The sequence below is a fragment of the Notothenia rossii genome (assembly GCF_949606895.1).
Source record: "Notothenia rossii genome assembly, chromosome: 11".
NCBI lineage: Eukaryota > Metazoa > Chordata > Actinopteri > Perciformes > Nototheniidae > Notothenia > Notothenia rossii.
In genome coordinates, this window is record NC_136910.1 from 30552855 (window position 1) to 30624943 (window position 72089).

At 42.7% G+C, this 72089-nt stretch overlaps 2 protein-coding genes and 1 long non-coding RNA gene across 7 annotated transcripts; 1 reads left to right on the forward strand and 2 right to left on the reverse strand.

The window, feature by feature from the left end:
- Positions 1-64: 64 nt before the first annotated feature.
- On the reverse strand, positions 65-2408 carry LOC307025513 (zinc finger MYM-type protein 1-like). The gene is made up of 2 exons (XM_079660241.1): positions 2281-2408; positions 65-1455 (listed from the first exon to the last, which is right to left on the reverse strand). The coding sequence occupies exons 1-2, from the start codon at positions 2363-2365 to the stop codon at positions 170-172; spliced, it is 1371 nt and encodes a 456-aa protein (XP_079516367.1). The 5' UTR covers positions 2366-2408; the 3' UTR covers positions 65-169.
- Positions 2409-15752: 13344 nt separating this feature from the next.
- On the reverse strand, positions 15753-18725 carry LOC307024059 (general transcription factor II-I repeat domain-containing protein 2-like). Its single transcript, XM_079657855.1, has 2 exons — positions 17475-18725; positions 15753-16632 (listed from the first exon to the last, which is right to left on the reverse strand). The coding sequence occupies exons 1-2, from the start codon at positions 18594-18596 to the stop codon at positions 15820-15822; spliced, it is 1935 nt and encodes a 644-aa protein (XP_079513981.1). The 5' UTR covers positions 18597-18725; the 3' UTR covers positions 15753-15819.
- A 16891-nt stretch (positions 18726-35616) lies between these two features.
- On the forward strand, positions 35617-53538 carry LOC307025164. Of its 5 annotated transcripts, XR_013804082.1 has the most exons (10): positions 35617-35719; positions 44577-44618; positions 44784-44844; positions 48983-49073; positions 49293-49371; positions 49553-49672; positions 51766-51835; positions 51951-52497; positions 52596-52758; positions 53209-53538. It is a non-coding gene; the product is annotated as an uncharacterized lncRNA (long non-coding RNA). The 5 variants fall into 5 exon arrangements; XR_013804083.1 differs by lacking the exon at positions 51951-52497 and having other exon boundaries at positions 35632-35719; XR_013804084.1 differs by lacking the exon at positions 51951-52497 and having other exon boundaries at positions 35636-35650.
- Positions 53539-72089: the final 18551 nt, after the last annotated feature.

Genomic DNA, 72089 nt, shown 5'->3' on the forward strand with positions numbered 1-72089 from the left:
CCTAAGCATAAATAGTCAGGGAGGCCCCCCCCCCCCCCGCCAAACACACACAAAATCTACTAAGTTCCCACTCAAACATTCGCCTTTTATTTTAAAATTGACATGAAATATAAACATATAAACAAAATGTCAAATACAAAAATAAGTTACAGCTACAACAGCAGAACCATCAGTATAAATATATTGAATTCAGTTGTAGCAGTCTGGCCTGCACTCCTTGCCTCTTTCCCTTCATATTGGCTCCATTATCGTAGGACTGTCCTCTGCAATCATCGAAGGAAATGCCAAGTTCCCTCAACTTTTCCAGAACAACATTTGACAGATTGAGACCTGTCGTTTCGACCACATTCAAAAACCCAAGGAAGTACTCCTTGATGTCTGGCTTGGGTACCAATTCAACAATGCGGACCACCAGGGACATCTGTTCCTTGTGGCTGATGTCCGGGGTGCAGTCAAGGATGATGGCATAATATTTGACTTCCTGGATTTTTTTCACAATGGTTCGAACTGTTTGGGAGGAGACAATCTCTATTATTTCGTTTTGAGTCTGTTGTCCAAGATAGTGCGTTCTGGAAGCCTCATCTTTAATTTTGGCCACATGTCTTTCTGTAACTGAATCAAATTCAGCCAGCAGCTCCACCTCTTTCAAAAAATTCCCACTGTCTTTTTCATAAAGAGTTTGAGAAGAGCCCCTAAAAGCCAAATTTCTGGTGGCTAGAGACAGAGTTATTGAAAACAGCCGTTTCATGACATCTTGCCATCTTTTCTTCTCTGCCTCCATTAAGGCCAGCTCCTGCTGGTCTATGGCTAAATTCTTCCTCAGACGCATATCCAGTTCCTTCCATTTTAACATGCACTTGGTATGGTCTGGGCTACCTTCATGGCCCCTCAAGCGAATGTTGATGTTAGACCAGTCGCCATAGCCTGTTTGTGTCAGCTTTATGGTTTTTGACCCAAACAGCTTGCATGCAAAACAGAACACAGCATTGGTCTTTGGGGAGTAGACAAGCCAGCTTCTTTTCATTTTTTCTCTATTGGGAAGGGATTTAAATTGGAGGTTTGTGTGAAATGCCCTTCCATCTGGGCCCTTTGGAAAAGAGAAATCTGCTGGAACTTTGAATGGTCCTCTTCTTATTATCTCTACCCTGTCTGTGTCTGAAATATTTTTGGGCCAAAGGGCGGGGTCTGTTGGAGATGCCACATTCATCTCTTCGTCATCTGCTTGAAGATGGGTGATGGGTGTGGATAGAACACCTTCTGAGGTGACAGTTGTGTGTTGTGTACCTGAACTTGTGGATGGTACTGAGCTGGAGCTTTCAGACACGTTGGACAGTTGCTGAAGTTGTTCAGGGTGCTGGGGTTGTTGGCTGCTTGCACTGCTTGTGGATGGTTGCTCATCATCTGAATCTTCCTCCTGGCTACGCGTTGGTCCTTGAACATATTTTAGCATTGACCCTGTGAATATTTTTGAAATACAAAAAAAATGTGATTAGCAAAAGCTAAATAAAAATACCAAAACATTAGGGTTTTCTGATTACAAAAATATCATGTCACACTACTCATATTAGAATAAAAAGTCACTCAAAACATCATCATATGCACCATCTTAAGTCTGCTGTTAATCAGTGAACCACTTCATTATTTCATAGCTATCTAGTAGCCTGTGTATGTAAATTCTCAAATTATGGGCGGGATTCTATTTATAGCCTATCTGTTGAGTTATGCTACGTTGTCGAGATGGGCTACCATAGCACAAATCAATAGCATTTTTTATGAATATGGCACTGTTCTACAAGCTAAAATGCTTCTGCAAGTCACACACTATCAAATGTATGATAGAGGAATGCCAGGTGGTACATGACAGCACTTAAGAACACATATTTGAAAAAGGAGAGGTGAAATAAACAAACATGAATATGTCCGTTTTTTGCAATATATATATATTTAATTATTCTTAGCTTAGCGATTTTGCTTGACAGACTTGGAATATGAACCATTGTGCGTTGAGGTAGCACACTTTTTTTTATTTATTATTTATGATTATATACTCTTACTTGAGTAAAATTGTTAGCTACTCAGCCCACCTCTGAGTATTATATAGGCCTACACATATATGTATATATATATATATATAATACTCAGAGTAGTATTATATATATACACACATACATACATGTATATGTATAGCATGATCGCTAGATTAGGTTGCTGACGTTAGCTAGCAGCAATATCACTGAAAGTCAGGTTAGCAAAACAATTTGACCAAAAACACGAACTTACCAGCAAGGGATGAACGAGCGTCATCTCTCTGTTTTTTTTTCTTTCTCTTCTCAGCGCCAGATTCATATGGCCTTTTACTTGCCATTCTTCTTCTCTTCACTGTTAAAATCCAGCAATTATCAGGTCTAACTTGGAAAACGTCAGACAGGAGGGTGCTCCACCACCTGTGTCCACCACCCGTGATGGCGCTGGCGCATCACACCACAACACATATCTCCGATGAAGACTGTACCATTTCAGGAAGGGGGGGGTGTATAGATAAGGTAACACATCTAATTTGCCCAAATTGAGTAATAAAAGGCACACAATTAAGAAAAAAAACGGTGGGCCTGTTCATAACTAATTTATATAATTTATTTAATGTAATAATATAATAACTATCATGACATTTTTTTAACCTTAATTTTGGGGGCCCCCGCCAGGTACTTGAGGCCCTACGCGCTCTGCGTGCTCTGCGTATGCGGAGCGGCGGGCCTGCACAGTCATCACTCAAACGAGGTGCCTGCCTGCTTTTTCCAGGACTTTTACAGCCTCTGGCCGACTGAAGGTCCCCACACACACACACACACACACACACACACACACACACACACACACACACACACACACACACACACACACCTCCTTGGGAGGACATCAGTGAAGGTCCCCACACCCACACACACACAAACACACACACACACTTGGGGGCGGGCCCATCTGTCACTTTTTATGCATACTAATGTGATTGAAACATTTTTTATTATACACCATAAGGCGCAACAGTGGGGGCTTTTCACACCTGTGAATACACATCACCCCCCTCCTATCGACGGATCTCACACCTACTTGGGATATCACACCTACTTGAGATCTCACACCTCGATCAAAGGGGAGGCGGGACTTAGCTCATTTGCATAATGGGGGAGGTGTGACCTGTCACTTTTTATGCATACTAATGTAATGGAAGCGGGATGAATATAACTACTGGGGTGCCCAGGGGAGTTCCAGACGAGTTTAAAGCTAGAAACCAGGGGCCGTGTTCACAAAGGATCTCAGGGCTAAAAGTAGCTCCTAACTGGCGAATTTAGGAGAAACTCCTAAACATAATGGGCGTGTCAGTCTTAAATTTAGGACTCCTAATTGTATTCACTAAGAGCAATTCACAAAGTATTTTAGGCCTAAAAGTAGCACCTAAGTTTAGGAGAGCTTAAAAGTCCTCGAGAGGACTCCTAACTCAGTAAGACCTATTCACAAAGAATCTGAAAATGGCTGCGAGACGAAATGTTTTGGAGACAATGGAAGACTGTGAATTGATCAAGAGATATAGGCTAAATCGTGAGGGTATCAAACTTGTTGTGGAATTAGTGCGGGATGCAATAACATCCCCGACTAACAGGAATAACCCGATTAGTCCGGAAATAAAATGTTTGGCAACACTACGATATTTAGCAACAGGGAAAATGCAACTTTGCAATGCCGACGATTTAGGAATATCGCAACCATCAGTCAGCCGTGCCATAAACCAAACCATCAACGCGCTCTCGAGACCACATAACATCCAACAGTTTATCCGGTTTCCTTTGGACAATCAACAACTTCACAGGATCAAAGCCAACTTCATGGCAATTGCAGGTATGCCCGGTGCGGTCGGTGCTATTGACGGGACGCACATAAAAATAATTGAACCATCAGAAGATGAGGACGTGTTCGTCAATAGAAAGAAAGTACATTCCATCAACACGCAGATTGTTTTCATTCATCATGATAGGGGGACTTAAACGGCGGTATGGGCTGTTATTGAAAGCATTTAAGTGCTGGAAATATGCTCATTGGATAATAGTTTGCAGGGTGCTTTTAATTGCCTCCTTGATTTAATGCAATTTACGTATTTTTATTGTTTGCTCTCTCTCTTTAACGTGCATATACAACGTCATTATCGTGGTCTGCACAAATTTGTCATCATGCGTGTATTCTGCTAACTGCACTGTCCAAAACTATTTTATAGGAATACATTTCTAGCCTAGGCTATTTCCTTGTTTTTCGGTGATTTAGTGGGCTTGTTTGTGGGATGTTGCGGATGAGTTTCAGCGAGACCGCCTGCTCTGAACAACCAATCACCGTACTGACCGCTTCTAAACTCATGCACGAGAATTGACGTAATCCATAGCAACGGCGCGTCACTCTTAGTTCACTCTTAGTGATTTATCCTTAGTATGAGTAGGTCTCAGCGGCTTTGTGAATAACTTTTAAGAAAAAACTCCTACGTAAAATGTTTTAGCGCGAGTTAGGAGCACTCCTAGCGGTAAGATAAAATGCTTTGTGAATACGGCCCCAGATCTTTGTAGGGTTGGAATCCATTTTCCTTTGGCCCACTGTAAATAAGAATGCCGACTGGCTTAACTATATCTACTACAATCAGCAGAGGTTTATAAACCACTCCATAGACGCGATTAGGGGACTACATGAACAACTGGACAAGACCAGCCAGATGTCTTTGCAGAACAGAATGGTCCTAGATATGTTGCTGGCAGAAAAAGGGGGTGTATGCAAAATGTTTGGAACATTATGTTGTACTTTCATCCCAAACAATATATCATGGAGTTAGCAGACAACAGTGGGATAGGGGAAAAAACCCTCAGGGATTTCTTTGATGGTTGGCTTGGGAAGTACAAGGATTTCTTACTGAGTGGACTGATGTCTGTCTCAGCTGTGATTGTGATATTATTATGATTATTATTATGAGTTTGTTTCAATGATGTTAAATGATATGGATGTTCAGAGATGAGATTGTTCAATGAATGTCCAGCTGATGTGATATTTTAAATGATGAAATCATGTGGAAAGTGAACCAGCTACAATGCTAAAATGGAGTGAATCCATTTAAATTTACTTTACACTATTCTAATATAGTAAATCTTGTGTTTTTTATTACTTTATAATATTCTAATATAGTACATTTCGTGTTGCCGAAAGCGCCTATTGTTTTAAATAATGGTCGGAATGTGAGCCTTCTGAATTACCGTGGGACAGCAGAGAACTCTAAATCAATCAATACACATCTCATCTTAATAATATCTTCATATTAATAATAATAATAATAGTAAATCATACAGTATGTGTCCGAAAGGGAGCAGGAGGAAGCAAACACCAACAACAATATCAAAAAATATATACTGCATATTAAAGCAAACTATTGTAAAGGTAAAAGTATGAGCATAACAAATAAAGAAGTGTAAACATTTACATTATTATTATGATTATTTAATATATAAAGACTATATATTATTGAATTACAAGATTAGATATACTTTATTTGATCTAAAATATTGATGTTTTTTCGTTATACTGTAGTAGCCTGTGAAAACCATAACACATATGTGTTCAAATGCTCTTCAAAACACAACTGAAGTACTGAAAGTCCATGAAACTTTTCTTTCTGTATTTGTGAATGAAGCGCCATCTCATGGTTAAATACTGAAATTGAAAATCTGGCAACGCGCTCTTAGAAAATAGTGGGAGGGCTTAACATTCTAAGCCACTGGGATCCATTGGGTCTTTGGCAGGAATCTGTTGGCTGGAGTCCTTTCTAGAGTGCTACATCTGTATTGGGCCCTGGACACACAGAAATTATCCAAAACATCTCTTTTGGGGACCCGGCAATCCCCCACACTACCCTAGGGGCGATGTTATACACAGATTGAGTGGGGGGGTGGAGTGGTGAGCACACACACACACACACACACGGATAATCTGAAAAAAGTCACTTTTAGGGACAGTTGATATTTTAAGGCCAAAATACATTTTGGAGCATTTTGAATACATTCACAATTAAATCTAATTGGGGACGGTGGTTTTGGTCCCCAAAGGGAAAGGCGTTCCCAAATGACTGGTGTGTGAGCTGATGAAAGTCCCCAATTTGAGCATAAGTAAACCCACACACACACAGTTTTTTTCCCATAGTTTTGCTGATATAATTGTGTTGCTGTTGTGTTACATTTTCAATTTAAAACAAAAACAAATACATGCGAGCTGGATGAATTATTCATTTACCATCTGTGTGTGTGTGTGTTAATCTCTTCAGCTTTGCTGCTGATTTCCTTCGTCAAGCGTGAGAGAGTAATTAATCAGATCTGAAATGAGATTCTAGAATTAAAACCATTGTGTGTGTGTGTGTGTGTGTGTGTGTGTGTGTGTGTGTGTGTGTGTGTGTGTGTGTGTGTGTGTGTGTGTGTGTGTGTGTGTGTGTGTGTGTGTGTGTGTGTGTGTGTGTGTGTGTGTGTGTGTGTGTGTGTGTGTGTGTGTGGGTTTACTTATGCTCAAATTGGGGACTTTCATCAGCTCACACACCAGTCATTTGGGGACGCCTTTCCCTTTGGGGACCAAAACCACCGTCCCCAATTAGATTTCATTGTGAATGTATTCAAAATACTCCAAAGTGAATCTTGGCCTTAAAATATCAACTGTCCTAAAAGTGACTTTTTTCAGATTCTGTGTGTGTGTGTGCTCACCACTCCACCCCCCCCCCCCCCCCCCCCACTCAATCTGTGTATAACTCTACATCACCCCTAGTGGTAGTGTGGGGGATTGCGGGGTCCCCTAAAGTGATCTTTTTCATATTTTCTGTGTGTCCAGCGCCCTATAGATAGCCCACATTAAGCCTGATAATAAAGCCATAATGATGGCTGCTAATGTAGCTTGCACTACAGCGTGCTTAAATAATAAATGCACTGGTGATGTGGTTTGACCAATACAGGCTTGTATAGGGAGAGTGGGGTAATTTGTGCCAAGGGGCAAGTAGTGCCACCCCTGTTATCTAGAAAACCATAGAAGAAGTTGGTCATGTGACCACATATTTTTGAAGAGGCATCCATTTCAATCATCCTGCAAAGAAGAGAGACACATGGCTTGAGAGGTAAGCACATTTAAGTTCAAAAAACATTTTTTTGCCCTCCAAAGTAAAATTTCTATGATCAAGGTTTTTTGATTGCTGTGCTTGAACAATTTAGAGAACTTTGAAAACAGTTCACACATGTTTTAGTGCTTTAGTAAGCCACACCATGAGTCTATACAGTTAGCATGATGCTAGCTCAAAGCAGCTGGGGGATGCATTTTTTTCAAAATGGTGGGCTTGGGGTGATTTGTGCCAAAGGGCCTGGGTTAAGTTGTGCCAGTGGCACAACTTACCCAAACTTATGATTATTTACTATATATTACTTTATTGTATTTTATTGTTATTGTACATTGTATTCTTACATTTGATCACTAAAACTATGTGACATTCTTAATTTTAGACCAAAATCCATCATGCCACGCAAATACAAAAGGAAGACAGACAGGTTTTCAACTCCTCTTGAGGAGTTGGAAAGAGCAGTGAAAGAGGTGCAACAGGGGAAGACCATACGTCTTCTTCCCTTGCCAAAAGCCACATAAAGAAAAAAAAAATTGTAAGAAAGAAAGTGAAAACAAGAATCATGACTGACACACCTGAGAAGATGGAGTTGGAGAAGGCTCACAAAGAAAAAGAAGATAAAAAGGCTGAACAGGAAAAGAAAAAGAATGAAAGAGAGAAGAAAAGGGCTCTGAAAGCTGCAAACCAAAACCAAGAAAAAAACAGCTGTGTACAGTAGCTCAGAAGAAAGCTCCACCACCAATGATGAGGCAGAAGATGGCCTGGAGAAGACACACAGCAGATAAAAGGAATGGGCTGAAAAGAAGAAAAGGAGTGGAAATAAGAAGGGGGCTCTGAAAGGGTCAAAACCAACCAAGTCCGAAAAGAAAGTGCTCTCCAGTAGCTCAGAAGAGAGTGACTTTCCGATTCCACTTAGCGATGCCACTCATTATGAGAGTTCAGATGTCCAGTGATGATGATGATGATGGTGACAAGGATATGTCTGATGGTGACTTTGTCATTGTGAAGTTTGCAGGTAAAAAATCCAAATCCTATAACTATGTTGGATTGGTGGAGAATGTTGAAGGTTACGAGATCAGTGCAAAGCTTCTGAAGCAAAGTTGTAAGAGGTCTGTTGATGGAAACCCCATCTTCACATTTAGAGAGAATGATGAAGGAGTCATCCCTAGAGGTGATGTGCTCAAGAAACTACCCACACCACAAAAACTTGGTGGTACAGCCAGAAGGGAGTATAAGTCCACATTCCCCCGCAGCATTGACAAGTGGGATGTTCAGTAGTAGGCCGAATCTGTGAAGAGATTCAGATGCAGATGATTTGCAGATGATTAGGTGCTCATTTTGGAATTTTAATTTTGTTCTGAGTATGTGTTCATGTGGCGCTAGGCCTTGTTTAAGCAAATTGGCCACACCACAAAACTTGGTGGTACAGCCAGAAGGGAACAGAAGTTCATATTTCCCTGCAGCATTGGACAAGTAGGATGTTAGGTGTTCATAGGCCTTGTTATAGAAAAGTGGCCTTTGATGTTGTTACAACTTTAAATAAACATTAAATAAATAATTTTGTATTGAATTTGTCTTGCTTTTATATAGCATTATTGTTTGTTAGATTAAAATGATCTGTTTTACTTCAATTATCAATGGCACAATTTACCCCAGTGTATTGTCTCTAATGGCACAACTTACCCCGCACCGGGGTTAAGTTGTGCCACAAAACCACTTTTTTTTCTAAAGCTATATTTCTCAAACAGTTTATTTAAGATCCGAAGTGATTGTTCCCAGGGATGCACAACATCCTAAACTATATGTACATATTTTATTTGGAGGCATTACTGTAATCCCCTTGCTTGGCACTACTTACCCCACTCTCCCTACACTTTAATAATGTTTAGTTTAATTGTTGAGCTGCTTTTAAAACGACTAATTCTTATTTTTTCCACTTAACTCCCTCCTGTGCTAGATAAAGGTGATGTTGGCATCATTAACCAAGTCAATGTACATTAATATGCATTGCAAGCTATTGGTAGCATGTAGCTATCATTATCATGGTCAGCTACTATACATGCAAATCCTACCTTGGGTTGAGATCATGTGACTGTAAAGTACCTCACATTTAAGTGAGGCCTTGTGCACGGAAGCATCTGTATTTGATTTGTTTCTCCATATTTACAGTATTGCAACAGCACTACAGCACCACATTAAACTTCTCTTTTTGTGATCGTGTATTTTGCTCATTCAAGGTTTGCATTCAGGTGAGGTGCAGTTGATCTTTGTATGAAAAACGATTTGGCAAACTATATACCCTTAGGCAGTTACATAATCTGGTGTGTTGGCTATACCCACAGATACTCTCCTTTTAATCAGAAACTAAATTAAATGAAAATATGATAATATGTCTACAAATGTTAATTTAAGGTGAGAGCAGCCAAACACTGAACATTAATATCAGAAGTATTCTAAAAGCAATAGTGCAGAATCTACTATTATGCCAGAAGATCTACTTTGCTTATGAAATTATGGAAAGAAAGCAATGTAAAGCAGACCAAATATCCAATACTTGCCCTTATTTACCTGAGACGGTACTCATATCGGACGGCATGCTCATTGGGCGACGGAAAAAAGGAGGAATAATTTATGGTTTTCACTAACTCCTTTGGTTTCGAGTCGTACCCTTCAATGCAAACGACTGAGCCTCATTGGTAAGACGATTTACTGTGGTGGGGAGTTCCCCCAAATAGTCTGTTATTCAACCCTAAAGGTATTGATGTACTAGTGAAGAAAGGCTTCAGTTGGGTGAACGTCCCCAATTAGCTTTGAGTAAGGTGTGTGTGAAAAGTCCCTAAAAGTATTGATGGAATGATACACCAGTGACCAAAGGTTTGACTTGGTTGGACGTCCCCGATTAGGTTTGGGTAAGGTGTGTGTGAAAAGTCCCCAAAAGTATTGATGGAATGATACACCAGTGACCAAAGGTTTGACTTGGTTGGACGTCCCCGATTAGGTTTGGGTAAGGTGTGTGTGAAATGTCCCCAAAAGTATTGATAGAATGATACACCAGTGACCAAAGGTTTGACTGGGATGGACGTCCCCCATTAGGTTTGGGTAAGGTGTATGTAAAATGTCCCCAAAAGTATTGATGGAATGATACACCAGTGACCAAAGGTTTGACTTGGATGGACGTCCCCGATTAGGTTTGGGAAAGGTGTGTGTGAAAAGTCCCCAAAAGTATTGATAGAATGATACATCAGTGACCATAGGTTTGACTTGGATGGACGTCCCCGATTAGGTTTGGGAAAGGTGTGTGTGAAAAGTCCCCAAAAGTATTGATAGAATGATACACCACTGACCAAAAGGTTTAGGCTAGGCCGTGTCTCAATTCAGGGGCTGCATCCTTCGGAGGACGCAGCCTACGCGGTCCACGAAGGATGCAGCCCACATAGAAATGAGAAGGTCTAGCCTACGGAGCACTACTGTTGCGCTGCTCCAGCAGCCTGATAGCAAATGAGCTTACAAGCTAACTCAGCGGGAAATGATCCAGAAACTTTACTTTTAGTTTTTTACTTTAACCATTTTTCGGAGATCACCGTCGGCGATGAAATAAAGTGGACCATGGCCAGGTAAATACGATCAAGCTGTTCCTTTAGCCCCCAGTAATGTTACATTAGCAAGTTAACAAGTACATTATATATAGCTGATGTCATTTAATCATATTATTTCATATTTAAAATAAGTCTTACATTTTCTGTACTAATAAAACTATATGTTTTTTTAAATGAACAACAGCATGTTGTATAGATTGAGTCTCAACAATATTAGTTTTCTAATCTTAATAGCTGTGATTATAACAGTTTATATTCTCCTTCTTCCCCTAAACCAGCCCAGATGATGTCCCACTGACCCCAGGTCAGCACCTCCAGGTCCAGCACCATGTGACCCCCTAAAGATATCCTATTATTCCACTCCATGTATACATGTTGTAAATAATGGTTAAACCTCAGTAAATGAAATAAACAATGTGTTTAACAATTACTATTTTAATTCAATTTCGTATTTTCCTCTAATCACAAAGTAGAGGTAAGAATATATCCATCCGCTCTCATCATTAAGACGGAGCCCCTCCTCCAACACACACGAACGTGCACATGACCAATGAGGGCACGAAATAAGTTTGTGCACAGATGGAAGGCTGACAGGCAGGTAGGCCATCCAGTTATTTTAGCCGGGCCGGCTAAAATGATTGGTCGTGCTTTTTACAGTACTACGGCTTCCACAGATGACATTTTGTTATGGATTTTTTGTCAAAGCACTTTAGATATTCATTGCTATTGGGATGTTATATGGGATTAGTTTTGTATCATAAAGATAAAGTAACACTTTCTCAGAATAAAGCAAAGCTATTAGTTTAAAAGAAGAAAAAAACGAAGTCAAGAAAAATAAAACTAATTTCAAAAATAAAACTATAAGTTGCAAACAAATCATTTGTGTAATCATGTAAACTATAAGTATTTTTTCTTTGTTTAAACATAGGTTTTTGTTTGCAGTTCTTGTTTCTTCTTTCTCAATGATCAGACTTTTGCTCTCGCTGCAGCTTTCTCGTTTGCGCTCCCTCATTTTTTGTTTGAGATTCTGACACAAACCTCCCAGGTGGGCGGGACTTTCAGGGGTGCGTCCCCATTGGCTACTCACTTTTTGAAACAGTCCAGTCCTCCAGCGATTGTACAGTGCAGGCAGCTGCGGTGCTGTTGGCTGCCAGTGTGGATAGAAGACCCCCAGAATAACCAGCATTTCAATTATTATAATACTACAAGTGAAAATATATGTAAGTATTGATCATTTGTGTTGTTTGTGCTATACGGTCTGTTTCTTTATTGTGTTAAGTGAGAAGTAAAGCTGTGCTATGAAAGTTAGCTTTTGCTACCTTTAGATCCATAACAATGCAAGCTAAGTAGCCTAACAGTTAGCTACATAGCTAGCAGTGAGTGAGCGTTCAGACACGCACACACTCAAACTGACTTGTGTGCCTGACTCTACCAACAGGCTTTCATGATTCTGTTTAGATATGCAAGTATAAGCCATGATAGCTTATTGTATTAACACGCTAATTTGATATGAAAATCAATGGAGGCTGAGTTAACTTTGTAGGAAAACCTACCGTCCATGACTGCCCCTGAGCTGTGTTTTATTTGTTAACTTCATATTTTTCATTTCCTATAACATTTATTTTTCTCTCATATTAACAGTGTGGATCACTGAGACAGCGTGGCGTCCAGAGTCTTATCCCGTTTCCCCACTTCCTCTGAGGGGACAGCAGGGAGGGGGGCATGAAGAAAGACCTGCACCAGCTTCATCCACGCTGGCGTTACTGTTATCACTGGCTTAGTGTCATTTCATTTGACCAAATGTCTTTACATATACATTTAATAGATTGTATTATTATCCACCTTTTTGCTTTATGTCCTTTTATTTAAAACATTCTTTGAGACTTCATCTTCTGGTTCAAATTGCAATAAATGTAATTTAATAAATAATCATTATTTTGTCTTTATTCTACATGAAAATGTTAGAGATTCCATTCAAATCTGTTGATTATTCATATCTTCCTCAGGCTAGGAATAGTATGTTGAATTTGTAATGCTAAATGTATATCATTTTCACCTTTAGCTTGAAAATACATAGATGTGACACTTTATCTATCCCAAATTGGGAAATTATTTAACAGCAGCAGTGTGTTCAGGTATTAAAATATTTAAAGTTGGAATAAAGTATGAACTACACATCACAAGTCTAAAGCTCAGCAATCCATAAGAGAAGTCCGATATGTTCATGAAACTCCCCAGGAGGCACCAACACTAACGTGGCCGAGTGGACTCCGGAGTTTGCTGCATGAGTTGCACTGTATGATCTGTGGTGTAGTGGGCTGTCACTCAAAAACTGTGTAGCCAATGGGGACGCACCCCTGAAAGTCCCGCCCACTTGGGATGTTTGTCAAAATCTCAAACAAAAAATGAGGAAGCGTAAACGAGAAGAGCTGCAGAGAGCAAAAGTCTGATAATTGAGAAAGAAGAAACATGAACTGCAAACAAAAACCTATGTTCAAACAAAGAAAAAAGATTTATAGTTTACATGATTACACAAATGATTTGTTTACAACTTATAGTTTTATTTTTGAAATTTATTTTATTTTGCTTGACTTCGTTTTTTTTTCTTTTAAACTCAGTTTTTCTTTATTCTGAGAAAGTGTAGCTTTATCTTTATGATACAAAACTAATCCCATAGATGTTAAGAGCATTCCATGGAATATAACAAAAAGTGTATCTCTAGCCGGTTTCTTAAATTTACCTACCCCACCTTTAATATAAACAAACACAAATTAGATTAAGTAATATAATCATAATTATAGATTACATCTAGAGAGTATTGCAAATAAATAAACTGTTAACAGCAATGTAATAAGTATATAAAGTATATGCAAAATTAGAAGTTATATATGGCACACAGATGTAATTTGTTAATCTATCATTATCATGTTCAGCTATAATACTTGTGCAAACCCCACCCAGCATTGTAGCTTGTGCTAAATGAGCATGAATACATTAGGACTACATGCTAGCTGCACTGGTGATTTGGACTAGCCTATAGGCCTACCTCTTCTTTGCTCATGTTCAGTGTAATTATGGGGATACTTTTACACTTTAAAATTAGTGTTACTTAATACTTTTCACACATTTTCAAATATTGCTAACTGGTAGCCAATATTAGCTTCATTAGCTTATTGTAAATGTACATTCATATGCATTTTAAGCAATTCGTAGCATGTAGCTATCATGGTCAGCTAGCATACTTTTGCTAGCTAAGGGATGAACACCATACCTCCACAACATATTCCCTCATTATGTATTTTAGCTTCACTGGTGATGTGGTTTGTCCAATACAGGGTTGTCTACACTTTAATCATGTTAAGTTTAATTGTTGAGCTGCTTTTAAAACGGCAAATCCTAATTGTTTTCCACATAATTCCCACCTGTGCTAACTGGTAGGCGATGTTAGCATCATATTAACTAAGTAACTGTACATTCCTATGCATTGTAAGCTATTGGTAGCATGTAGTTATCATTATCATGGTCAGCTATAATACTTGTGCAAACCCCACCCAGCATTGTAGCTTGCACTACATTGGGATGAATACATTAGGACTACATGCTAGCTGCACTGGTGATTTGGACTAGCCTATAGGCTTACCTCTCCTTTGCTCATGCTCAATGTAATTATGGGGATACTTTTACACTTCAAAATTATTCTTACTTAATCCTTTTCACACGTTTTCAAATGTCGCTAACTGGTAGCCAATATTAGCATCATTTGCTTGTTGTAAATGTAGGCTACATTCATATGCATTGTAAGCTTTTGGTAGCATGTAGCAATCATTAAAATGGTCAGCTAGCATACTTTTGCTAGCTAAGGGCTGAACACCGTACCTCTACAACATATTCCCTCATTATGTATTCTAACTTCACTGGTGATGTGTTTTGTCTAATACAGGCTTGTATACACTTTAATCATGTTAAGTTTAATTGTTGAGCTGCTTTTAAAACGGCAAATCCTAATTGTTTTCCACATAATTCCCACCTGTGCTAACTAGTAGGCGATGTTAGCATCATATTAACTAAGTAAATGTGCATTCCTATTGTGACGGAGCGGATCACATGAGTGACTGACTCCGCCACTGACAGCCGACACACGCACACACACACACCAAACATTTCGAAGAAAAGACGGAGGCGCATCACTTCCGTGTTTTAAATTCCTGCAATGAACCATTCAATTTCTTATTTATTTTTGCGTTTGTTAATTATGGGGAATTATTATGTTAAGAGGTGGTTAACCTGTTTATGTTTGGGTCGGATGTGTATGTTGACGGTGTGGTTTTGAGCTAATTGTGTCACCTGTTGACGGTAAGCCTGTGGGAGGGGCTATGGGGTCAAAAGGGACGGGGTTTGGCCCTGGAAGGGATCACTTGGAAGAATGTTGCAGTAAAGGCAACAGCTGCATGGGACATGTTTGGGAGTTTGTTGCAGAGAAGGCAACAGAACATGTTTACTCTGAATGACTGATGGACGGCCTGTTTTGGTCTTTTATTTTGTTTGTTTAAGGCAGGGGTCTCAAACTCAAATTACCTGGGGGCCACTGGAGGGGGAGCCTGGCTGAGGTTGGGCCACAAGTACTCAAGTATTTCTTAAAAAGGGTGTTTAGTATTAAAAAAAAAAAAAAAACGGTTCCAATTTTCTCAATATTTATTAACAGTTCATCAACAGTTCAACAACATTCTCAAAGTGCATAAACAGAACATAAATAAATTCCTCTGAAAAAAAAATATATATATATTTTTTTAATTTAACCATTTAGAAAACAACTGTTCCAACCTTCACAGTATTTATTATTACATAACAGTTCCTCAACAGACATTTATTATTATTATTAAATTTGTATTGCACTGTCAACAATCTCAAAGTGCATGAACAGTAATTATAAACATAAATTCCTCTGAAAAAAAGATTAATTTTAATTTTACCTTTTTTACCCAGGGAAGTAAGAACAAGTCTCTTTTTTAAAGTGAACAATGAACAGTTCTTCAGAACATAGGACTCTCTTGTCTACTTTTTGCAGCCAGAGACCTGACAGCGCTTCCTCTCACACAGCTGAGCCACATTTGGCTTGAGGGAAGAGGCGGTTGAAACTCTCAGTATGGCTTGAAGATGTGCATCTGTAAGTCTGCTCCTGTGCTTGGACTTGTTGAAGTTCATGGTGGAGAAGAGCTTTTCACATAGATATGTGCTCCCAAAAAGGCACATGGTCCTCTTGAACATCCTGGACAGCTCAGGGAAGGTGGCGGGCAATTCTCTCATAAACTGTCCAAGCTTCTCTTCATTCCCATTCACATCCCTGAACTTGGCTTTGAGATCAGAACTGCACTGTAGGTCAATGAGCTCCATTTGAAGCACAGGGGGAGCATCTTCCACATCAAAGGAAAAGGGGTTGGCAAAAATCTGAAAGATGGACTTGTGTGTTTTAAAGTCTGCAAACCTGTGATTAAACTCCTCCTGTAGCTTCACAATGGCTTCAACATACTCCTCACAACTGAATGGTGTACCTTTGTCTGCAAGTGCCTTGCATGCTGGGAAGTGGCAGAGGTTTTTCTGAGAGACCTGGGTTTTCCATAAGACCAGTTTTGTGGAGAACGCTTTCACATTATCATAGGCAGCGCTGACCAGCTGGCCTGGGCCCTGTAGCTTCTTGTTGAGCACATTCAGCTCATGTGTGATATCGACCAGAAAAGCGAAGTCCATGAGCCACTTTGGGTCACTTAGCTCAGGAACCTCCATCCCATCCTGCTCCATGAAGGCTTTCACTTCATTCCTTAACTCAAAGAACCGCTTTAGCATGTTCCCTCTGCTGAGCCAGCGTACCTGAAATCAAATTAAATTAAATTAAATTAATTGTCTTCATACACTAACAGGTAAGAAAGAGAAGGAAAAGAAAAAGAAAGAATAACCTAACAGAAAAAGAACACTTAACGAGAAGAGTGTGTGTGTGTGTGTGTGTGTGTGTGTGTGTGTGTGTGTGTGTGTGTGTGTGTGTGTGTGTGTGTGTGTGTGTGTGTGTGTGTGTGTGTGTGTGTGTGTGTGTGTGTGTGTGTGTGTGTGTGTGTGTGTGTGTGTGTGTGTGTGTGTGTGAGTGAGGAGCAGAGGAAAAAGTGAGAGCTGTCAGATAAGTTTGTGTTATGTTGTTGTAGTTACGTCGGGTCGGACGCTACAATATCAATAACAACGTGTGTTTAACATCAACGTCGGACGTGAAATAGCCACGGAGCGAAGCCAGTTTCCTTTCGGCCCCGTTAACCGATTGTGCCAGATGAGCCAGAGCGCGCACCTCTGCGCCACCTCTCGCGGTGCGCGATATGTGTTTATTCATCTTCACAGAGCGCAAGAGAGATTAACACACACATTGACACAGGCTACACATAGCCACAGACACACAGCTGAGGGTCCGAGGCGCTTGCTGACCGGGCGGCAAGGAGAAATGCGCATCTGGTGGTGCCCCCCCTTGTGTGCGCGTGTGTGTGTGTGTGCGTGAGTGTGTGCGTGTGTGTGTGTGTGTGTGTGTGTGTGTGTGTGTGTGTGTGTGTGTGTGAGTGTGTGAGTCTGAGACAGACAGAGGGGGGACAGAGAGAGGGGGGGAGAGGGGGGGCAGAGAATATAAGAAATATTAACAGACCGAGAGAAGGTATACGTAAACAAGGAATATTTACCTCTGTGAAGTACAGAACATCTTCGTACGCTGACTCGATCTCCTCCAGAAAAGCCCGGAACTGACGGTGCTTTAAGCCCTTAGATCTGAGTCGATTTATGACCTTCACCACAACAGACATCACGTGTTTAAACTTTAGGCATTTGCAGGCTAGGGCCTGCTGGTGGATGATGCAGTGCAGAGCGATTGCCTCCTCCACACCCTCCTCTTCCAATTTTTTTTGCACAAGTGCAACAAGTCCATTCTTCCTCCCTGTCATTGAAGGCGCTCCGTCTGTAGTTATCCCAGCCAACCTTTTCCATGACAGACCAGCATCCGAGAGGGCATCACACAGCTGGCGGAATATCTCCTGCGCAGTGGTTTGGCCACACATAGGGATAACCCTGAGTAATTCCTCCGTTACATGAAACTTATCATCTACACCACGGACGTATATGGCCAGTTGGGCAGTGTCAGTGGTGACTGTGCTCTCATCCAGGGCCACTGAGTAAGCACGGAAGTCTTTGACTTTGTCACGTAGCTGGCCATAAATGTTACCTGACAGCTCGGTAACACGCTCTGCCACTGTGTTAGGTGACAGGCTGATGCTGGCAAACTGAGCTCTCTTTTCGGGGCAGACAATACTCGCAGCCTGCAACATACACTCCTTAATAAACTCGCCTTCTGTAAAAGGCTTTCCTGCCCTAGCGATCATCTCGCTCAGTGTGTAGCTGGCCTTTACTGCTTTATCAGCCTCGTCGGTTGGTTTCCTAAAGAGAGTTTGTTGCCAGGTGAAACATTTCTTTAGGTCTGTGACTCGCTTCTCCCTCTCATCTCCCCGGTATTTCGCATACTCCTCGGCATGCCTCGTTAAGTAGTGGCGTCTGATGTTGTATTCTTTGACAACGGCAACTTTTTCAGCACATACAAGGCAGGTAGGGGTTCCCCTGTGCTCAACAAATAAATATTCTAACTCCCACCTTTCATGAAATTGTCTGTGGTCATCGTCGACCTTTCTTTTCCCAGTGGGTTTTGAGAGGGACATGATGTGATGAATGAGGACCGCTACGCTTCCACTTGGTGTCACTCCGTTGCTTGCTGCGTTTCCTAGCAACCCGGCTGGCTGCCTGCTATGGTAGCCCATGTGGGCCAAAGCGCGTTTGGTAAAGACACGCGGGCCACATTAACATTACATACTGATGTCCACTCGGGGGCCACAAAATGTCGGCCGGCGGGCCACAAGTGGCCCGCGGGCCTTGACTTTGAGACCTCTGGTTTAAGGTGTGCTGTTTCGTTATTTCTTTGTTGCTGTTATAAATAAAGTTTTTTTTAGCTTTAAACAACTGACTAAGCCATGTTTCGAACGGACAATTAGAATAGGGTGACCATATTTTGATTTCCAAAAAAGAGGACATGCTGCCCCCAGCCTCGAGATACTTAATGATACTCAACGTTTACTCAAAGATGCCTTATTGTTTTAAAGTATGCCTCCTCTGTATGGATATACAATTATTATTTATATTATTTTACTGTATATAACACAATAATATCTCTCTATAACCAAAGACACACCAAACCAAGGTTACTCAACAATCAACATGCTTTATTATACCTAAAATTATCTCTGACAAATCTCAAATGCACAAGAATAACTTAAACATCAATCTGTAACAAAATAATAGCTCTCTTTTCAAGTCTTACTAGACAAAAATAAATAACAAAATATATGAAATACTAGAAAATAGAAAATCCAGCTTTAACAAATAATCTCTTTGTATCTTGTCAATGTAAACAATAAAACAGTAACCTCACAAAGATACTAATGTAATTATTTTAAAAGTGCACTATGCAGTTTTGGATTTCACATTTGCATAATTTCCATTAGTGAACATAACCTAACATAACATTTGATTACCTAAATCAAACCAAACACATTTTGAGGCACCATGAACCAAATATAAGCCTATTTTAAATGTTTGTAAACACAATTCCAGGCCCTGTCATTGTAAACAACCACAGTGAAACGACAACTTTTCACATATTTCTAGCTTCAAACAGTTTTCTAGGGTCCCAATTTAAAATTAAAAGTTTAAAGTTTCTCTCCCACGGCTACATAGCTTTCTCTCTCTGCATAGCTGCATACTTCAATCTTCTTTATCCTGCTTTTCTTCTTCATCCTCCTTGTCTGCCCATCGATATTTAGCTGTGGAGCTGATCTTTCCCAGCAGGTTTCGGTTGCTCAACAAATAAGCATGAAAGTCTTTGCAAGACATGTCTTTCAAATTGTATTGCACAAATAGAATCCCCTTCAGTGACTCAACAGACAGCTGGTTCCTCTCCTTGGTCCACTGGCTCTGCATCAGTGAGAAAACCCTCTCAACATTTGCATTGTGAGAGGAAAGTGCAAAGACAAACTGTGCAATCTTCAGTAGTTCTGAGTAACATGCAATGCTTTTGGCCTTCTCAAAATATTTGGTCCACCTCTGGTGCACCTGCAGGCCACTGAACTCCTCATCACGGTTGCACCTTTCTGTGAATCTCTTCAGATTGGTGACCTGGTCAAAACACTTGACATAATCAATTACCACCCCCTTCTCTCCTAGGAACTTGATGCAGGCCTCCACATCATTCCACTCTGGTGGCTCACTCAGATCCATCCACGTGAATGTGGAGAACTCTTCCATGGGAGTCACCCACTTCTCCAGATACTCCAGACATGCACTGTACAGGCCTTGCACATCAACACAGAACTGGTCATATTCCTTACCAAGTCCATCACTACGCTTTTGTGCCAGTAGTCCCTTAACTTTAAGGGACATGAAGTTGTTGCTCTTGCGTTCAAGAAGAATGGTGTGGATGCTGTTCATTATTTTCTTACCTCCATAATGGAGTTCTTCTCCTTTTCCATGTCTTGAATGTGGGTGTGGAACGCAGACATGAGTGAGTGCATGTGCCAGAGGTAGATCTCACTGAATTCGTTTACAAAAAACTTCTTGATCACTGTGGGTGGTTTTTGCTGAGACAGAAATAATGTCTTTAAGGCTGGAAACATCTGTATCATCCTCTCAATGCCTGGGAACAATGACAGCCACCTTGTCTTGCTGTGAGAAAGCATCCTTCTGTATTCAATGTCAACAAAATCACAGTACTCCTTCAGGCTCTCAGTGCGCACAGTGTAAATGTGGAAGAACTGGTAGATTTTGAACATGATATTCTCAAGGTCAATATCTATTTTGTCTGCCCCATGATGAACACAATTATTCAATATGTGTGCTGGGCAACCAACACCGATCAGAGTGTTCTTCAGCAGCAACCTCTTCAAATTTGCAAACACATTCTTTCCCCCTTCATCACGTCGGATTCCTCCAAAGTTTGTGTTGCAATTGTCGCCAGTAAATGCAATGCATTTTTCAGACAAATAGTTTTTTGCCAATGTTTCAATGAGATATTGTGCAATGGTTTCTGCTGTCTCATTTGGTGTGTCTTTAAACTCGATTAATTTTGTTTGCATGCCACCCCTCTTCCAGTCAAAGTACTGGATTATGATTGGGAATATTTTCACTGCTCCGTGGTTACTCCCGTCTGTAGAAACACCACAGTACTGGATTTCTTTGAGTGCTTCATGTGCGACATCAATCGAGTGGGGAGCTATAACATCATTGACAATGGCTTCGGTTTTAGTGCGCGCACTACTGAATTTTTTGGCAGTGTCAGAGTCTGGAAATGCTTTTTTTAGCAAGGCACTTGTGCAATCCATAGATCTGTAGCTGTTGTGATGTTTCACAGTGTGAAATGCAAACGCACCCTCCGCTGCATTTACAGCATCCTCTGTTTTGCCTGGTCTAACAAAGAAGTCTGTCAACTTTGCCGACAAACTCTCACCTTGCACAGCTTTCCTATGTTTGTCTCGGTCCATGTGCGCTTTAAGATCGCCTGCACCTTTATTGGACACACACACACGTATGTGCAAGCTTTGCACACGGTGCACTCCGCCTCCCATTTGTTCCGACCGGGCCGGTACATTTGGAATTTCTTCTGCAATTCATCTGTAAAAGTACATTTGCGCTTTGGCATTGTGAATGTGAGCGGCGGTCCGCTCTGTCCCCTTCCTCTGTTTGTGTGTCAGCGTAGTTGTAGAGCCGCCCACAAAGCTTCAGACTCAGGGATTACGTCACACACGCAACAGAGTACCGTAGTATTCTGTGCAATTCGCAAGTCAATTTAAGTACATGCAAACGGTCCGCGAAACCCGGACATTTTCATGAATTTATAAACCCCCCCCGGACGACCCGGACAGGGCGTGAAAAGAGGACATGTCCGGGCAAAAGAGGACGTTTGGTCACCCTAAATTAGAACCCCGTCACACCTATGCATTGTAAGCTATTGGTAGCATGTAGCTATCATTATCATGGTCAGCTATAACACTTGTGCAAACCCCACCCAGCATTGTAGCTTGCGCTACATTAGCATGAATACATTAGGACTACATGCTAGCTGCACTGGTGATTTGGACTAGCCTATAGGCCTACCTCTCCTTTGCTCATGTTCAGTGTAATTATGGGGATACTTTCACACTTTCAAATTAGTGTTTGAAGTATTATTGGAGTTATTTGAAGTATTAAAGTAACGTGTTATGGCAGGAAAGTTCAATCTGGTATATTCATTTTAATGTCACCTTATATAGAATATGTGTTAAACTTGTGATTTCTGCATTGAGTGACTTCTGCCTAGCAGATACCAAGAAGAGGCCCCTAGGGTCTCTCTGTTAATTATCAATAGTCCTTGCAATTAACAGGGGAAGTCCCAGATACATTTTCAGATAATGTAGTTAAAGTCTTGTAGAATTAATGTTTATCTCCTACACATCCTGCAGGCCTGGAGACTTGGGTCACCCAGCAGTAACCAAGATAAACGTCCTTTTGAGCTTATCAATAAAATGTATTCATTCCTAGTAAGCTGACTTTGGGGTGAAGGGAAGTTCAGGGAAGCCATTAAGCCACAAGAACAATTAAACTTCTGTTAATCAACCAAAACTCATGACTTTCAGGGGACAGGACATTCGGACCTATAACAAGGGTCACTTCCTAGAGAATATGTGTGTGTATTTCTTACTGTGATCAGATGTCCTGTATAATCATTTATCAACTATTCCTGTATTGGTGTTTTATTTGATTCCTCTGCTTTTATTCTTTCATATGTGGGTACTGGAGGGCTACAAACAGTGTGGAGAAATTAGCTTAAACATGTTTTATTACTCTATGGGAAATGGAAGCAGCATGTCAAATGATCAGGGAAATCTACTTGTTTTAAATATATGTGTGTGGTTGATTACTTTGTATTAATAATAGCAGTATGTGTAAAGGAAGCTGGAAATATGCAATGTGAAACCTTTTATTTGAAATAAAGATTATGCAGGGAATATTCTTAAAGAACAATAGCTCAAGGGTCTGGAAGAGCTGCAGGCTAAAGGAGTGTGCGGTACTTTTTACTGCTTGAGATCAGAGCTGATGTTTTCCTCTTGTTATTATTGTTTGAGGTTAAGGTAACTCACATGTGTTATTTGTATAATCCAACTATAAAAAACTATATCTTAAAACTATCTTTATAAAATGCCAAAAGTATGTGAAACTTGCAAGGAGGGGTTTGTTATCTCGAATGTAAGGGTCGCCTCTGGCTCGCGCTGATTGGCTGTCTTTTCTAAGTGGAGGACCCCTCGGGGGGGGGGGCAGCCGCATAGCTCCTCCTTGGGTTTTGGATATAAGCCTATGTTTTCTTTAGACCAGCCTCTTCTTTCCTTCAAACTGACCAGATCCGTGGGATTGGAGGAAGAGCAGGAAGTACTTCCTTTGTGTTTGTATTTGTATTTGTATTTGTATTTGTATTGTTACTTTTTATCATTAAAACAAGATTATTGTTTAACTTGCATTCTGGTGTTTCTTAATCCCTTCCTTTTTACGAATTTACCCAGCTTATCAAACGACACGCGGAGACGAGGTTGGTTTTAAATATCCACCAAATCTCCAACAAGTGGTGACCCGATGTGTCTGAGTGGGGTGTTTTCGGGGAAGCGGACGGAATAGTCCAGGGCTAAACATCTCGGCCTCTTCTGACAACTGAAAACAGAGCTCTGTACAATAGGCTACCAGGTGAGCAGACACGATTTAATTCAAAATCTGTGATTTGACCATATTCCAAATTTTAGGGTTGTCAGACGAAGTTTACAGTGTTTTTTATAGTAACAATGCAAATGCGTGTTTTAGTTGTTAAAATCGGATATTGAGTTCCGACAGGCCAGAAGGGTATTGAAGTCCCGGGCTTGAAAAGTGGAGGTATTGAGTCCCCACAGTTAAAATCGGATATTGAGTTCCGACAGGCCAGAAGGGTATTGAAGTCCCGGGCTTGAAAAGTGGAGGTATTGAGTCCCCACAGTTAAAATCGGATATTGAGTTCCGACAGGCCAGAAGGGTATTGAAGTCCCGGGCTTGAAAAGTGGAGGTTTGAGTCCCCACAGTTAAAATCGGATATTGAGTTCCGACAGGCCAGAAGGGTATTAAAGTCCCTGGCTTGAAAAGTGGAGGTATTGAGTCCCCACAGTTAGACTGTCTGGAGTAGTCAGTTGGTAGTATTAAGTCTCAAAATAACGAATCCACAGCTCGACGGGGCTGGAGATGAGTTATTTATGTTATAAGTGATCCAAAGGAGAGTAACGCAAACTTCGAAAACTAATTTTGAAGTGACCGGACCTCATTAATCCTTTGTTCTGTGGGGTTGAATCTATAAAGCCAAACGTCACGATAAAGAGTTCTGTAGGCCTGGGTTACGGCTCCATGTCAGCGTCACATCGTTGAAAGACGGTGTTGAAGCGCGCTGAGAGGCTTGCTAAACTTGTTGAAATAAACATCGGACAATAAAAGCTGAATAGACTGTACGGGGAATTTTTTCTGTGAATATTTACTAGTCAGATAAAGAAGCAAAGTTTAAGCCTGCTGCTTCCAAAATCATTTCTCCCCTCAGTGAGGTGGAGCTCATTCCTGGTCGGGTGCCGCCATCTGGTGGCCAACAGGGTGTGGCACAGAAAAGACGGACTAGCGGTTCAAGTATTGCTTAATAGTATAGTTTGTTGGCTCCATCTGCTGGACGTATTTTGTAGTATTTCTTGCAATATTGCGTTACATTTGGGGGACGCTTTAATCCAAAACAACTCACAATAGCTGCGTTTCGCCAGGAACATACAATCAAAAAAGACAGGATCATTAAACTATAATCAGGTTTTATAAGTGCCAAAACATTTCAAGTGCTACTCAACTGGCTTTCAATAAGCCAGTCCGCTGCTCCTATATAAGTGCTTTATTGGTACTTTTCTGTTATTACATTTATCACTCAAGGTGGAGTTCAAATACATGTGTTTATACACTCAAACTATTTACACGTCTAGACAAAGGCAGGGCAGTTAAATAAATACAATAACTACATTAGGAGTGACGACGAGCATTGTCCAGTATATCACAAATTACTAGTGAACATATATTAACCTAGTCAGATAAATACACGCGAAGTCAATATGGAAGGGCAGTTCAAAAAAAGTGATTTAGACGTCCCAATTCCCGGAAGTTTCCAAGAACAATGGGGACAGATTGAGGGATTGATTCTAAGTGGGACAAAACAGGGGGACAAGAAGAAGGCTTGTGCCGACCTTAGGTTCCTCCATGATAAAATGATAGAAGAAGATAGAGTGGGAGGGGATGACACTCTAGGAAATTTAGGCTCAGCTCTGAATCAGTATGAGCGACAGCTGGTAAAGAAACTGGGTAACCTAAACGAGCAGAAGCCCGGATTTTTTGCCCGTCAGAAACTAAAGGAAGAGAAAGAGGCGGTTGATAAATTAAGGAGGATTTGCCACAATGCAGCACTTGTCAGGAAGGGGATGATTGTGGTTCTCCCCCCAGTCAACAATCCCCCAGTCATGGTAGCAGCCCAAACACAGGGGGGGGAGTTTCAACGCTCTAGTGACGTTGGCACTCTCCTGTTCCCCCAGGACATTAGGGAAACGTGCGTGCTGACACCACCACCCACAGATGACGACATACATCAATATGTTGCAGAACGTATCAGATTTTATAGGGATATGACTCAAAAGGACACCTCTGCCTCAGACAGGAGGAGACGAAATCTCAGCAGTGCTGTAAATGACGTGTGCACTGCAAGAACAGCTAGTTCAGGAGAGGGGTCTCAGACAGGAAATGTAGGGGATCAGTATGTTTCAATTCATTCCCCCCTGATTTATCCGGATTTATCCAGTGTATCTACACAACCGCCTCCTTACTCTTCCCCTGTCCCGAACGCACCCCCCAGGTATAGTCTACAGATGCCACTGAACCCGGTGGACTCTGGCTCAGCCCAAGAAAAAGCAAGTGTAAGGTGGGGTAACTTTAAAATAGTGGGAAATGTTTCGCTAACTCCTTTAAGGAAGACCTCCGTTACAAAGGGAGAAAGCAGCCCCACACCAGAAGAATTGATCGCCATTGTAGAAAAATATGAGGAGAGGGAAAGAGAGGAGAAAGCACGGGCAGACGATCACAGAAAGCGACTGGAGGAGAGAGCATCTGAGGAAAGAGGAAGAGATTATGGTGGTACGGACCATCAGGATAGGGAGGGGGTCCATTGTCAGGAAGCGGAAGAATTACTGAGAAGAGAGAAGGAAGAAATAGAACAAGTACGTCAGGACAGAATGAATAGAGAGCAGGAGGGCGGTAGCCAACAACAAACAGGTGGGGAAGGGTACAGTGAAAGTTCTCCCAAGGGCGAGGGCAGTTTGAGTGACCTGCCGTTCCAAGAACGGCAGGCACAAACAGGCCATTACTCCACCAGCAAGGGAGGGGCATCGGGGGATGAGAGTGGTGAGTGTTCCTCTGGAGCAAAACAGGGAGATGTCAACGGCAGGATGTGCAAGAGCAAGGTTAAGCACATAAATATGACAGGAACAATCTCTGAACTGACTGCTACACAGGTCCTTGCACTTCCCCGTATGAGTTTGAGATCCCAACACACCTCAGAAGACCCCACACCTCTTCCCTTTATTGCTCCAGTATTACAGGCTCCTTTGGTGGCACTCCCCAATGGGAATACCGCTTACCACCCTTTCTCACTAGGAGATGTGCACGCACTAGTTGACAAAATGCCGCTACCTACTGAGGGAGGGAGACATTGGATGAGAAAGTTTGCTGATATGTCAGTAGGACAAACAATCTACCTTGGAGATTTCAGGAGGATTTTAGCACAACAGACTTCCAGCCATGACGTAAAGAAAGTTGAGGAAAGATCAGGAACAGTAAGAATGAACGATAACCAGCCTATCTCTTCCAACAACATACACAGCTTGCTGAGCTTGGCAATGAGAGAACATTTCCCACAGACGGGAGGAGGTTACGGCTCACTATCTTTCACGTTCACACCTGGAGAGGCCGCAGCAACCATGTTGCTAAGGTCACGCCAACAATACATAGTAGCTACTGACTATAGTCCAGAAAATAGTGACCAACATATGCAGATGTTCCGTAAAGCAATATTAGCAGCAGTACCTGCCGAGATTAAAGATCTTATGGAGGACAACCCAGAAGTGGATCTACTAAACACGCAGACATGGGAGCGTCATCTGGGCCATCATTTAGGCAAATTTAACAAACAAGTATTGAAGTATTATTGGAGTTATTTGAAGTATTAAAGTAACGTGTTATGGCAGGAAAGTTCAATCTGGTATATTCATTTTAATGTCACCTTATATAGAATATGTGTTAAACTTGTGATTTCTGCATTGAGTGACTTCTGCCTAGCAGATACCAAGAAGAGGCCCCTAGGGTCTCTCTGTTAATTATCAATAGTCCTTGCAATTAACAGGGGAAGTCCCAGATACATTTTCAGATAATGTAGTTAAAGTCTTGTAGAATTAATGTTTATCTCCTACACATCCTGCAGGCCTGGAGACTTGGGTCACCCAGCAGTAACAGAATAAACGTCCTTTTGAGCTTATCAATAAAATGTATTCATTCCTAGTAAGCTGACTTTGGGGTGAAGGGAAGTTCAGGGAAGCCATTAAGCCACAAGAACAATTAAACTTCTGTTAATCAACCAAAACTCATGACTTTCAGGGGACAGGACATTCGGACCTATAACAAGGGTCACTTCCTAGAGATATGTGTGTGTATTTCTTACTGTGATCAGATGTCCTGTATAATCATTTATCAACTATTCCTGTATTGGTGTTTTATTTGATTCCTCTGCTTTTATTCTTTCATATGTGGGTACTGGAGGGCTACAAACAGTGTGGAGAAATTAGCTTAAACATGTTTTATTACTCTATGGGAAATGGAAGCAGCATGTCAAATGATCAGGGAAATCTACTTGTTTTAAATATATGTGTGTGGTTGATTACTTTGTATTAATAATAGCAGTACGTGTAAAGGAAGCTGGAAATATGCAATGTGAAACCTTTTATTTGAAATAAAGATCTACAGGGAATATTCTTAAAGAACAATAGCTCAAGTGTCTGGAAGAGCTGCAGGCTAAAGGAGTGTGCGGTACTTTTTACTGCTTGAGATCAGAGCTGATGTTTTCCTCTTGTTATTATTGTTTGAGGTTAAGGTAACTCACATGTGTATTTGTATAATCCAACTATAAAAAACTATATCTTAAAACTATCTTTATAAAATGCCAAAAGTATGTGAAACTTGCAAGGAGGGGTTTGTTATCTCGAATGTAAGGGTCGCCTCTGGCTCGCGCTGATTGGCTGTCTTTTCTAAGTGGAGGACCCCTCGGGGGGGGGGGGGGGGGGGGGGGGCAGCCGCATAGCTCCTCCTGGGGTTTTGGATATAAGCCTATGTTTTCTTTAGACCAGCCTCTCTTTCCTTCAAACTGACCAGATCCGTGGGATTGGAGGAAGAGCAGGAAGTACTTCCTTTGTGTTTGTATTTGTATTTGTATTTGTATTGTTACTTTTTATCATTAAAACAAGATTATTGTTTAACTTGCATTCTGGTGTTTCTTAATCCCTTCCTTTTTACGAATTTACCCAGCTTATCAAACGACACGCGGAGACGAGGTTGGTTTTAAACATCCACCAAATCTCCAACATGTTACTTAATCCTTTTCACATGTTTTCAAATGTTGCTAACTGGTAGCCAATATTAACATCATTAGCTTATTGTAAATGTAAATTTATATGCTTTGTAAGCTATTGGTAGCATGTTGCTATCATTATCATGGTCAGCTAGCATACTTTTGCTAGCTAAGGGATTCACACCATACCTCCACAACATATTCCCTCATTATGTATTCTAACTTCACTGCTTATGTGTTTTGTCTAATACAGGCTTGTCTACACTTTAATCATGTTAAGTTTAATTGTTGAGCTGCTTTTAAAACGGCAAATCCTAATTGTTTTCCACATAATTCCCACTTGTGCTAACTGGTAGGCGATGTTAGCATCATATTAACTCTGTACATTCCTATGCATTGTAAGCTATTGGTAGCATGTAGCTATCATTATCATGGTCAGCTATAATACTTGTGCAAACCCCACCTAGCATTGTAGCTTGCGCTACATTAGCATGAATACATGAGGACTACATGCTAGCTGCACTGGTGATTTGGACTAGCCTATAGGCTTACCTCTCCTTTGCTCATGTTCAGTGTAATTATGGGGATACTTTTACCCTTTACAATTAGTGTTACTTAATCTTTTTCACACGTTTTCAAATATTGCTAACTGGTAGCCAATATTAGCATCATTAGGTTATTGTAAATTTAGGCTACATTCATATGCATTGTAAGCTATTGGTAGCATGTAGCTATCATTATCATGGTCAGCTACCATACTTCTGCTCTAGCTAAGAGATCAAAACACCGTACCTCCACAACATATTCCGTCATTATGTATTCTAACTTCACTGGTGATGTGTTTTGTCCAATACAGGCTTGTCTACACTTTAATCATGTTAAGTTTAATTGTTGAGCTGCTTTTAAAACGACAAATCCTAATTGTTTTCCACATAATTCCCACCTGTGCTAACTGGTAGGCAAAGTTAGCATCGTTAACTAGCTGCACTGGTGACTTGGACTAGCCTATAAGCTTACCTTTCTTTTGCTTGTGTTCAGTGTAATTGTGGAGATACTTTTACACTTTAAAATTAGGGGTACTCAGTGGCGTTTCTAGAACATTTTACATGGGGTGGCAAAGGGGGGGCAAGAGGTCATGCCAGGGTGGCATGGGAAGGTGGACGGTACGTGGTATTTTATACTGTTTAACCTATTTATTGTTAAATCATGCCCTCACACAAGTGAATGCACAAGAGAAACAAGGTGGTCAGACAAACAAACTAAAATATAGCATAAAACAGCAGGAAGTACTCATGATACCCTATAATTCTGTTTACTGTAAGTACAGTAAAGGTTCTTAGTTATAATTAAGTACACAAATGACATCACCCATCTCTTAAGAGAGCAAAAGTTGACCTGTGCAGCAACACATTTCAATCAATATGTGTCAATACTTAGAGCTGCTAGATTGTGCTGCTGTAATGGAATATGCAAGGATAATAAAAACATACCATGTGGTCCAGCTGGAGTCTCATTTGCCTCCTGATCCCTGCCTCTGCCCCTCTTTCTGACACTTAATCTTTATTCCTCACATACATTTCTTCTTCTTCTTCACTAATGTCTTCATCTCCTCTTGGCTTCTTCCTGCTCTGACCCTCCTGGTCTCTTCATCTCTCTTTTCCTTTTCCTCTTTCTGTTCGTCCTGATCACTTCTCAGATATGTCTTTTTGTTGTTGTTGAATCACTCCAGCTACTCTGGCCTGCAAGAGTCTACTTGTGAAAAGCACTGGTACAAAAGCTTGTATATATCTTTACACGTTAGAGCCATGTAGCTGATAAGTAGCATATAATAAATATAACATCAGAAAGTATTTATCAAACGCACACAGGCAGCTGTGTTTGACAGCAAAGGATGTATCCTGGTTTAATTTATCTGGCCTCATTGCTGTGATGTGTAATTTACGCGGATTTAATAGTAGGCCTACTGCATAGTTTGGCAAATAAAAGTGATCGATCTCCCAGCTAGCGCTGTCTGTGTAGTATTTTGTAACCTAACGCCCCAAACAGCGATTAAACGCTATCGATTCAAACAGGAGCGTTTTATTGATATTTAGTTTCAAGCTTTCGTCTTTGGTAAAAACAAAACTAGTGGAAGGGGAAATGCTCCAAGGGGAATCTGATCCACCTCCAGGTGCTGGTCCACCTTCAGGTGCTGGGACAGTTCGCTGCCTCGCTCCCTCTCTGCAGCTGTGTGAACGCCGCTCCGCAGTTTAATGCAGGGCTGTCGCTGCGTTTTTAACCTAACATGATATTTAAAATGATTCACTTTTAATGAATGTACTGCTTGTTTCGTTGCTTGAGAAGCTTGTGGACATAGTGTAGGTTTGTTTCTACAAGTACAGTTTTAGGGACACAAAAGTTAGGGGGGCAGGCTATAGACTGATATAGAATAGAATATAATTGGGAGGGATGAAACCCTCTTTAATGGTCACACATGCAGAGCACACAGCACACACAGTGACATTTGTTCTCTGCATTTAACCCATCCTAGTAGGAGGAGCGGGCTAAAAACTATACTTGTGACTAAAGATTTGACTTGGATGGACGTCCCCGATTAGGTTTGGGCAGAGCCCTATAGTAGAAGAGTTGCGACATCTCTGTTCTCTCCAATGGACAATTTTTTTACAGCAATGGCGGATCGTGGAGCCTCTCAATAGTTCCCGGAAGTTAACGGCAAGGCTATCAGCGCAGTAGAGTTGCAGCATAATAGACCGTTTGTGATGTACTTTTAAAGGTCAGACGTTTAAAGATTTATATTGCAGATATTATCAGCACATCTAAATCAAATTAACATGTGAGATAAGCATGTTGGAGGATTATCCCCCTCTAAATTATAGATGTAGGGAACGATAACAGATTAGGCTAGGATACTGGATAAAGTTAGCTACACATGTTAACCATGCAGCCTTTTAATTGTAAATTCCGTTCTCTTAATGTCATTTCGTCCAACATTTTGGAATTATAGAAAAAGGGCTTCTTAACGTGCTTTTATCCGGGGTGGAGGGAGTTAAATATGAGTTAAATATAACATTGGGGCGTGTGATTGTAGTGGGTGGAGGTGGTGAAATGAGGATATCCATGTTGGAGTTCAAGCTAGTATATTATAGTTAACGTTACACAATAATAAGGAAGATAGCTATTTTTATGATGATTGATATGGATTTAGAGTGCATATTTGAGACTTCTAAACAGTAAACAAAAACGTTACTTATAAGTGAGTGTTTTTAGCAGAGCCATATAATGTCCTTGTGATTCTGTTAATTATTACCTGTCTGTATTATGTTGCAGCTGCAGAGTTGCAGCTCAGCTGATTTTGGATTGATGGCAAAGGGAGAGGGACTTAAAGAGCCTGTGACACGAACCCAACAACTGTTGTGCAATGAAATAGTGGGCTACAGTAATCTCGAACCGTCAGTTTAAAAAATAATAAGCGATACCGTTCCGATAAATATCAATAATTTCGAACATCGCGGGAAAATTCCTTCGACTCATTTTGAGGTTTTGGGGGAAGTCGGAAGAGACGTCAATGCGGGAACGCTTCACTGTGCGGCGAGAGAGCCAAACACGGACAAAGTGTGTTGTCATGCGAAATTGTGAATTACTGAGTTTAGGCACGTTAATAACGTTTTAATGAAGTTGACTACAGTATATTCATATTTGTCAGTGCTTTCAGCTCAATTCGGCGAACATCAACATAAATGATCGTGGTGAAGATGATGAATAAATTAGGATTAAAAATCGGTAGTGAGAGCTGCTGAATTTCCTCCCGTTGGATGTGATATAAAAACAAATCGATTATTTGTGTAGTTGTAAACTCAAGTGGATGAAACTACATTTATTAGTGCTTTCATGTCAATTCGGCAAACATATGATACATTAAATGATCGTGAGGATGATGATTTAAAAATATTTTGTTTGAGCCGGTCTGCATCTCCTGATGAGAAAACAAACCTTAGCTTTTTGTAGTTGCAGTCAGTGGTGTAGTGGGCGTTGGACGCGGGGGTACGCCGTACCCCCACTTATTTGAAGCATGATTTCTTTTTTTAATAGTCTAATACATCTAAAATCATTGCCAGTGTTATCAGTTGCAAGTGTGTGTTTGTTATAATAATGACGAAAACATAATAGGCAGATTTCACAGTAATTATAATAAAAACGAAGCTCAAGCATTTATGCAACTTGATTTGAAGCGTGTGTGTGTGAGGGGCAGAACTGTGTGTGTAGGGTGACCAGGTGTCCCGCACTGTGCGGGACTGCACACACAGCATTTTTATTATTTGTCCCGCGTCCCACACATTGAGACTATGTCCCGCATTTGAGTGATAGTCACGCAGAAAGGCCGGATCGGTTCGCTGACAGCCGGCACCGCCCTTTATTATTATATTGTCTAAACGGCATCATGTAAGTTGCGCTGACAGGCGACACAGAGGTCCCCAAGCCCCCCCCCCCCCCCCCCCGTTGACAGTTCACGAGCGCGTCCATAGTGTCTCCCGTCCACCCACCACCCCGTCCACCCAGTAAAAACATCCCACTACACCACTGGTTGTAGTAGTACACCAACATGGATTAAACGTGTGTTTTTTTTTACCACAATGTTGGGGAAATTAATGGATAAAATGCACGGATTATTATTATTATTATTATTATTATTCCCACTCCGATCGGGACACTAGGTCCATCGTTTCCCCGCAGCGAGGCTCCCCCCGTTGACAGTTTACGTGGGCTGGGCTGGGTGCAGTGGTGGACTGGCCATCGGGACGAATCCCGATGGGCCGGTACCGAAGTGGGCCGGTCGGATAAGTCACTAGCACATCCCCCACTCCCCCCGTTGACAATTTACTAGTGGTACCGAAGTTGGCCGGTCGAGAGTCCCGGGCTGATTTTTAGTCCCAGTCCACCACTGGCTACATGACCGTATGATCGCCCATATTGACGCACCTAATTCCTAAACTTCTAACAGATACAACATAAACCGATCCTTCAGCCTCATATGAGCTCTCAGACACGTTCAAAATTAAACTGTCATCGCTGTCTGAGCTTGCTGCTGTGTGCCCCATCGTGCGTTTACATGCAGATGCTGGGATCCTGAACGGTGCAGCTGGAGCGCTGTGCCCGCAATGACGTCACACATAATTTGGCGGGACTTGAATAATCCCCGAGAAGATCTAGAAAATTGTCAACATTGAAGGGCAGATTAATGGTTATCAAAGTACAAATATCCAAAATCAGTTCAGTAACGGTTTTCAAGGGGACAATATTTACTCAAATTGATGGTTTTGGATGATGGGGGAAACTCGTGTCACAGGCTCCTTAAGTGAGAGTGAAAACACAAGGTAAGTTTAAAATAGGTCAGCAATGTCCCATCCTATAGGTTGCTAGATGTATCTAACCCTTTCTCCTGTCTCCCTCTCTCAGCACAAGAACCCCAGGGGGATTCAATGGAGCCTGAAGACCTGCAATGAGACCCTCACCACTGAGTCTCAACTCCCAGAGTTCTGCAAGCCTCTCCCTGTTCCTTATTTTTATCAAACAGACATTAAGCTTCCCAATGGTGTGGTCTTCGTTTTGTGAAAAATATGATTAGGCCTACCTCACATACGCTGTTGTTGTCTTTTGTGATAGTTAAATTGCTCCTGCTGACTTGAGCCAGCCATTCTTTCCTCTTCTCTGTGTCAGTGGGGAAACCGTACATTCATACTCCTTTCTCTGAGCGCTTGGAGCATCCCCTGGCAGCAAAGCAAACCATGGCGGAGACTATATGCCAGGACAACACGAAGGAAAAGGCACAGACAAACTGCATGATATGCTATTCAATGTTATTGAATTCCATTTATTTACATCCATGTTCCTAAAACAACAGACCATCATCATCATGCTGCTGCTGCTAGTCCTTTGACTCATTGTGCTGTCAGTTGACAATCATTGATAGGCGCCTGTTGGTCTCCTGTCCTACGGGCAAAAACTGTTTCTCTTCAAAATATTGACAAAAAGGCGGGAAAATAAGGGTAGGCTGCAAGCCGCTGCAAGCACACACACACAGCAGCAGCAGCCCTCTACTTGCTACAAACTTAAATATGAAAATGTTCAAATATGCACACCACATAACACTTCATCTCAGCTTGTACAGTACGCTCAAAGGTATAGATTGCGCAATAATTTATGGTTATTGGTGAAGTGCAGGTATATTGTCATTCAAGAGAGAATACGATGTGTAGTTCTTTTGGAAAACATGTTTTTCTTTTAGCCTATTTACCTCTTTAACATAAATAATACATTACATTGACACATGCATTATTTGTGATTAAAATAATGGTTGTTGGTAATGTATTAGCGACCCCCATAGATGTATGATGGATTTCACTGCTTTCCTAGGAGCTCAGAGCCCTCCTTATGGGAGTATTGCCAACTCCATAGTAAGGAAAGTAGCTATTGGCTGTCCGAAAAGTCACCAGAAGTCCCTTAATGACGTCATTGCCTAATTTGCATATTGGCGGCTGTAGGAGAGCATGGGAGAGAGGAGTAAAGAAAAACTGTCAAGGAGTAAATGGTAAATCCAGACGACAGTAGATCAGAAATGTCTCCATTAGAAAAAGTAGAAATAGTTTTTAGTAGAAATCTCCCTTACAATAAAGGCAGTATGCCCGTGTGTCATCTCCAATAAATGGCTTCAACCATCCTTTAAACTCAGGGTTTGATTCCCACTCCTCTCTGTACTTTTGTGAATACAGTTTAGACTGTGACATGATGACCTGCGTGGATGGTTAGCTTGTCACAGAGAGAGACACACACACACACACACAGTGGACGAGGTGATTAAGTGACTGAGGCTGTGTGAGTCAAAGCAAAGCAAAGGCAGTTATGTATTATAGTGTGACAGTGAAGAAACATTTACATTTAAATCCTGCTCAAAACCAGGACGGCTTGGCAGTTGGCGCATGCGCAATTCATTTGCAGTCTCGACGCGGAGAGTGCGGCTTTCTCTTCTCCTCCTCTCTGCTCTGACTGCAGCTGAGCTGTTGCGAGTGGCAACTGTGAGTCTGAGCGCCTGTGAGTACTATGGGAGGGCAAAGGGGCTCACGGAAGCACCCGCGGCTTGTTAACTGCTGAACAAAATATGTGAGTCTCCTAACACCAGAAAAGTGCCTAATAACACCATTACAAGTCGTTAGATTAGTCGTTAGTCGCTTTTGACAAAAATAAGTAGCCGGAGGATTTGGAAAACCGCCGAATTTAACGAGAAAGTCGCCAAGTTGGCAACAGCTCCACACAACTAGGTTTCTGCAGAATCTCAGAAGACGTTTCATATTTCTCCCGATTTCTGACAAAATCAGATTTACTCAGGACTGTTTCCACTCGGACTTTAATACAGCTACACCATTGTTTGGTTTCCATGGTAACACGTCTCTTTAGTAGCGCGTGCAACTGAAAGTCTGACAGGGTGAGGCAGATAGTCACAGAAAACAGAATAAGAATCAGGCCGCAAGGCATTGCACTTAGTACTACAATAAGCATGTTAATGTTAATCTAACTGCTCCGGCGATAAACTAGCGTCATATGATGCTCTACAGTTGATTTGACATATGACACTGACAGAGACAGAAGGAGAATCAGATGCAAAGAGGCTGCAACCACTACGGTAGGTACGGTAAGCTTGATAGATTATGAGTATTATCAGGTTTTTATGCATGTGTTTCATTCAGTCGTGTAATGACAGCAAACTCATTTTAATAGGTGAGCTGACAGTTTTCTTTTGACTTTATCTTAATAATTTCACAACCGAAATTAGGTATCTCCTATTTGCTACCGTTTTAGTTTAAGTTAACTGTAACCGGCTGTGTCTGACTCTGCGTTGTGTTGTGTAGAAAGACGACGACCCAGACGTGTAGCTTCATTCAGGATGTACATTTATTTTCACTCCTGACGAAACAGCGACAGAAAGAAAACATTTCTCCAGTCAGTACTCTCTTTAACGTGCCCATTGCATAAAGTCGACACTAAAACACGGAAATTGCTTCTGGCTGAAGAGCCGCCTACCTCTCCCACAGAGATCAGTATCAAAAGGGGAGAACGATGCATGAACCCCGCGAAAAAAAGGGGAACAGTGTCACATGCATAAGGAACGTAGGGGTACACGCTAAAATTATAGTTCCACATACTGATGTGAGTCCTACTGCGTCAGGTATTAACACAAGATGAAACAAGAATAAACACAGATTTTGTGTAATTATATAGACATATTTACATAATATATTATATACAAATGAGACATAACTGTCCCTGTTACACTCACCCCGCTAGAATTATGCAAAATTCTGGGTCGCAAAACAATCCACATATAAACACACTGGCCATTACAACAAGCAACAAAACCATATGAAACAGCAATAAGAGCTTCCTACCTAAAGGATAAGAGAATGAGGGACTCGCTTGGGCCCAGCAAGAACCCACAGTACTCTACAGACAAGGTGAGGTGCAGTTTACACCCCACACCCTGGCCAAACGATGTGGATGAGCGAAAAATAAAATAAAAAAAGGCTCAATACAGCAGTATATCACCAGAGCACAAATAATGGCTAACACGCCACATTTCACACATTAATAACAGCACGCGGCCTTATCTCAACCCTCAAGAAGGGACTCAAGTTGTGCCATGGACTCAATGAAGCGGCGCACAGGTCTAATGACTCTGCCGAATCGTGAGGTAACCTGGCCATCTACATGTGATGCTTGACGCTTATTGGCAGGGGGCCGTTGTGGCAGAGGAGCTGGGAAAGCCATTGGGGTCTCTACAGCAGTTGCAGGGTCACTAGAAACGGGGGTGACCAACACAGAAGGAGGTGGTGGGTGGTCTGGATGAACAGAGTCATCAAAAGGGGACTGCTCAAGGACCCATGAGGCGGTGCGGCCATCCTCCCCGTCAACATCCGAGAGGGAACCAGCTAGGGATGGCCCAGCTGTTGCAGCTGCTGTGTCTAACTCGGACACCTCTGTCCCATGCCAATCAGATGCCGGAGCGGTATCGGTCATGCTAGGGGTAGGTGCGGGCACAGGAGCATCATCTTCACCATCCGAGGCCTCCTCCAGCGGAAGGAAGTTGACTTGCAGCAGCAGGTTTCGGTGAACAACACGCTCATGTCCCTCTGGATCCCTGATCCGGTAGATATGGAGGGCTGGTTTTGAGGCCACCACAGTGTGCACAACAGGCATCCACTTGTCAGAAAGCTTGCATTTTCCCTTGGCGCCTTTGTTCGCCAGCAGCACCTGGTCACCGACAGACAGAGGTTGGCCCCTGACCCGTTTGTTATACTGGTCACTCTGATGTCTCTGCTCCGCTGTGCAGTTTTTCTGGGCCAGTGCCATGGCACAGTGCAGGTCTTCCAAGAGGGATTTCACGTAGGCATTGTAGTCACACACAGTCACATCATGAAGTACATTCCTGAACAGAAGGTCCACTGGCAGCCTTGGGATTCTCCCGAACATCAAATAGAAGGGCGCGAACCCAGTGGTCTCATGGACAGTGCAATTGTACACGAAAGTCATTGTCTGTATTATCTGCGGCCACTTCTGTTTGGAGCGAAGTGGTAGAGACCTCAACATGTTGCCCAGGGTGCGGTTGAACCTCTCTGTGCCGCCGTTCCCCATAGGGTGGTAAGGTGTGGTGTGGGACTTGTCAACCCCTGACAACTGCAAGAGCTCAGCAATCAGCTCACTTTCAAAGTTTGCTCCCTGGTCAGAATGAAGGCGCTGAGGGAAGCCATAAACACAGAAAAAGTTGTCCCACAGCTTCTTGGCTACTCTCTTAGCTGTCTGATCCTGGCAGGGGAAAGCATGTGCCAACTTTGTATAGTGATCGGTGATCACAAGAACATCCACAGACTTGTTGTGACGGTCTTCAGCTGACCAGAAGTCGATGCACACAAGCTCCAGAGGGGCAGAGGTCTTAATGCTCTCCAGTGGGGCTCTTGCGGAAGGTTCAGGAGTCTTGCTGAGAACACATCTGTGGCAGTGCTTCACATGATTGCGGACATCCTTCTCCATGTCGTACCAGAAGAAACGCTGGCGGGCCAGAGACAGTGTGCGGGGCTGACCTTGATGGCCAGCATGGTCGTGAACACCAGATAATGCATCTGCCTTTAGCGACTCCGGCACCACGAACTGGGACCTCTTCTGTCTAGTCAAGGGATCTTTCGTGACCCTGTAGAGGACGCCATTCAGAAGAGTCAGTTTATCCCACTGCTTCAAGACTCTCAGAGTCGGCTGACTCTCATTGTAGCGTTCCCGTCTGGAAGGCCTGCGCTTCCTGTCGACATAGAGAGCGACCCTGGAAATTACTGGGTCCTGTTGCTGGTGTGACTGCAGCTCAGAAAGAGATAGGGAATGCAACGTGTCCTGGCCAGGTGGTTCAAAGGTGGTGAGGTGATCAACCAGGGAGGCTGCACGCTCCCTAGGAGCAGAGTCCCACTCGTCCAAGGAGGAAAGAAGAGAAGAGACCTCATCCTCAGACATTGAACCTTCAATGGCGTCAGAGTGAGATGGACCCTCCAGTGACTGTGGTTGGCAGGTGAGGCGGAAGGCATCTTGCACAGACCCATCACTGACGTCACAGACCTGGTCCAGTAGCTCCAAGTAGGGTTCACGCAGCAACCGTTCCCTCAAAGGTTTCACGAAAGGGTCTCTGCTGAGGGCATCCGCCACCACGTTCAACCTGCCGGGAATATGTTTGATTTCGAAGGAATACGGAGCCAACTTAGCAACCCACCGCTGCTCACAGGCGTCAAGTTTCGGCTTGGTCATGATATATGTGAGAGGATTGTTATCTGACCAGACGGTGAATCTGTGACCCTTGAGCCAGTGGCTAAACTTCTCACAAACCGCCCACTTTAGAGCCAAGAACTCCAGTCTGTGTGCAGGATAATTGAGCTGGCTGCGACTGAGAGTTTTGCTTGCAAAGGCGATGGGTCTTGCCTTCTCCTCACCAGCAGAAATTTGGGACAGTACAGCACCCAGACCATCAAGGGAAGCATCGGTGGAGAGGATGAAAGGCCTATCAAAGTCTGGATGTGCCAGCACCACGCTGTTGAGGAGTGCGTGTCTCAGATCATCAAATGCCTTCTCACAGGCAGGGGTCCAATCCTGAGGAGTCAGTTCTCGAAAGGTGCCAGCTCTTCTCCGACCGAAAGAGCCCTTGGCTTTCCTCTTCTGCCCTGCAGTTAAGGCGTAGAGTGGCTTTGCGATGGAAGAACAGCCAGGAATGAAGTGTTGATAATACAGCACCATCCCGAGGAAAGACCTGACCTTCCGCTGAGATGGGGTGCAACCGTCGTCGTTCATGAGATCCTCCTTCCCGAAAGCTGAGATGACCCTCACCTTCTCTTGGTCGACTGAGACGCCACTGCTGTCTATCACGTGACCCAGAAACCCCACAGTCCTGCGAAGGAAGTAGCACTTCTTCTGAGACAGCTTCAGGTTGTTGGCTCTGAGCCGCGAGAAGACAGTCTCCAGCCGTTTCAGGGCTTCCTCCTCGGATGGAGCAAAGACAAGCAGGTCGTCCAAATAACAGAGGAGGCTGGAGAAGTTCAAATCACCAAACACACTCATCATCATCCGCATAAAGGACGCGGGACTGTTGCAAAGACCTTGGGGAAGTCTGTTGTACTCATACAGGCCTAAGGGTGTTGTGAATGCCGAGTACTTCCTGTCAGACTCATGGAGGGGGATGTTGTAGAACCCCGATGTGAGATCCATGGTGCTGAAAAAGGCGTTTCCACCAAGGGCAGCAAGACAGTCGGCCTGGTGAGGCAGCGGGTGGGCGTCCTTGACGGTCTTGGCATTAAGCCAGCGAAAGTCAGTGCAGATCCTTAACTCTCCTGACTTCTTCCAGACAAGGACCAGCGGCGATGCATACTCACTGACTGATTTACTGATGATGCCTTTCAACTCCATCTCAGACAGCACCTCTCTCAGTTTGTGATAGTGTGCTGGAGGGACACGGCGATAGGGTAGCCTGAAGGGGTGATCATCAGTGAGATGAATCCGGTGGACGAACTCTTTCGCTTCCCCACAGTCCAGCTTGTCTTTGGAGAAGACATCCTGGTAAGTGAGCAACAGTTCAGAGAGTCTCTTTTTCCATTCATCTGACACCGCACAGCCTTCGAGGTCGATGTCTGCCAATCCACAGTCTTTAAGCTGCTGAGTGTGGGTAGAGCTGGCATCTGAGTTGGGAGGAGGGTCAGCTGCCTGACTGGTCTGTGGCCTATTCACACCCTGAGAGAGGGGAAGGTCTTCCATCGCGACACAAGTAAACACATCGGCCACTTTAGCATTGCGGCGTAGTGTCACGGGACTCTTGGTTGGGTTAAGGACCTTCATAGGGACCCAACGATCTCCCCACATGGGTGCCACAACCCGTCCCACAATAATGTCTTTGGGGGCTGAACGGGAGGAGGTGGGCTCCACAATGACAGTGCTCCCAGGGGACACAGGAACACTGCCAGGTAGCTTTCCCCACACCAGATACTCCTTCTGTGGTGCTAGAGTGATAGCTTGCCGTAGCTTGACCGTGCCAACCTTGTCAGGCAGTTCAGGACCAGACCAACGAGTGATGCAGCTGAGCAACTGAAGAAACTGCTCACAGTCGGGGTCTGAGGTGTTGGACTGGATGAGCTCCCAGTACTTCTCATCAGACTTCATCCTCTGTAATATGGGCCTGATGACGTTGCTACCAATAATGAGTTCGTCTCTCTGCCCTGGGACAAGGAAAGTTGGCACAATGAATTTAGAACCGTAAACCTCAATCTCCAGGTCATAGATACATCTGGGTTGTGTCATAAGGCCACCACAGCCAACTAGGACCACCTTCTCTGGCACAGGCTGAGGACAAGGGAGGACACCAGCAGCTCTAAGATTGGACTCTGCCTCTTCGCTGAGTGTGCATGACATGCTCCCTGAATCAAGCATCCCCCTTAAAGTTGACTGACCCCCTACTAACACTGGGGTATAAAACAAGTCATTGGCTCCTTCAACTCTATGTGAACCCACAGCAATCACAGTTTTGTCATCAGGAAGATTACTACAGCAGTTCACATATGTTGATCTTAAGTCATTTTCCTCACTGAGGGTGTCACTAGTGCCGCCCATGCTATCCCTCTCACTGCACGGGCGGGCTAGTTTAAACCAGCATTGGAGGGAGAAGGTGGCATGGCTGAGGAAGGAGAGGCCTGTGGGCACTGATTTCTTATGTGACCAGGACTGAAGCAGTTAAGGCATAATCTGTAAAGCCTGCAGTGTGCATGGGTTGAATGGTCCCTGGAGCCACAAACCTTGCATGGAAAGGACTCAGATGCCTGCTGGTAACGGGGTCGACCATTCTGACGGTGGACTTGTTGGTGGTTGCCTGGCTGACCATTCTGACGGTGGGCTTGTTGGTGGTTACCTGGCTGATGGTAGTCTGGCCTTTGACTGGTTGTAAGGGAAGCGTTGCACATAGCCAGAACTCTGTCAAACATTGCAACTACCTGTTGAACACCAGCGTCGGTAGTAGGTGGGTTGACGGTGGTAGGGGCTGGGTCAGAGACAGCAGAGAGAGGCAGGGATAAGGGGGACACTTGGGGACTCACCCTAGCATGGTCTGGCTGAGGCTGACTGTAAGCAAGGGCAGTGGCCGGTAGAGAGTTGGGAGGGGGGTCTGGTTGGTGCGCTAATGAGGCCTGAGACATCCCCAGATTGACAGGGCGAAAAGAATCAGTCACAGGGCTTTGACTATAAACTGACAGACCCACCACATTATGAGACTGCGCTGCTGTTTTTCTCACATTTCTCATATGGGCGTCCAGACGCTCCTGAACCTCAGCCGTGGTCCACCGCTCAGGTGCCTTCAGTTGGAATGATATGGCGAGACTGGGGTCAGGACAGTGATTAATGAACATCAAGACCACTTCTGCACTGGGGTCATCTACACATTTACCTCGCCTCCGGAGGCACTCGTCCGCAGCATCTATTGACTTGTTAAGGCGTATCCAATAGTCCATAGCACTTTCACCAGCACGTGGAACAGTGCCGTAAAAATCTTTCATGGGCAAGTTAGAGTATGACAGCTCACTAAAGTTACCCTTTAATATGTCAAACACAGCTGTGGGCAGGTCGGTCGCACTCAAGTCAGGTCGGCTGCGGATTGACACTTTCACCACATCCCTGGCTTTACCTGTTAGTCTTGACATAATCAGATCAAACCTTTCTACGTGAGTGTCACATTTCACTCTATTCAGGTAACATCTCATCATGTCCTCCCATTCATGAATAGAAAATACATCAGCACGATCACCCCTGAAGTAAGGCGGAGCCTTGGTGTCTGACTGCACCACAACCTTCAATTGAGACAAATCAGCCTGGTGGGACGGGTGTGGATTGGTGGGAGACTGAGGCTGGGCAGCACTGGGCTGGTGCATGGTGCTTGATATGTTCTCACCTATCTGTTTAGCCAAACTTGTTATCATTTCCCCAAAAGCTTCAACAGATACTACTTGTGTAAGTTTACGGTCTGGCTGCATAATAGGTGTGGAGCTTGCAGCAGGTGTTAATGTCGGGTTGAAATCACTAGCGAACCCAAATCTTTCACTACCTTTAAGTCGCTGGCCCCTCCCCAACCCAAATGTGACATCATGCCCACTAACATCCATATTGTTAATGACAACAACAAAAAAATCCCACAAAGCAATCAAAACACAGTTTAAAGCCACCCACAAGAGATAAAACACTAAAATAAAATAAAATGATAAAACACAGATAGACAGATATACTCAGTGGTAAGTGTCCTCTCAGACTCAGTGCATCTCTCAATTTGAATATGTACACTGTCCCTTTAACGCACCTGCCGTCGCAGCAAGAGAGGGGGAAAAAAAAAAAAAAAAAAGAGGAAAAAAAAAAAAACACACACTCCAGTCTTTCCTTCTTCCCGCCGGTGGGCAGCAGCTTTACCCCGGGGACCAGACGGCGCTGGTCGCGGATACAACGGGTCGTCACGGCACCAAGTGTAACCGGCTGTGTCTGACTCTGCGTTGTGTTGTGTAGAAAGACGACGACCCAGACGTGTAGCTTCATTCAGGATGTACATTTATTTTCACTCCTGACGAAACAGCGACAGAAAGAAAACATTTCTCCAGTCAGTACTCTCTTTAACGTGCCCATTGCATAAAGTCGACACTAAAACACGGAAATTGCTTCTGGCTGAAGAGCCGCCTACCTCTCCCACAGAGATCAGTATCAAAAGGGGAGAACGATGCATGAACCCCGCGAAAAAAAGGGGAACAGTGTCACATGCATAAGGAACGTAGGGGTACACGCTAAAATTATAGTTCCACATACTGATGTGAGTCCTACTGCGTCAGGTATTAACACAAGATGAAACAAGAATAAACACAGATTTTGTGTAATTATATAGACATATTTACATAATATATTATATACAAATGAGACATAACTGTCCCTGTTACATAACAACTGGAGCAAATTAATAAAGCTGCTGGATCTATCAGGTTTTATGCAGTGTTGTATGACAATATTCGATTTAACTGATGTAGGTAACGTTTAATGCAGGGATAAGGGGCCGTACAAATGCAAGGTTTTTTTTAGCGCGTCCGCCGCTATTTTGCAGATGTTTGAGCGCAATGAGGCGCGCCCGTTTTTTTTTTTAGCTTGTGCGGTGCCGCTCTTTGGTCTGTTTGAGCCTTGAGCGCAATGAGACAGACGCGCGAGGGCTTTTTAGCGCGTGTCGTGCAGCTCTTTTGCGGATGCTTGTAATGAGGCAGACGTGGCTTAGCATTGCTAAGCGACCATATCAAGCTAACTGCAGCTTCAGCTCTTTTTCAAAGTGTGGTATTTTTAAGGTTTCATTCAAATATTGTCCGTGGACTGTGTTTTACCCATAGGTTTTACCTAAATAACGCCGCTTTGTATGTGTTTGTGTCTGTGTGTGCAGGAGATCATCACTTAATACAGGAACAGAGGATATTAACTACAGGTAAACACTACAATTACTATACACACGACTAGGGGATCATGAGATAAGTCATACATGTTAAAACAGTGCAATATAAACATTTTGATTAATTACTAATTCATACAGGATTAATTATTTTGTGCATGAAGTTCATTGTGTGACTAATTCTCCAACTTTGAATTTCAGATTTCCAAGTTGTTGGGGAGTGGCCAGATGTATCGATGAAAGCCAGCGGCTCAAAAGTACAGTAAGTATCCTTCACGTCTCCAAATAAGTCAAAGATTAATTGAGTAGGATTTGTCAGTTAAGGCGAGACACTACAGGTGAATAGGGTATTTTTCTTAACTTAAAGATATCAGCAAGACATTTCTCTAGTTAATTACTTGCAATAAGGCAATTGTTTTTTGTAATACAATTTTTCTGAAATAGTTTGTTTGAATATACAAATGATGAAATATGTGCATATGTTAACACATTTCAAGAACACTTTTCTGAATATTGGATAAAGCCAGGTTCAAAATTATTTTGTTTTGTTTTTAGGTATAAAATCTTATATAATTCAGGCTATGAATGATGTATGAAAAAACCCTTATGTAAAAGCCTTCAGAATATTGATAGGAATATAACTGGAAAGTTTGGTGTATGTAAGTGTACATTAAAGCATGGAGACATGTCACAGTAGAGACACTATATACTGATATACACATGAACATCAGCAGGAGAGGACTCTTTAAAGTAGAGAAACTACATACTGATATACACCTGAACATCAGCAGGAGAGGACTCTTTAAAGTAGAGACACTACATACTGATATACACCTGGGGCCGTATTCACAAAGGATCTTAGGGCTAAAAGTAGCTCCTAACTGGCGAATTTAGGAGAAACTCCTAAACATAATGGGTGTGTCAGTCTTACATTTAGGACTCCTAATTTTATTCACTAAGAGCAATTCATAAACTATTTTAGGCCTAAAAGTAGCACCTAAGTTTAGGAGAGCTTAAAAGTCCTCGAGAGGACTCCTAACTCAGTAAGACCTATTCACAAAGAATCTGAAAATGGCTGCGAGACGAAATGTTTTGGAGACAATGGAAGACTGTGAATTGATCAAGAGATATAGGCTAAATCGTGAGGGTATCAAACTTGTTGTGGAATTAGTGCGGGATGCAATAAATATCCCCGACTAACAGGAATAACCCGATTAGTCCGGAAATAAAATGTTTGGCAACACTACGATATTTAGCAACAGGGAAAATGCAACTTTGCAATGCCGACGATTTAGGAATATCGCAACCATCAGTCAGCCGTGCCATAAACCAAACCATCAACGCGCTCTCTAGACCACATATCATCCAACAGTTTATCCGGTTTCCTTTGGACAATCAGCAACTACACAGGATCAAAGCCAACTTCATGGCAATTGCAGGCATGCCCGGTGTGGTCGGTGCTATTGACGGGACGCACATACAAATAATTGCGCCATCAAAAGATGAGGACGTGTTCGTCAATAGAAAGAAAGTACATTCCATCAACACGCAGATTGTTTTCATTCATCATGATAGGGGGACTTGAACGGCGGTATGGGCTGTTATTGAAAGTGTTTAAGTGCTGGAAATATGCTCATTGGATAATAGTTTGCAGGGTGCTTTTAATTGCCTCCTTGATTTAATGCAATTTACGTATTTGTATTGTTTGCTCTCTCTCTTTAACGTGCATATACAACGTCATTATCGTGGTCTGCACAAACTTGTCACCATGCGTGTATTCTGCTGACTGCACTGTCCATAACTATTTGATAGGAATACATTTCTAGCCTAGGCTATTTCCTTGTTTTTCTGTGATTTAGTGGGCTCGTTTGTGGGATGTTGCGGATGAGTTTCACCGAGACCGCGTGCTCTGAACAACTAATCACCGTACTGACCGCTTCTAAACTCATGCACGAGAATCAACGTAATCCATAGCAACGGCGCGTCACTCTTAGTTCACTCTTAGTGATTTAACTCTTAGTATGAGTAGGTCTCAGCGGCTTTGTGATTAACTTTTAAGAAAAAAGTCCTACGTAAAATGTTTTAGCGCGAGTTAGGAGCACTCCTAGCGGTAAGATAAAATGCTTTGTGAATACGGCCCCTGAACATCAGCAGGAGAGGACTCTTTAAAGTAGAGACACTACATACTGATATACACCTGGGGCCGTATTCACAAAGCATTTTATCTTACCGCTAGGAGTGCTCCTAACTCGCGTTAAAACATTTTACGTAGGACTTTTTTCTTAAAAGTTATTCACAAAGCCGCTGAGACCTACTCATACTAAGGATAAATCACTAAGAGTGAACTAAGAGTGACGCGCCGTTGCTATGGATTACGTTGATTCTCGTGCATGAGTTTAGAAGCGGTCAGTACAGTGATTGGTTGTTCAGAGCAGGCGGTCTTGGTGAAACTCATCCGCAACATCCCACAAACGAGCCCACTAAAACAAGGAAATAGCCTCGGCTAGAAATGTATTCCTATCAAATAGTTATGGACAGTGCAGTTAGCAGAATACACGCATGATGACAAGTTTGTGCAGACCACGGTAATGACGTTGTATATGCACGTTAAAGAGAGAGAGCAAACAATAAAAATACGTAAATTGCATTAAATCAAGGAGGCAATTAAAAGCACCCTGCAAACTATTATCCAATGAGCATATTTCCAGCACTTAAACACTTTCAATAACAGCCCACACCGCTGTTCAAGTCCCCCTATCATGATGAATGAAAACAATCTGCGTGTTGATGGAATGTACTTTCTTTCTATTGACGAATACGTCCTTATCTTTTGATGGCGCAATTATTTGTATGTGCGTCCCGTCAATAGCACCGACCACACCGGGCATACCTGCAATTGCCATGAAGTAGGCTTTGATCCTGTGTAGTTGTTGATTGTCCAAAGGAAACCGGATAAACTGTTGGATGATATGTGGTCTAGAGAGTGCGTTGATGGTTTGGTTTATGGCACGGCTGACTGATGGTTGCCATATTCCTAAATCGTCGGCATTGCAAAGTTGCATTTTCCCTGTTGCTAAATATTGTAGTGCACATGTGCAGAATAGACTATTCTAACCGGCGTGTGTCCTGGCAACCCTGTCTCCTAAAAATTACGTTCCCAAAGAACTAAACTGCATTCTCAATTACGTTTAGTTAGAAATGTATTTTTGCAACGATTCCAGGGATGCCTGACTTGAGTTTCTAACACCAGGGAAAGTGGAAAAAGTGCCCCAAATCAGCGTCTTAATTTACCCAGGGCCTAGTGCTTGGCTTTCGGCATGAAAATTCAGGAAACTCCCCTGAGCATTTTAGTAAATATCTCAACTTTGGAGAGGGCATCCGAGAGGAGTTGGGGGACAAACGACACATCAAATCACATCTCCACATCAAGCCGAAGCTAACTAGAATACTCTTGACTTCTTAGCATGCGGGGAAATTGGCGTGCTCTATCACCACAAGAGCGAGAGTGAAAGCGGCTTAACGGAAGGCTTTTTCCCGTTTTAAGCCGTAACGTTTGACATTCGGAGCAGCAGAGGGATGAATCTGCATGTACTCTTCGAGACGATTCCAACGACACCAAGCTCAAAGCTGTCGGACCTTCCTTTGTGCCGTCTAGAGTATTGAGAGCCATGAAAACATGACCTTTAACCTTAGTTTGCGACCTGGTTGAAGGTCACAGCGGCCCCAAAGACTAAATGAAAAACAGGTATAAAATACTATATGACATTAACACAACAGTTGTTAAAAATAACAAGAATACAGTTTGAAAGGGGAGTGATTTGTAAGATATCCATAAATAAAAATAAAATCTGTTTACAGTTCTGTTTCATATGGGTGTTGAGAGATGTATCCATAGATCTCTTAATGTTGCTCTGAGACACAGAGTTCAACATTTTATGACTGAGCATGCTGCTCTCAAAACATGCTCAGACATAAAAAGTTGAACTCTTTACTTAGAGTTTAAGCCTCGCCTAGCAAGCAAAGTTTCAATCACTCAATACTTTCATCAACACTACTCTGGATGATAAAGGATTACCAAACTCTCTCTCCCTCTTCACAATGTTTACAGGTTCGCAATGTTTATAGGTTTGAAATGTTTATAGGTTATTGCAATGCGTAATGTTATTTCTCTGAAAACACAAACATTTTTTATCTTATTTTATTTCTATACTATTCTAGCCTAAATTAGCTTCTACTTTTACCTGCATTTTGTAAACTGTCCTGTTTTGCACTTTTCCTGTCTTGTCCCTGCACCCTGTCCAATGTTGTCTTTATGTCAGTACCTACCAGCAACACATTTCTAGTATGTTGTAAAACTACATGGCGAATAAACAGATATTGTATCTTGTATCTTCCTCTAGGCCTACTGATTGCCTGCCTGGTGTTGACCAACGCGACGAGGTGTATTGCCTAAATCCTAAATCCAATCCACGGATTGCTTCCTAGTTGGAGGTAGGCCTAGTATGCAATACAGACCGTAGTTTAAAGACTGTGCATAACTGCAGTACCCAGCTCCAGTGCTTCCCTCCATGAAGTACTGAAGCTCAGACATTTGTTAACTGTGCAGCACACCTGAGATTAATCACTTCATCCAATACTGTTTGACAGTACATTTATGTGAGCTTACCTCTCTTGCTTCCCTGTGGTGGTTTTTTACTGCCTCTATTCCAGATTTGACATCCTCGTGATCCTGGTGTGCGTGCGCCTCGAGGAAATTGCTAGTGACTGTTCGAGTGTTGTTGCAGCTAAGGTAGTTAACATTTCGATATGATTGTGTGACTGCGGTCTCGTCTAAATGGGATGCTCAACTACCTGACTGAATGGCTACACCTTTACAATATGCTCATGTTCATAATCTGCATACAAACTGAAAAATTCCTTTTGTTGGTTGCCTTTGTAATTTCTCCTTTCTCTGGTCTCCTTTTTTCTAGGTCATCAGAGAGGCCAACCATCCTCTTCAGTGTCAGGCAGCCAGGCTAACCATCCTCTTCAGTGTCAGGCAGCCAGGCTAACCGTCCTGTTCATTGTCAGGCAGATTGAATTATGTTTGGGTAGGTAACTAGTTACCATGCACAACAATGTTCCACTGTAAATATATTGGATGTCAGCATGTGTCTGAGAAGGTGCATAACTTTGTTCAGCACACAAAGCTGCACAGTAATGCCCCCAATTTTCACTATCAGTGTGGGGTGCCTGACTGCTCACGGAGGTACAGAAAACACACAGCACTGAAATCGCATATATAGGCTGCATAAGTACTACCTGCAAGCTGCTCGGCCTATACCGCCTGACATATCAGCTCTACCACCTGACACATCCTTGAAATGTGTGCTTGAGGCTTGTGCATTTAAGTGTGACACTTTAGCCTCTCTTATTAAGCATTTGAAGACACACCTAAGGGGAGGAATGGAAACTAGATGCCCATTTAGAGGTTGTGATTGCAGGTTCACAAACGTGATGGCTTTTGCTTCACATATTAACAGGAAACATAGGCGTGCAGAGGATTCAGTTTTAGATGACTTGGTACTAGACAAGTCTATTACTACAGAGTCATTGCCAGAACCCATTCAGTCATCTTCAGAAGCTGCTGGTGAACATGATGATGAACATGATGATGAACCAGAAGTGCCATTAGTTGTGGACGAAACCCTTTTTTTACATAACCTTACACTTTTGTATTTGAAATTGCAATCTAAGCTACTCTTACCGGCAAGCACCATACAAACCATTATTGATGGCTTTCAAAGTGCTCATGAACTTGGTCTGTCTCATTCACTTAACATTCTGAGTGAGAAATTGAAGAAACTTGGAATCCCTCAGGCCACTATAAGCAGCATCATCGATGAACTGAACAGAGAGGATCTACTCACACTCTATAACAGGGGAAAACTCAGTACAGATGCAAAGAGGAAGGCTGCTTTTAAAGAGTGTTTCAACTATGTTCATCCCGTGCCTTTGCTCTTGGGCAATGATGAAAATGACAAAGAATGCTTTGCTCAGTATGTACCTATATATGAGACATTGGTGACACTGTTCAAAAATGAGTCTCTACAAGAACAGTATATCATGACACGTTTGCAGCCATCTACTGATGCTGTCTATCAGGATGTCAAGGATGGAGAAGGATTTTAAAGTAATCCAATGTTGAAAGCTGACCCTTCCTCACTTGGTTTGATACTGTACCAAGATGCCTTTGAGGTTGTGAACCCACTGGGCTCAGGGAAAAAAAAGCACAAGGTTTTAGCTGTTTACCTAACCCTGACTGACATCTTGCCTCACAATAGATCTTCTATAGAGCAGATGCAACAAACATGTATTTGTATGTCTGTACACAGAGGAAGGGATGGGTGGGGCAGAGAGAGCAGAACCTCTGATGGTGAGGACCTACGTCATCCTGCGGAGGTACCTCAACAGAATGCCTGCTCCAGCGATGTTGGAGGTCAAAGAGGAATGGCCTTTTCTCTTTTTTTCCGAGAGGGCTTTTCTCCCACTTTGGCCTCCTGACGGACGTCAACATACTTCAGAAGCTCCAAGAGGCCCTGGGTCAGAGAGGACAGACCATCCTGCATTTCTGCCAGAAACTGGACAACCCGAAGATCAGGGAAGTTCTGGCCAGCTATGATCCAGAGGGTTCGGAGAAGGCTGCCTGCATCCTCCAGCTCCTTATGGTCTACTTTAAGGAGCCTACGGAGAAACTGATGCTCAAAGTTGATATACGTTTTTTAAAATGTATTTAAAATGCTAAACGAGTGATTACATTAGGGGCGACTGAAGCTCAGTTGGTACAGCTGGTCTTTCATCGACCGTAGGGTTGGTGGTTCGAATCCTGGCTCTGACTGTCCGCATGTCGGAAGTATCCTTGAGCAAGACACTTAACCCCCAAATTGCTCCAAATGGGCCGAGCTGATCTGGGTTGAGCTGTAGTGCGCGGATTAGCTGTTGCCTTAGCATCACCCAGGCGGGGGCTGCACATTGGTTTACGGACGTCCATTTGTAAGCGCTTTGGGTGTCTTGAAAAGCGCTATATAAATGCAAGTCATTATTATTAGACCATTTATTATGTTCTGATTTACCTCTGACCAATGAACAATCTTCATCCTTGCATAATGTTAAATCTATGCTATTGTGTGTTACTTTGTTACAGACCTGTGCCACTGCTGCTGATGTAGTGAATACTGCAGCACTCCCAAGCACCCCCTGCTTGATCATTCAAGGTAATGTAATGTTCAGGGATGGGATTTTTCCTATTTATACAGGATTTCCTGCTTTTCTGACCTGAATGGCTAGACTTCACTGCTGCTTTTATTCTTGTTATATAATTTCTCTTAGGACATCCCTGTTCTGCTCCACCATCGATGAGGATAGGATACTGAATGGTTACTCTAAAGAGCTTAAGTGTTCCTTTGCATCGAGGGGAGAATCTGACTGAAGGCCTTCCATCTCTCCTGCACTCCATTCAAGTCCAGTCTGTGAAACGACACTTACGATACTCTGACACCACATGTTTCAGCGATTCGCGTTAGTTAAAATCTCTAGCCTGTTTCAATGATTCAGGGGTCTGACGAGTTGACATGTTCTCGTTCCAGCTGGGCTCGTAACCATCTACCCATAGAGGAATGAGGTTAAACCGTCTAGCCATAAAGGCAGAGGGAGGAGGGCTAGGGAGTTGCTTTGTCGTTCAGCCAGATTCTCCTATCTGCACAGGGACCTTTGATACTTTTACAGTGACTGTTAAGTAGCCTACCTCACTGATGGTGGAGTAGAAAAGTGCTGTCCACCTGAAGTGGAGGGTTCTGTGTAATGTCCTTGCATGCTCTGTACTGTATATTTTCCTGCTTTTTGGTCCTTGGCCAATCATGAATGTTACTCGGATCTGGTATGGACATCTCTAGCTCAAGTATTATTTTTGTTTTGATTGATTCTAGGAATGTACCTATCCACAATAACGCATGACGGGGCATCTGTTCATTTCAGGTGACACAATGAAGCCTTCTGGGTGGATGCTATCCATCGAGGGACAAGTGGTAATGGGCCCACACCCATTTTTTTTGCATGGGGTAGCTGCTTTATTCAGCAGCTACTATGTCTTCAACATCGAATATCCCGTTGGATCATGCACACTGGAGTTCATCCAAAGGTATTGTAACACTCAAACACATGATCAATGTCATCAGTAAGACTTATCATGCAAAGATGTGTTTCACTATCTGGCTATTAAGTCCATGCCTTTCTACAGAGGCCATAAAGTAGATTAAATGCTTTGAGTATGCAGCCTGTAACCAACTATGCGAATTGGGACCACACCATCACTTGATGTTGCTGGGCTATCTTGTTAAAAAATTTGACATAATGGTTTAATTCACATTTATAGTATGGCTTCAAAATTCGGATAAGTAAGTAAACCTTATGTTAGAGGTACCTGAGGCACTCTGCTAGGCTACAAATAATGTTATTGTGAGAGGATGATCCAACAGGTTTGGATTAGTAACAGTCGGTGTGGGAAAAGACACAGGTGAACACCTTGATAAATGCTGCCTGCAATACATGAGTCTAATTAAAACTGAAACTTATCTTTGCTTATTAACAGGTGCTTCTTGGGCATCAACCCGGAGAAAGGCTCAAAGGCAAAGAAGCGAAGCTCCATTAACCCTCATGTGAGCACCCTTCACCGGAAGCTGATAGACTTAGAATGGTCTGCATAGACTGCATGGTGTGCGGGGACAAGTCCAGTGGGAAGCATTACGGTCAGTTCACCTGCGAGGGATTATTTGTTTAAAGGATCCGTTAAGGGTTCATCTGTTTTTTATGGATAGTTCAGGTGAACTAGTTCATGTTCCTGTTTGTTTACTCTGTTTGTTTACTCTGTTGTTTATTTTGTCAATAAATATGCCAGTGGGCTTCCATTGATTTTACCTCATTTGTGCGTTTGTGTTGTTTTTACTTGTACAATAAGATTACGTGCATTTTTGTAGTGCAGCTTCAGTACTTCCAGGAGGAAGCTCACACTTTGGTTTCCTGTTAAACTTGGACAGGAAACCATTGTATGAGCTTCCTCCAGGAAGTACTGGAGTTGGGGATTACAGTTATGCACATGTATCATTGTAAATTCACAGTAAATTACTGGCTACTCCTGCATTACTTTCACAGTACACATTGTAAATTCACAGTAAATTACTGGCTACTCCTGCATTACTTTCACAATAGAAATGTAAAAGTACAGGCCCTTGTTGTAATGCATGTACAACAAAATGATGTAATTCCCCAGTAACATACTGTAATATCACAGTAATTGAAGCTGTGAAGTTACAGTATACAGTTGTACCTTTACAACAATGTATTGTAATATCATGGATGTGAAATTACAATACATTGCTGTGAAGACATTCACAGTAAATTGCTGTGAACCTTACTGTGAAAGTCATGCAACAAGTTGCCAGGTAATTATTGTGAATTCACAGTGGATATTTTTACAGTGTACCTTCATGTCTCAACTGGATCGCCATTCGTCTCAGTCGATGAAGGTTTTCAAAAAGAAGGGGGGAACAGCAGGATGCAATTTGGGCCTAGTCATGGCAGCCATGGACAAGGTATGTAGTTGTATTAAATGGTGTAGTTTGGGAACTGCAACACCATATTCTCTTTATCTCTCTCTCTTTTTGTCCCTCTCATATAAATATCTTTTAACCTCTCTGAACCCCTTTCTTTGACTTGCCAAAAATCAGCAAACAAGCATAATCAGTATTCTTGTGTGAAGATTTTGAAAATGTGTTTGTCCCTCAGGATCCCACAGTTGAAACACGACGGGACTGTGTCCTTAAAGCGCTCTGCGTCTACATGAATGAAAGTTCAGAGAGCTTCATCAAGAAATATTTGGTAAGTTGAAACATAGCCAAACACATAATTATTAACTTTGATTGAGGTAAATCATAACACAATCAATCTTTATTGACAATAATCCATGATCATTTAATTTTCCATGTATAAATCAACTGCATGAAATACCTCGTTTTGAAATCCTTTGCTTATTTAAAATAAGATGTAATTTTATTATCCCCCGTGGGGAAATTCAGGAGTTTAAGCAGCAACAGAGTGAGAATGAAAAACAGGACAGTACGGATAGTAAAATTAAAGATTATATTACAATTATATACAGGTAGTAATTATTCAAAGAAACTGTTAAAACTGAAAATAAATTAAATGAACATATATCAATTTTTGAGTCCAGATTGTTAAATATATTTGCATTTATGTGTGCAGTTACTAATGCCGGTTAAAGTTGTTGTGCAAACAGTGCAAGTTTTATGTGCTTCCGCGACATAGTGACCACACTTTGTCGTGCGAATCTTGCACTTATATTGTCTAGGGCTCCATCACATTTAACATGATTGGCTAAGTGGTGGGACATATCTAAGCTGTTGACCAATTACAACAGAACCTGCAAGCTAACCAATCAGAGCTTTTTGAACATTAAGCATGGAGACATGTCACAGTAGAGACACTACATACTGATATACACCTGAACATCAGCAGGAGAGGACTCTTTAAAGTAGAGACACTACATACTGATATACACCTGAACATCAGCAGGAGAGGACTCTTTAAAGGAGAGACACTACATACTGATATACACCTGAACATCAGCAGGAGAGGACTCTTTAAAGTAGAGACACTACATACTGATATACACCTGAACATCAGCAGGAGAGGACTCTTTAAAGAAGATGTAGATGTTTGGGCACTGCTCTGCAGTGATCTCAGTGTGTTATTTACTGGGTTTATGGATATGGGTTAACTAGTGTTTGGTTTTACATTGATATTTTTATCTGTGATAGATGAATAACAGATCAGTACACTCTCTCTCTCTCTCTCTTTCTCTCTCTCTGAGTGAGTGTGTGAGGAGTTCGGTGGTAGTGAGCTGAGAGCGTGTTGAGGTTTGATGGTAACTTTTCGTAAAAGTTCTTTTTTTTCTTCCTCTACTTTGTTTATTGTATGATTGTTCATTGGTCTTGTTTGTTGTGAGTGTAGTTTAGTTTTTCTTACTTGAGGGAAGCCTGTTTCTCTGCAGGGATGGCTTCCTGTGAGATGCCGTCCCTGCGGCACGGGGTGAGGGTGATCCCTCAGGAGAACAGCACGGTGGAGAGTGTGCTGCTGGCGGTGGGGGAACAGGTGGGACACGGAAACATCTCCTACGCATTCCGCATGAATAAAGCTGTGGCGGTTTTTGTAAAGAAGCAGGAGTTGGTAAGCCAGTTCATTGAAAGTGGTTTAAACATAAATGATGAGTTTATACAAGTGTCCCCGCTGGCAGTGCCTTCTACCCGGATTACCATATCGGGAGTCCCTCCATTTATTCCCAACGAAACGCTGGAGAAAGAGCTCAAACGCTACGGGAGAATGGCGAGTGGTTTCCGCACGGTGAGTCTGGGCTGTAAAGACACCAAGCTGAAGCACGTTCAGTCTCTGCGGAGACGGGTGTTTATGTTTTTGGACTGCACATCACAAACACTGGATGTGTCTTTCCGTATTAAATATGAGGAAGGTTTCTACATGGTGTATGCGAGTGCTGGCAGTGTCAAGTGTTTTGGTTGTGGTGATGTGGGGTACAAGAAGATCGCTTGTCCGCAGAGACTGATAGCAGCACTTCTATTGGAAGGAAATATTGTGAATGAGAGTGGAGAGGGAACCAGCGGGGTTGCTAGGTCCGTGCGGGGAGCTACCGGAGCTACCGGAGTTACGGTCCCTGTTTCCGGAGCTGACGTACTCGTGTCTGCAGCCGCCGTGTGCGCGGCTGCAGCGCCGGGGGCCGCGGTGCCCGCTCCTGCTACACCCGTGCCCGCTCCCGCTGTACCCACACCCGGTGCAGACGTGCTCGTGGCCGCCGTGCCCGCACTCGCTGTGCCCAGTGTAGTCGTGCCTGTGCCTGTGTTGCCCGCAGCAGTGGTGCCAGGCGGTTTTGTGTTTGGTCCCATGATGGCCGTTAAAGCCGCAATGTCTGTGGGTGTTAAGCCGTTGTTTGCGGGGATTAATATGAAAGCAGTTGTGGAGGCTGAAGCTCAGGTCAGGGCTGGATGCAGAGAGGGTGTGATGGAGTGCTCAGAGCAGGAGCTGCAGCTGCAGGTTGTCTCTGGGAAACAGGCTCAGCTGTCACAAAAACTGGACAGTGAGGCAGGGGGGCAAATCAGCTGGTTATGATGGAGTAGATATGGAGTATGACTCTGAATCGGATAGTGTCTCCGTATCTAACAGTGTTTCTCAGAGTGAGGATCTCTACTCTTTTGAAAAAATCCAGGAGTTTCTGGAGGAAACTTTCGGGAAATCAGTAAATGTAAAAACTTATTTCCCAGATGTTGAAAAGTTTATTAAGTCAGCCAAGACAATTCAGAGGGTTGTTGGGCTAGAATTACTTGATGAAAAAAAACGGTATCGCCTCAAGAAACACATCACTACACTGAGGAAAGCTTTAAACAAAAAGACCAAAGCGCCTAAAAAAAGGAGTCGTAAATAATTGAATATGATCATACAACGCCGGGTGTTTCCTCCTTACTGTCTTTTTCTATCTTTTTTCTTAATGGCCTGTCTCTCTTCTCCTCACATTCAGGGTTTAAGGGTAGCCTCATTAAATATGAATGGGGGCAGAGACGCTTAAAAGAGAGCCTTAGTAACAGAAGTTATTCAACAGAAAAAGTTAGATGTAATATTTCTACAAGAAACTCACAGTGACAGCAGAAATGAAACTGACTGGGGTCTATGGTGGGGGGGGGGGGGCCGCACGTCCTTAGCCATGGGACAAATTTGAGTGCAGGAGTAGCTATTCTATTCTCACCGCTTTTAAATATAAAAATAATATCCAGCACAGAGGTAGTGAAGGGTAGAGTTATTCTAGTGAGAGCTGAAATAGATGATTTTCTGATTAGCTTTATTAATGTGTATGCACCAAACCAAGGCTCTGAGCGTGAAGAGGTCTTTAAAGTATTGGAACAGAAAATAAGTGATATTGGTCAAGGGGAGTTTATTGTTTTGGGTGGAGACTGGAATTGTTGCACTGACTTTACTTTGGATAGGACTGGAGTTGAGCCACATCTTCAGTCTTCCTCTGTATTGTCTCATGTTCTAAAGAAAAGTGATTTAGTGGATGTGTGGAGGATGATGCATCCTACATGCAAGCAATACACATGGGTTAAAATATCAGATGGTAGAGTTAGTGCAGCCAGATTGGATAGGTTTTATTTACCCAAGCCCTTTTCTGCTAGGGTTACAAACTGTCAGATCATCCCTGTTGCTTTCACAGACCATCATTTAGTTTTGATGGAGCTGATCTTATTTTCCAACGGAAAACCCAGATCTTTTTGGCATTTCAATAAAAGATTATTACATGATTTGGATTTCTGTGAACATTTTAAAATGTTTTGGGCTTACTGGAGATCTAGGAAAGATAGTTTTGCTTCCCTTACTCAGTGGTGGGAGGTAGAAAAAGCCCAAATTAAGGTTTTTTGTCAACAATACACCTCCTATTCAACAGCCAACATTAAGAGAGTAGTGGAGAATTTAGAAAAAGAGATAATAGATTTGGAAAGTGTCTCATATGCTGATCCACAGAATAATGCCAGTTTAAAAGGAAAAAGACAGGAGCTTAACTCCTTTATGCAAGAAAGAGCCAAAGGAGCTTTAGTCCGACCCCGTTTCACCAAACTCCAGGACATAGACGCACCCACTGCCTTCTTTTTCAGTTTGGAAAAATCAGTGGTAAAGAGAAAACAGATGTTGTGTCTGCGGCGTCCTGAGGGAAAGGTGACCACGGAGCCGGCTGAGATGAGGAAGCATGCAGTAGATTTCTACACAGATTTGTTCAAGGCTGATGAATGTGATGTGGAGTCTGCTGCAGAGCTTCTGCAGGGACTTCCTCAGCTGAGCTCAGAGGAACAGAACACGCTAAGCTCTGAGCTGACTTTTGATGAAGTAACTGCCGCTGTGTCTCAGATGGCGTCAGGAAAGGCTTCTGGAATAGATGGATTATCATCAGACTTATTTAAGCATTTTTGGAGTCTTATGGGACAGGACATTTTGGATGTTTTTAAAGAATGTTTTGAAGAAGGGATGCTCCCGGCTTCCTCCAGGCGTGCAGTTCTCTCTCTGCTTCCTAAAAAAGGAGACTTGACCTCTTTAAAAAACTGGAGACCAGTGACTCTTTTATGTATGGACTACAAAATCCTCTCAAAGGTTTTATCAAACAGATTAAAACTTTTTATTGGTCAATTGATTGTTGTGGATCAATCGTACTGTGTGCCAGATAGGTCTATGCTCAATAGTTTGTTTTTAATGAGGGATGTCTTTGACATATGTAAATTATATAATATCAATGCTGGCATCATATCAATTGACCAAGAGAAGGCTTTTGATCGTGTAGATCACAAGTTTCTCTTTACAATACTGCAGGCTTTTGGTGTTGGGGAGGGGTTCCTGTCCTGGGTAAGGATTCTGTACCATGAAGTGTTTTGTGTAATAAAAGTGGGGGGAGGGTTGAGTTTTCCTGTGCCGGTTGGGAGGGGGATCAGGCAGGGCTGTCCTATCTCAGGTCAGCTTTACAGTATTGCCATTGAGCCTCTTCTCTGCAGGTTGAGGAGCCGACTGAGGGGTCTCTGTCTACCAGAGATGTCTCACAGCCCTCCTGTTGTTGTGTCAGCATATGCAGATGATATAGATATAATTATCCAGGGTCACACAGATGTACAGGAACTGAAAGAAAGCCTGGCCCTTTACGAAAAACCATCTTCAGCCAGGGTCAACTGGGGAAAGAGCGAGGCTGTTTAGTGGGCCAGTGGAGAGTAGGGGACATTCCCAGTCTTCCTGGCGGCATCAGGTGGGGTAGACGAGGGATTCAAGTCCTAGGGGTGCAGTTAGGGACTGAGGAGTTTCAAAAACAGAACTGGGAGGGAGTGCTTGACAAGGTGGAAGCTAAGTTGTCTAAATGGAGATGGTTATTACCTCAGCTGTCATACAGGGGAAGAGCTCTGATTGTGAATAATCTCGTTCCCTCTTCTCTTTGGCACAAGCTCGTAGTGTTGGCACCACCACCAGGGCTGGTGAAAGAACTACAGCGGTGCCTTATAAACTTTTTCTGGTCTGGACAACACTGGCTGAAGGCTGAAGGCCCTGTATCTCCCTGTGGCAGAGGGAGGGCAAGGGCTGATAGACATTCAGTCCAGAACAGCTGCTTTTAGACTACAGACTGCTCAGAGACTGCTGTACGGCAGCGGGCAGCGCTGGTTGGATCCTGCTCGGCTGCTCCTCAGGAAGGCTGGAAGGCTTGGGATGGATAAACACCTTTTCCTAATCAGGACGACTGAAGCTGACCTGACGGGACTTACATCCTTCTACAGATCCGTTCTTAATGCCTGGCAGACACTAAAGGTCACACGGGCCCCGGACCAGAGACCGGGAATGTGGTTGTTCGAGGAGCCACTCCAAAAGAATGACCTCTTCCCAACTTCAACCTTTTCATCTGCAGCTTTGAGAACAAAGTTTGTTGAGGCTGGAATCACCAAGCTGGGTCATCTAAAAAGAACGTCAGTTGAAACTCTTTGTAACACCATAAACATCAGGGGCCGTATTCACAAAGCATTTTATCTTACCGCTAGGAGTGCTCCTAACTCGCGCTAAAACATTTTACGTAGGAGTTTTTTCGTAAAAGTTATTCACAAAGCCGCTGAGACCTACTCATACTCAGGATAAATCACTAAGAGTGAACTAAGAGTGACGCGCCGTTGCTATGGATTACGTCGATTCTCGTGCATGAGTTTAGAACCGGTCAGTACGGTGATTGGTTGTTCAGAGCAGGCGGTCTCGCTGAAACTCATACGCAACATCCCACAAACGAGCCCACTAAATCACCGAAAAACAAGGAAATAGCCTAGGCTAGAAATTTATTCCTATCAAATAGTTATGGACAGTGAAGTTAGCAGAATACACGCATGATGACAAGTTTATGCAGACCACGATAATGACGTTGTATATGCACGTTAAAGAGAGAGAGCAAACAATAAAAATACGTAAATTGCATTAAATCAAGGGGGCAATTAAAAGCACCCTGCAAACTATTATCCAATGAGCATATTTCCAGCACTTAAACACTTTCAATAACAGCCCATACCGCCGTTCAAGTCCCCCTATCATGATGAATGAAAACAATCTGCGTGTTGATGGAATGTACTTTCTTTCTATTGACGAACACGTCCTCATCTTTTGATGGCGCAATTATTTTTATGTGCGTCCCGTCAATAGCACCGACCACACCGGGCATGCCTGCAATTGCCATGAAGTTGGCTTTGATCCTGTGTAGTTGTTGATTGTCCAAAGGAAACCGGATAAACTGTTGGATGATATGTGGTCTAGAGAGCGCGTTGATGGTTTGGTTTATGGCACGGCTGACTGATGGTTGCGATATCCCTAAATCGTCGGCCTTGCAAAGTTGCATTTTCCCTGTTGCTAAATATCGTAGTGTTGTCAAACATTTTATTTCCGGACTAATCGGGTTATTCCTGTTAGTCGGGGATGTTATTGCATCCCGCACTAATTCCACAACAAGTTTGATACCCTCACGATTTAGCCTATATCTCTTGATCAATTCACAGTCTTCCATTGTCTCCAAAACATTTCGTCTCGCAGCCATTTTCAGATTCTTTGTGAATAGGTCTTACTGAGTTAGGAGTCCTCTCGAGGACTTGTAAGCTCTCCTAAACTTAGGTGCTACTTTTAGGCCTAACATACTTTGTGAATTGCTCTTAGTGAATACCATTAGGAGTCCTACATTTAAGACTGACACGCCCATTATGTTCAGGAGTTTCTCCTAAATTCGCCAGTTAGGAGCTACTTTTAGCCCTAAGATCCTTTGTGAATACGGCCCCAGGTCTTCCAGAGCGCTACAGATTATCGTTGAAGACATCATGCAGTCCCTGTCGGCGCCAGAGAGGGCATTCATTGGGGATCCTGCTAGATTGGACACTTGGAAAGAGGAAAATGACTACGAGTTTCCCTCCCTCACCATTGGTCCTGCTGTCGGAGAGTGGCAAGAGGAGCGTGGAAAACTTCTCTCGCTAAAAACTCCAATTCTGGGCAGTTTCAATTCCTGTGGGAAAAAGCAGCTGTACCAGTGCTGTGTCAAGATGCTTAACATCCGTCTTCTAGCTGAGGTCAAGGAGTCAAGGTGGAACGAGTTTTTCCCTTCAGACTTTACCCCTAAAGGCAGGTGGAGGGTCCTGTATAAGCGTCCTGTTGAAAAACGGATGGCTGACCTCCAGTGGAGGATTATATGGAGCTTTAGCTACAAACAGACACCGAGCTCACCTTGATCCAAGTGCTGGGGAGGAGTGCCCTTTTTGCCAGCAGAGTGAAACAGTTGAGCACCTGGTAGTTTCTTGCACGCGGCTAGCAGGCTTATTTGGGCTACTGAAAGGATGGGTGGAAGGGTTAGGGGAAGTGTTTTCACTTCCTCTCTTTGTATATGGGCCTAAATATGTGGCAAAAAGAGGAGTAACTCTCTCTCTGATTAATGCTATTTTTGCAACTGCTAAGCTAGCAATTTGGAGGACCAGGAACAACCAGATGCTAGGGCAGGGCTGGACAGATGTTGTTCAGAGTGTGAAGGGTTTGGTGGCTGCTCGGCTTAAAGTAGAACATGCCTTTTACAATGTGACCAACAACCTGCCTGCTTTCAGGACTCTTTGGGGGGTCAATCATGTTCTATGTACGGCAAGGGAAGATGGTACGCTGGAGCTGAATTTTAAAAAAAAACGTGTTTTTTTTTACGTGTGACCTTTGCAATGAATATTTAAAAATAAAAAAATAAAAAATAAGTGTCATGAATGTGATGAATTTGTAAGTTCTTATTTAAAATGACTTCAATAAAGGTTTTATTAAAAGTCAAAAAAAGTCTCTCTCTGTCTCTTGACCACCTACATTCCCATACACTGAATAAAATAAAAACATAGTGTTAGGGAATAATTCCCATATATGTTTACCTTTCGCCCTCTGAGTTACCTCCCATAAGGAGGGGCTGCCCTAGTATTTTGTTGTTGTTCCCAGCTGTTTAGTCTACCTAGTAAGGAATATTGATTACTCTCAAGCAAACCTGTTAAAGGGTTTTGCAGGAGAGAGGAATCCTCAAATTTGACGGTGGCATCTCAACCGTGTGGTCAAACCGTGGCCCTGTGACATGTCTTGTGAATTCTCCGGCCGAAGCTCGTAATAAACCATCAGTGTTTGCCATCAAAGCTCCAGCTCTCCTCGTGTCTCCTTTTGAGTCGGTGACTCACCTGCACTTGCAACAGTAGTTTCCCCCACACGTAGCATAGTTTCTGCCATGAGATATGAGCTGTATCGATAGAATGTATATATCTTGGACTGTGTATATACACACAGAGGTTATGTATGTTTCTATGATAGATATATCCACAGTAATGACATTTACATGTCTAATATGTAATCGTAAAGCGCTTTGAGCACCTGTAAAAGTGCTCTAAATAAAAAATGTAATCCATTATTATTATTATTATTATATTTCTTGTTTTTTTCTTTTCTTTTAGAAGCCCCCTGGATTCAACACATATAATGACATGAAGAAATAAAGCAGCATTCCAGTCGCACATAATGTAATTTCTATTACAATATTGCTAATTTTGTGGCTGTGAAATGTTATTTAAGGTTGCTTTGAAAAGTTCTTTGCTTTAATGAGTTATTAATTGAATTGCTCTCATTACATTACATGCCAGGCGGTTTTGTGTTTGGTCCCATGATGGCCGTTAAAGCCGCAATGTCTGTGGGTGTTAAGCCGTTGTTTGCGGGGATTAATATGAAAGCAGTTGTGGAGGCTGAAGCTCAGGTCAGGGCTGGATGCAGAGAGGGTGTGATGGAGTGCTCAGAGCAGGAGCTGCAGCTGCAGGTTGTCTCTGGGAAACAGGCTCAGCTGTCACAAAAACTGGACAGTGAGGCAGGGGGGCAAATCAGCTGGTTATGATGGAGTAGATATGGAGTATGACTCTGAATCGGATAGTGTCTCCGTATCTAACAGTGTTTCTCAGAGTGAGGATCTCTACTCTTTTGAAAAAATCCAGGAGTTTCTGGAGGAAACTTTCGGGAAATCAGTAAATGTAAAAACTTATTTCCCAGATGTTGAAAAGTTTATTAAGTCAGCCAAGACAATTCAGAGGGTTGTTGGGCTAGAATTACTTGATGAAAAAAAACGGTATCGCCTCAAGAAACACATCACTACACTGAGGAAAGCTTTAAACAAAAAGACCAAAGCGCCTAAAAAAAGGAGTCGTAAATAATTGAATATGATCATACAACGCCGGGTGTTTCCTCCTTACTGTCTTTTTCTATCTTTTTTCTTAATGGCCTGTCTCTCTTCTCCTCACATTCAGGGTTTAAGGGTAGCCTCATTAAATATGAATGGGGGCAGAGACGCTTAAAAGAGAGCCTTAGTAACAGAAGTTATTCAACAGAAAAAGTTAGATGTAATATTTCTACAAGAAACTCACAGTGACAGCAGAAATGAAACTGACTGGGGTCTATGGTGGGGGGGGGGGGGCCGCACGTCCTTAGCCATGGGACAAATTTGAGTGCAGGAGTAGCTATTCTATTCTCACCGCTTTTAAATATAAAAATAATATCCAGCACAGAGGTAGTGAAGGGTAGAGTTATTCTAGTGAGAGCTGAAATAGATGATTTTCTGATTAGCTTTATTAATGTGTATGCACCAAACCAAGGCTCTGAGCGTGAAGAGGTCTTTAAAGTATTGGAACAGAAAATAAGTGATATTGGTCAAGGGGAGTTTATTGTTTTGGGTGGAGACTGGAATTGTTGCACTGACTTTACTTTGGATAGGACTGGAGTTGAGCCACATCTTCAGTCTTCCTCTGTATTGTCTCATGTTCTAAAGAAAAGTGATTTAGTGGATGTGTGGAGGATGATGCATCCTACATGCAAGCAATACACATGGGTTAAAATATCAGATGGTAGAGTTAGTGCAGCCAGATTGGATAGGTTTTATTTACCCAAGCCCTTTTCTGCTAGGGTTACAAACTGTCAGATCATCCCTGTTGCTTTCACAGACCATCATTTAGTTTTGATGGAGCTGATCTTATCTTCCAACGGAAAACCCAGATCTTTTTGGCATTTCAATAAAAGATTATTACATGATTTGGATTTCTGTGAACATTTTAAAATGTTTTGGGCTTACTGGAGATCTAGGAAAGATAGTTTTGCTTCCCTTACTCAGTGGTGGGAGGTAGAAAAAGCCCAAATTAAGGTTTTTTGTCAACAATACACCTCCTATTCAACAGCCAACATTAAGAGAGTAGTGGAGAATTTAGAAAAAGAGATAATAGATTTGGAAAGTGTCTCATATGCTGATCCACAGAATAATGCCAGTTTAAAAGGAAAAAGACAGGAGCTTAACTCCTTTATGCAAGAAAGAGCCAAAGGAGCTTTAGTCCGACCCCGTTTCACCAAACTCCAGGACATAGACGCACCCACTGCCTTCTTTTTCAGTTTGGAAAAATCAGTGGTAAAGAGAAAACAGATGTTGTGTCTGCGGCGTCCTGAGGGAAAGGTGACCACGGAGCCGGCTGAGATGAGGAAGCATGCAGTAGATTTCTACACAGATTTGTTCAAGGCTGATGAATGTGATGTGGAGTCTGCTGCAGAGCTTCTGCAGGGACTTCCTCAGCTGAGCTCAGAGGAACAGAACACGCTAAGCTCTGAGCTGACTTTTGATGAAGTAACTGCCGCTGTGTCTCAGATGGCGTCAGGAAAGGCTTCTGGAATAGATGGATTATCATCAGACTTATTTAAGCATTTTTGGAGTCTTATGGGACAGGACATTTTGGATGTTTTTAAAGAATGTTTTGAAGAAGGGATGCTCCCGGCTTCCTCCAGGCGTGCAGTTCTCTCTCTGCTTCCTAAAAAAGGAGACTTGACCTCTTTAAAAAACTGGAGACCAGTGACTCTTTTATGTATGGACTACAAAATCCTCTCAAAGGTTTTATCAAACAGATTAAAACTTTTTATTGGTCAATTGATTGTTGTGGATCAATCGTACTGTGTGCCAGATAGGTCTATGCTCAATAGTTTGTTTTTAATGAGGGATGTCTTTGACATATGTAAATTATATAATATCAATGCTGGCATCATATCAATTGACCAAGAGAAGGCTTTTGATCGTGTAGATCACAAGTTTCTCTTTACAATACTGCAGGCTTTTGGTGTTGGGGAGGGGTTCCTGTCCTGGGTAAGGATTCTGTACCATGAAGTGTTTTGTGTAATAAAAGTGGGGGGAGGGTTGAGTTTTCCTGTGCCGGTTGGGAGGGGGATCAGGCAGGGCTGTCCTATCTCAGGTCAGCTTTACAGTATTGCCATTGAGCCTCTTCTCTGCAGGTTGAGGAGCCGACTGAGGGGTCTCTGTCTACCAGAGATGTCTCACAGCCCTCCTGTTGTTGTGTCAGCATATGCAGATGATATAGATATAATTATCCAGGGTCACACAGATGTACAGGAACTGAAAGAAAGCCTGGCCCTTTACGAAAAACCATCTTCAGCCAGGGTCAACTGGGGAAAGAGCGAGGCTGTTTAGTGGGCCAGTGGAGAGTAGGGGACATTCCCAGTCTTCCTGGCGGCATCAGGTGGGGTAGACGAGGGATTCAAGTCCTAGGGGTGCAGTTAGGGACTGAGGAGTTTCAAAAACAACTGGGAGGGAGTGCTTGACAAGGTGGAAGCTAAGTTGTCTAAATGGAGATGGTTATTACCTCAGCTGTCATACAGGGGAAGAGCTCTGATTGTGAATAATCTCGTTCCCTCTTCTCTTTGGCACAAGCTCGTAGTGTTGGCACCACCACCAGGGCTGGTGAAAGAACTACAGCGGTGCCTTATAAACTTTTTCTGGTCTGGACAACACTGGCTGAAGGCTGAAGGCCCTGTATCTCCCTGTGGCAGAGGGAGGGCAAGGGCTGATAGACATTCAGTCCAGAACAGCTGCTTTTAGACTACAGACTGCTCAGAGACTGCTGTACGGCAGCGGGCAGCGCTGGTTGGATCCTGCTCGGCTGCTCCTCAGGAAGGCTGGAAGGCTTGGGATGGATAAACACCTTTTCCTAATCAGGACGACTGAAGCTGACCTGACGGGACTTACATCCTTCTACAGATCCGTTCTTAATGCCTGGCAGACACTAAAGGTCACACGGGCCCCGGACCAGAGACCGGGAATGTGGTTGTTCGAGGAGCCACTCCAAAAGAATGACCTCTTCCCAACTTCAACCTTTTCATCTGCAGCTTTGAGAACAAAGTTTGTTGAGGCTGGAATCACCAAGCTGGGTCATCTAAAAAGAACGTCAGTTGAAACTCTTTGTAACACCATAAACATCAGGGGCCGTATTCACAAAGCATTTTATCTTACCGCTAGGAGTGCTCCTAACTCGCGCTAAAACATTTTACGTAGGAGTTTTTTCGTAAAAGTTATTCACAAAGCCGCTGAGACCTACTCATACTCAGGATAAATCACTAAGAGTGAACTAAGAGTGACGCGCCGTTGCTATGGATTACGTCGATTCTCGTGCATGAGTTTAGAACCGGTCAGTACGGTGATTGGTTGTTCAGAGCAGGCGGTCTCGCTGAAACTCATCCGCAACATCCCACAAACGAGCCCACTAAATCACCGAAAAACAAGGAAATAGCCTAGGCTAGAAATTTATTCCTATCAAATAGTTATGGACAGTGAAGTTAGCAGAATACACGCATGATGACAAGTTTATGCAGACCACGATAATGACGTTGTATATGCACGTTAAAGAGAGAGAGCAAACAATAAAAATACGTAAATTGCATTAAATCAAGGGGGCAATTAAAAGCACCCTGCAAACTATTATCCAATGAGCATATTTCCAGCACTTAAACACTTTCAATAACAGCCCATACCGCCGTTCAAGTCCCCCTATCATGATGAATGAAAACAATCTGCGTGTTGATGGAATGTACTTTCTTTCTATTGACGAACACGTCCTCATCTTTTGATGGCGCAATTATTTTTATGTGCGTCCCGTCAATAGCACCGACCACACCGGGCATGCCTGCAATTGCCATGAAGTTGGCTTTGATCCTGTGTAGTTGTTGATTGTCCAAAGGAAACCGGATAAACTGTTGGATGATATGTGGTCTAGAGAGCGCGTTGATGGTTTGGTTTATGGCACGGCTGACTGATGGTTGCGATATCCCTAAATCGTCGGCCTTGCAAAGTTGCATTTTCCCTGTTGCTAAATATCGTAGTGTTGTCAAACATTTTATTTCCGGACTAATCGGGTTATTCCTGTTAGTCGGGGATGTTATTGCATCCCGCACTAATTCCACAACAAGTTTGATACCCTCACGATTTAGCCTATATCTCTTGATCAATTCACAGTCTTCCATTGTCTCCAAAACATTTCGTCTCGCAGCCATTTTCAGATTCTTTGTGAATAGGTCTTACTGAGTTAGGAGTCCTCTCGAGGACTTGTAAGCTCTCCTAAACTTAGGTGCTACTTTTAGGCCTAACATACTTTGTGAATTGCTCTTAGTGAATACCATTAGGAGTCCTACATTTAAGACTGACACGCCCATTATGTTCAGGAGTTTCTCCTAAATTCGCCAGTTAGGAGCTACTTTTAGCCCTAAGATCCTTTGTGAATACGGCCCCAGGTCTTCCAGAGCGCTACAGATTATCGTTGAAGACATCATGCAGTCCCTGTCGGCGCCAGAGAGGGCATTCATTGGGGATCCTGCTAGATTGGACACTTGGAAAGAGGAAAATGACTACGAGTTTCCCTCCCTCACCATTGGTCCTGCTGTCGGAGAGTGGCAAGAGGAGCGTGGAAAACTTCTCTCGCTAAAAACTCCAATTCTGGGCAGTTTCAATTCCTGTGGGAAAAAGCAGCTGTACCAGTGCTGTGTCAAGATGCTTAACATCCGTCTTCTAGCTGAGGTCAAGGAGTCAAGGTGGAACGAGTTTTTCCCTTCAGACTTTACCCCTAAAGGCAGGTGGAGGGTCCTGTATAAGCGTCCTGTTGAAAAACGGATGGCTGACCTCCAGTGGAGGATTATATGGAGCTTTAGCTACAAACAGACACCGAGCTCACCTTGATCCAAGTGCTGGGGAGGAGTGCCCTTTTTGCCAGCAGAGTGAAACAGTTGAGCACCTGGTAGTTTCTTGCACGCGGCTAGCAGGCTTATTTGGGCTACTGAAAGGATGGGTGGAAGGGTTAGGGGAAGTGTTTTCACTTCCTCTCTTTGTATATGGGCCTAAATATGTGGCAAAAAGAGGAGTAACTCTCTCTCTGATTAATGCTATTTTTGCAACTGCTAAGCTAGCAATTTGGAGGACCAGGAACAACCAGATGCTAGGGCAGGGCTGGACAGATGTTGTTCAGAGTGTGAAGGGTTTGGTGGCTGCTCGGCTTAAAGTAGAACATGCCTTTTACAATGTGACCAACAACCTGCCTGCTTTCAGGACTCTTTGGGGGGTCAATCATGTTCTATGTACGGCAAGGGAAGATGGTACGCTGGAGCTGAATTTTAAAAAAAAACGTGTTTTTTTTTACGTGTGACCTTTGCAATGAATATTTAAAAATAAAAAAATAAAAAATAAGTGTCATGAATGTGATGAATTTGTAAGTTCTTATTTAAAATGACTTCAATAAAGGTTTTATTAAAAGTCAAAAAAAGTCTCTCTCTGTCTCTTGACCACCTACATTCCCATACACTGAATAAAATAAAAACATAGTGTTAGGGAATAATTCCCATATATGTTTACCTTTCGCCCTCTGAGTTACCTCCCATAAGGAGGGGCTGCCCTAGTATTTTGTTGTTGTTCCCAGCTGTTTAGTCTACCTAGTAAGGAATATTGATTACTCTCAAGCAAACCTGTTAAAGGGTTTTGCAGGAGAGAGGAATCCTCAAATTTGACGGTGGCATCTCAACCGTGTGGTCAAACCGTGGCCCTGTGACATGTCTTGTGAATTCTCCGGCCGAAGCTCGTAATAAACCATCAGTGTTTGCCATCAAAGCTCCAGCTCTCCTCGTGTCTCCTTTTGAGTCGGTGACTCACCTGCACTTGCAACAGTAGTTTCCCCCACACGTAGCATAGTTTCTGCCATGAGATATGAGCTGTATCGATAGAATGTATATATCTTGGACTGTGTATATACACACAGAGGTTATGTATGTTTCTATGATAGATATATCCACAGTAATGACATTTACATGTCTAATATGTAATCGTAAAGCGCTTTGAGCACCTGTAAAAGTGCTCTAAATAAAAAATGTAATCCATTATTATTATTATTATTATATTTCTTGTTTTTTTCTTTTCTTTTAGAAGCCCCCTGGATTCAACACATATAATGACATGAAGAAATAAAGCAGCATTCCAGTCGCACATAATGTAATTTCTATTACAATATTGCTAATTTTGTGGCTGTGAAATGTTATTTAAGGTTGCTTTGAAAAGTTCTTTGCTTTAATGAGTTATTAATTGAATTGCTCTCATTACATTACATGCCAGGCGGTTTTGTGTTTGGTCCCATGATGGCCGTTAAAGCCGCAATGTCTGTGGGTGTTAAGCCGTTGTTTGCGGGGATTAATATGAAAGCAGTTGTGGAGGCTGAAGCTCAGGTCAGGGCTGGATGCAGAGAGGGTGTGATGGAGTGCTCAGAGCAGGAGCTGCAGCTGCAGGTTGTCTCTGGGAAACAGGCTCAGCTGTCACAAAAACTGGACAGTGAGGCAGGGGGGCAAATCAGCTGGTTATGATGGAGTAGATATGGAGTATGACTCTGAATCGGATAGTGTCTCCGTATCTAACAGTGTTTCTCAGAGTGAGGATCTCTACTCTTTTGAAAAAATCCAGGAGTTTCTGGAGGAAACTTTCGGGAAATCAGTAAATGTAAAAACTTATTTCCCAGATGTTGAAAAGTTTATTAAGTCAGCCAAGACAATTCAGAGGGTTGTTGGGCTAGAATTACTTGATGAAAAAAAACGGTATCGCCTCAAGAAACACATCACTACACTGAGGAAAGCTTTAAACAAAAAGACCAAAGCGCCTAAAAAAAGGAGTCGTAAATAATTGAATATGATCATACAACGCCGGGTGTTTCCTCCTTACTGTCTTTTTCTATCTTTTTTCTTAATGGCCTGTCTCTCTTCTCCTCACATTCAGGGTTTAAGGGTAGCCTCATTAAATATGAATGGGGGCAGAGACGCTTAAAAGAGAGCCTTAGTAACAGAAGTTATTCAACAGAAAAAGTTAGATGTAATATTTCTACAAGAAACTCACAGTGACAGCAGAAATGAAACTGACTGGGGTCTATGGTGGGGGGGGGGGGGCCGCACGTCCTTAGCCATGGGACAAATTTGAGTGCAGGAGTAGCTATTCTATTCTCACCGCTTTTAAATATAAAAATAATATCCAGCACAGAGGTAGTGAAGGGTAGAGTTATTCTAGTGAGAGCTGAAATAGATGATTTTCTGATTAGCTTTATTAATGTGTATGCACCAAACCAAGGCTCTGAGCGTGAAGAGGTCTTTAAAGTATTGGAACAGAAAATAAGTGATATTGGTCAAGGGGAGTTTATTGTTTTGGGTGGAGACTGGAATTGTTGCACTGACTTTACTTTGGATAGGACTGGAGTTGAGCCACATCTTCAGTCTTCCTCTGTATTGTCTCATGTTCTAAAGAAAAGTGATTTAGTGGATGTGTGGAGGATGATGCATCCTACATGCAAGCAATACACATGGGTTAAAATATCAGATGGTAGAGTTAGTGCAGCCAGATTGGATAGGTTTTATTTACCCAAGCCCTTTTCTGCTAGGGTTACAAACTGTCAGATCATCCCTGTTGCTTTCACAGACCATCATTTAGTTTTGATGGAGCTGATCTTATCTTCCAACGGAAAACCCAGATCTTTTTGGCATTTCAATAAAAGATTATTACATGATTTGGATTTCTGTGAACATTTTAAAATGTTTTGGGCTTACTGGAGATCTAGGAAAGATAGTTTTGCTTCCCTTACTCAGTGGTGGGAGGTAGAAAAAGCCCAAATTAAGGTTTTTTGTCAACAATACACCTCCTATTCAACAGCCAACATTAAGAGAGTAGTGGAGAATTTAGAAAAAGAGATAATAGATTTGGAAAGTGTCTCATATGCTGATCCACAGAATAATGCCAGTTTAAAAGGAAAAAGACAGGAGCTTAACTCCTTTATGCAAGAAAGAGCCAAAGGAGCTTTAGTCCGACCCCGTTTCACCAAACTCCAGGACATAGACGCACCCACTGCCTTCTTTTTCAGTTTGGAAAAATCAGTGGTAAAGAGAAAACAGATGTTGTGTCTGCGGCGTCCTGAGGGAAAGGTGACCACGGAGCCGGCTGAGATGAGGAAGCATGCAGTAGATTTCTAC

What these genes read in the sequence shown, in the direction of transcription:
- LOC307024059 (XM_079657855.1), bottom strand. Translation starts at nt 18,596, where the DNA reads ATGGGCTACCATAGCAGGCAGCCAGCCGGGTTGCTAGGAAACGCAGCA. An exon ending in ATGTTCTGTACTTCACAGAG is followed by an intron (nt 16,633 to 17,474) that starts GTAAATATTCCT and finishes ATTTGATTTCAG; the next exon opens with GTACGCTGGCTCAGCAGAGG.
- LOC307025513 (XM_079660241.1), bottom strand. Translation starts at nt 2,365, where the DNA reads ATGGCAAGTAAAAGGCCATATGAATCTGGCGCTGAGAAGAGAAAGAAA. An exon ending in CGCTCGTTCATCCCTTGCTG is followed by an intron (nt 1,456 to 2,280) that starts GTAAGTTCGTGT and finishes AAATATTCACAG; the next exon opens with GGTCAATGCTAAAATATGTT.